This window comes from Perna viridis, chromosome 9, assembly GCF_037379345.1.
Source record: "Perna viridis isolate PV_CMFRI_1.1 ecotype Kerala chromosome 9, ASM3737934v1, whole genome shotgun sequence".
NCBI classification, from domain to species: domain Eukaryota; kingdom Metazoa; phylum Mollusca; class Bivalvia; order Mytilida; family Mytilidae; genus Perna; species Perna viridis.
Window position 1 is genome coordinate 10,147,308 of NC_142453.1, and position 72,089 is coordinate 10,219,396.

The following is a 72,089-nucleotide window of genomic DNA, read 5'->3' on the forward strand; positions in this document are numbered from 1 at the left end:
GTTCCAAAAAGTGATAAATATCATACAACATAAAAAATTAATAACGTATTTGAAGTATTGTTTTGTATCGATCTTAATAATTATTTGATCGATATTTATTGTTGATACCAATGGAAATGTGAATTACATATCTTGACCTACACTTAGAAATCGATGGTAAAGGAAAACTATTGACCTAACTTTACGACAAACGTGATGACTTTTCATTCAAAATTGTCAACTTTCCTTTCATCTGTGGCAACATTCCTTCGGCTCCTGCGTATGGAGTGTTCATATCACAACTCATTCGTTATGCCAGAGCGTGCCGTAACTACGCAAACTTTTTGTATCGCGCTAGAACTCTAAGAAATAGGCTTCTGGAACAGGGTTATGTTGCTACAAGATTGAAGGCATCACTACAGAAGTTTTATGGTGGCCATTATGAACTCGTGGATCGTTATGATGTATCCATCAGGATCATGAAAACTGATTTATTCAACGGGTCATAGTTTTCCTTTCCTCGTTTGTCTACCCCGGACTTGACTTTTTATGAGCAACTCGGCGCCTGTTTCTAGATAAGCAGAGGACGCTTACCCTACCGGTGCACCTGGTCCATGCTCCCAGTTTTTAGTGGAGTCCGAGTTGCTCATTTACTTTTGTTACTTTGTAAGTATGATTTTAGTTACTTTATGTTCTTTGTTGTATGTGTCTGTTTTCCATGTCTGGTCTTTGTCTCTGGATTACATTCTTTTGATTACTGCTATAACCTTGGTTCCCTTGATTACTCTTTTTGCACACAAAGTTGACCCGGTCTAATTTCGTAAAACTCATAAGTTGAAATTTGGTGGATATATTGTTTAAATGTAGTGGAGCATTTATTCATAAACATAAATCTTATATGAAATGGTAAATAGTGCAATTGAAATGTATCCGGAACGTTTCAGTCCCTAACCATATTAGGTTATCATCAGCATCAGTCGGCTGATTTTCAAAATATTTAATTTCTCATGAACTTAGGGAACTTAAATTGCGAGAAAATGAATCAAAACGGGTGTTATTATTTTTACACCTGTTTCACTTCTTCTTTGCATATTTTCATCCTGCGTTCGTTTCAACTAGTTTTGGAAAGGCATCTCAGATTTGTACTAAAACTCAGTAATTTCTTTTTTTGCCAGTATATTACCATGGCTACTGGATTAAATGAAAATAACCACTAATTTACTTATGAATTACTTGAACCTGCATACACCATGAAATGAAAACGTATTATACTTTTTTATGAAAAAAAAAACACTCAAAATTCCTGTGTGGACTGCCTCAAAAACAGCTTTATTTTAACAAAATAAGACCAAATATTCAGAACTGATCCTAACGCATAGTAGTACATTTGACATTGGAGTTTTAATTAATGGCTACATTTTTGTCATTAGTAAGTATGCATAAAATTGTAAAGCTAAACAAACCAATCCGATCACTAGTTTAATTTATCAGTGTGTCTGGTCGATCAATGATCGGAAGCTGATTAGTGACGAATCGTCTTCAAATCCACGGGTCGATTCAGGTAGTGTTTGTATTTCTATAAACAAAAGTGTTTTTTATTAAGAATATCGATCTCATTAAGCTGCTATGTTTCCGACAGTGATTATTTCCAAAATCTTTGCAACGATGAAAGTACGGCGCTATTCCAGAGAGATTTTAAGACTTAAATATAAATAATATTTAAGTTCAACATCATAATCAAAATAGTGTTCTCATTGAGATTGTCCTGATTTTGATAATAATAACTGACAATACATTATTCTTGTCTATCGGAACAATATCGCAATGAAGATTGAATTAAAATCGTTTGATCTAATCATTCTTAATTAAATAAGCAAAGAACATAAATCATGTTACGTGTAACTAACTCCTACAGTAATAATTGAATCATTAATATTAACTGGATCATAATTGTTTACATTGAATTTTTACATTACGGTGGAAGCCTAATTTTAAAACTAGCGTTCGTTGATTTATTCATTCTCATCTAATGCTAGTTAATAAATTATTTAACACAATGTTGAAATAAGATGAATCTGAAACCATGACATGGACAATTTATACATTTGATATTCAGAAAAGTAGACATAAGGTACATACCAAAGGATTATCATTCTGTCTGGCGTTACAAATATAAGGTACTTGATACTTGACTCTCTCTCTCTTAATTTGGATATCTTTTAATGTAAATAAATATAAATGTTACTTCTTTCTTTCTTTCTTTCTTTCTTTCTTTCTTTCTTTCTAGACTCAGCATCCAACTGACCCACACCGTGTCTTGTTATCATTTTTGTCACGACCATATGAGACACACGTTTGCATTAGTGATCACGGTTATCAGTAGCACTTCGTATATTCGTGAGATACACGTGTTAAAAGCAGGTCTTGCAGAAAGAAGCATTAAATGACAGTAGAATATTTTTGTAGGGTTACCGAATCAAAATTATGCTGATAAATGCCTTGCAAACAAATTAATTTTAAATTTAAATTTGTTATTAAGTAAAATGAAATTTAATATCTAATTTTAAAATATCTCCTTTTCCGCATTCAGAGTATACTTGACTCTACTGTACACTTCTCCTACTGCAAATCCCTATGTCAAATGACTAGTTTAGAACTTAATCTCCATTGTTGTTGGATTATTTCATCGATGTTTGCATATTCTATGTAAAACTAATATTAGATTAAAAATAATCTATGAAGTGATGTGCTTCAATTTAGCATAAATAAGAATAATGAACAATTATCACACATAAAAGGTGAAAAAAGAACTACATACAAATAAAACACACATAAAAACGTAAATCAATGAACGAGTCAAAATTTGGGCCCATATTCATTATTTTTTTTACGTTTTATTCAATTTAACCAAACAATATTTTATTGATTTATGCCATGATATAATGAATAGAAAACATGATTTTGCAGTGTTATGCATTAAGTATTTGTCTTTTTCAATATTGTAATCTTTTCATGTATGTTTGGTAGTTACCAAGTATTGATCTTAATGAACGGTCTTTTGACGAAACATATGTATAAATATGAGGAGCATGATTTTCTTCAGTAAATTTCGTATTCTCTGATTCGGAAATATGAACAAGAGATGTATCAAAATATCACTGTTGGGGTTGGTTATTGTGAGCTTGTGTCGTACTAAATATAACGCATAATTGTTTGAAAGCAACGATACATAATGAGATGTTTAGCTATATTTTTCTGGCTTATAATGAAAAACAATATTTTTTTACACTGAACGGCTATTGCTGTACAAAACGAAATTGTCTCAATAAACCCCCACAAAGTAGAACTGGCTGGACAGGACATGCATACCCTTCCAGAACACTTGTATAGACTCACTTTTTAATATTTAGTTTTTTTTTGGTGTTCCTATCGATAGTGAGTTAGAATTATTTTCTTTCTGTGATGTCTTGTTCGTCTCTACTTCAATTTGTAAATGAAATTAAAATTTTCTATCCATTGTGAATGCAAATCGTCTATATTTCCTGTTTTCACCTTTAGGCCGGGTTTTCGGATTGTGTTGTGTTAGCATTGTACTGTTTAGCGGTTTAGTATTTTGTTCTGATATCTACAGAAAACAACAAAGCAATAAAAGTTCTAGACAGCTTTGATGAGAAACTTTAATAAAAAAAAAACAATGGACCAAGAAAGCGATTGTGCATCTTTAGTGTGATGACCTCTTCCTTGGTTAAATGTTTATAAAATCAAAACTGTAATAGTTGAGCTAGTTTTATTTGATAATGTAAATGATATGAGTAAGAAAAATGATAATTATCATTGATGATAAACAGTTCTCAATAATTGTATATGAATAGTTATAAACAGTGTATATTGTTTATTGTCTTAATGAAACCTACAAGATGCTGCTCTTCACATTAAAACTGTATACCATTCTTAATCCCCATTCCAACATTTTCTATAATCACTTTATGACAAAAATATATATGATTACCCAAGACAAAACCTACTAAATAAACAAGAATTTAGATGTAACCTTAGAAGCTTTGTAAGTACCATAAATTAGTTAGATATTGTAGGCATTCCACTGTTATACCATTTTGCATTAAAACTGCTTAACATAATGATCCCAGTGTCATATATTATTTTTGATTATCATTCCGTCTGGCGTTATAAATATTAGATACTGGACTCTCTCTCTCTCTCTCTCTCTCTCTCTCTTAAGAATTTCGCATATGGCTTGATGCAATCATTATTGTTTTCTTATATTAAACAAAATTAAACACTCGTTTCTGCACATTCATGGAATTTGGGTTGATTAGTATTTCGAATATGCCGATGTGGCATAGTGACCAGATGTATTATGGGTTTGTTTTATTTCATTAGTGTTTTTGAGTCTATTATCACAAGAGCCCATAACCGCTAAAAGATAAAAAGGTTTTAATCATATACGCCCCTAAATTAGGTTGAAACTATCGAAAATATCGTTCAGTAGTCTTTCGTCATGGAAAAAAAATTATCAACGAAATAAGAATATCAAATTTTATTTTTATCGGACTTATTGGCACACGTGGCATAGTTTTCAAACTACTTTTTTGCATTATTCATAATATAGTTTTTGATATATATTTCAATGATGATAACAACATATCGGGTCTTAACTCTTTTCGCTGAGATATCTTATAAGAAAAAAATATTGATGATCAATTCCGTTTTGCAACTAAATTATGTGACACGCATTGTTTCTAAACATACGCAAATACTGACACTTCAGTAATACTTAGCCATGATGTTGCATCAGGTTTCGTTAAGACCAACTTCATGTATCTCCCTAACAGTTTACCGTTGCAAGATATAGCAATCTCTTGACCACTATATCCTGGACCAGCAAAATGACCGCATATTTCCTGTTGGGTCGTAGTGGGTCCAACAGTAATATCCATATCCCGTGTTCTTTCAGCTGAACGGAAATAAAAACAAAAAAAGGACTAAATAATACAAATGAAAGTGCATGCATTTAAAGGAAAGACACATTACTATTGTGATGTATTTTGTGAAGGTGAAGCTTTGTCTTTTAATGTATTTGTGTTATGTGTACCGTCGTTTTTCAAGTTTAAGATAATCATTAAACCATTGTTCTACATTGTAATAATTGTTGAATTCAAACATTTAATTATATACCACAACAATCTATCCTGCATATAACCAGAACTTTATGAACAAGGACTTCAGTCAGTAGATCAATCATCCAATAAGGTTTCTCTTTGTGTATGGTCGGTATAAAATCGGTTGTATGGGAAAAAGTCTCCAAATATCCGTCAATAGCATTTTGCGATTTATATAATCCTCCCGATAGAATTTCATCATAGGGATATTGAAACGTCGGTTTGTCTGGGGAAATATTGCGACTGTGAAGTTCTGAAATGAACCATTTATAAACAAACCAAACAATCAAAGAAACAAAACTAGAGCTGTAGGTGCATAACATTTAAGTAACAGTCCGCCTAAGAATCATGCAATTTTCACTGAAAGTGATTTATTGATGTCAGATAGTTTATCCAAATTGACTTTAAATCAGTTGGATATATAAGAAAAACAATGAATAAAATGAAAAAATGAAAAATGTTTTCACCGTTACCATAGCAACAACCACTCCTTAGCAACCACTAATTAATGGCCTAATAATCACAGAAACATCACAATTTGAATATACTTTTTAATATTTAATGGTGGAAATTTACCAAACTTAATAATTATATTAATGAAGTGTGTCCTATGGAAAACAATTTACAATAAAGTACAAAGCAATCTGATTGTTTAAGATATGGTTCTCATAGCAACCAAAATTCTACATTTTTGACAATTTGAAATATACGAAAATTGGCAATCTTCAGACCCTTTTTGCTAACAAGAGCAAGAAGATATTAATTAAATGTATGAATGGATGTGTAGTAGATGCACTTCACTGAAAGATATAAAAAATAAAAATATGTAGCATATCTTTGTTTTCTGCTCATTTGGACCTTAAATCACCCCCATAAAGACTTTTCTTCCTCTTGACGCTTTTCATACAAACTGTCCAGATCGTAACTTTTTTTGTCTTTTTACCTAGACTTCTTATATTTGGTATGTTGGTATATCCTCTCGGAGCGGAGTGTCGCGTACCAGAGTGGGTGACCTTTGACCTTGACCTTTAAACCCAAGGTCAAATAACATACAACTTTTGGCAAAATACGATACACAATTTTGTCTGTGCCATTAATTTTTGGTCTTTGTACTTAAATATCTGACCTGTTTGACATTTAAGTAAATCACATAAAGTTAGAGTGAAATGATCTAGATTGGATGACTTTTGACCTTGGCCTTTGACTCCAAGGTCAAATGACATACAAAATTTTGGCCAAATATCATACAAAATTTTGGCCGGGCCATAATTTTCTTTTGTCTTTTTACTTAGACATATGATATTTGGTATTGGGTTATGTTGTCTCAAGGCGAGGCGCCTCGTATTCGATTGGTTGACATTTGAACTTGACCTTTGACCTCATGGTCAAATAACACATAAAGTTTTGACTTGATGAGTGTTAAAGAGGACAGATGTCATATGACTGATTCTAAATTGTTTTTTTTTTTTTTTTATTAATTTCTGTATTTTGAGAGAATTCCATCCGACCCAAGAATAATATTTCTTGTCTTTGTTGATCAACTCTTGACAATATATCCCTTTCCATTTTTTAACTACTGTTTTACTGAAATGCACATCTTCTTATCAAAATGTCCCAGGATTACATTCTTTTGATTTCTGCTAGAGTCTTGGTTTCCATGATTACTCTTGTAAACATGAACATGTAGGTGCTTGTTTACAGAATATTTCAAAATGTTTTATAATTTTGTTGTTTAAACATAATGCCACAATACTGTGACTTACTCAACATGGAATTTTGTGCCAGAAATTTGGATTAGAACAATTGGAAAATCAACATTTATCATATATTATAGAAACATTATAAATAGATAACGAGAGGCTTAAAAGAGCCTGAATCGTTCACCTGGTTTACCATTTGCTTATCAGAAAAAATGACAATAAAGACAGGCTAAGTTAAAATTAACTGAATAGTCAAATGCAGGAAATGCTTTTAATAGCGTTTTATGACCTGAACCATAAAGCAAGGTTTTTGAATTATTTAAAAAAACTCTTTTGACCCCTATGTTCCATTTTCAGTATAGGCAGCCATATACATTTTTAATGGATTAAACGTCATTTCGAGCACAATACACGAAAGAATATGCTTTATTTCCATTAACTGATCTTAAATGGTTTTAGAGAAGAAGATTTTCAAAATTGCACATGTACATGTGGAAAAATTAAGAATTGTTTCAGGAGCCATAACTCCTACATTCGTGGACGAATTGTTTCGAAAATGTCGGTATTGGTCGATGATAATTGGAGGTTTTTACGGTCTTTACTATCTTTACGGATCTCGCACGACCGTCCCTTACGGGGATTCTGTTAGTAAATGTGTTAGTAGTTGGAGGTAGCGGACCCCAGCCTTCGGGATACCCGACCGAAGAACTCAGTCAGAGTATGTCCTACTACCGGCTGGGCTGCTCTGTTGACGCTCTGGCCTACTCCCAGACCCCACGTGGGTCCGACAGCGTTTCCCAATCTAACTGTTTGGGAGTACGTCAACGTGAAGAGTGAAATATTGGTCAATCTTATAATGCTGAACTATATAACCATCCAAAAAAGGCAACAACCTTTGAGTTGTTTGCAAAAATTGCCTTCTGACCCCTATGTTCTATTTTTAGTAACAGGGCTATGTTTTTGTCATGGACCAAGAATCCCAACATATATTTTGTGTGGAATACCATACAGCACAATTGTTTTTAGGAGAATATTTTCAAAGTTGTACATACGAGGAATGCCAAAAAACTTTTATAGGAGTCATAACTCCTCCATCAGTCGTAAATATCGCTTGCAGAATTTCGGCATAGGTTTTCTCTTAATCATGGACAATATTATCCCCTGCCAGAATTTTGCTAAAGGCAACGGTTTTTTTAGTTATTTTTACAAAATGCCTTTAGACACCTATGTTCTATTTCTAGTAACGGCGGCTATGGTTTTTTCACGGATCATAAATCCCAACAGTCATTTTGTGTACAATTATCTAGAGGGAGAGAATTTCGAAAATTTGTCGATGACGAGGGACGCCAAGTGATGGCATAAGCTTACTTGGTTTTTGGCAAGGAAGCTAAAAATAACAAATGTTTGTTTACTGGCCTTTTTATAGGCATCAGAAAAGATTGCAACAAAATAAAATTTAAAAAAAGATTTTTGAAAAAGTCAACAATGACAACAGACAACTACAAATGTAAACTTGATCTTTAACTTATCATTGTGAACTTATCATGTCATTATCTGCAAGCGTTTAGGAAAAAAATCATTAAAACGATTATTTCTGTTTAATTGGCCAAGTTCAAGGCCCGTAATTCGGTAAGATCATCGAAGCGAAATCATACGAACTTGTATTGTAACTTATCATGGTTAATTTATAATAAAAATCATGTCAATATGTAAAAATGTTCAGAAAAAATGTCAGGAAAACGGTTATTTCTGTGAATTTTGATAAGTAAAAAAGCCCGTAAATTCGGTAAAAATTATCGAAAAGTAAACTTGACTTTTAACTTATCATGGTGAACTTATTAATAAAAAAATATTTCAATATCTGCAAGTGTCTGGAAAACTTAAGATGGACTGATGGACTGACGGTCAGACGGACGGGTCAAACACATTATACCCTGCGAAACTGCATTGCGTGGGGTATAATTATTTAAGCTCAGAGTTCTTCTGCTTTGAAATTAAGAGAACACATATTCCATAACAGATGAAAAGATTAGTACTGCTACTGGAGTTACGCACAATCAGGTGATAACGGGCAAGTGATTCAGATATCTTAGTGAAAAGACAAAACAATTTTAGCCCAGACATAATTTTGTATGGTATTTGGCCAAACTTTTGTATGTTATTTGACCTTGGAGTCAAAGGTCAAGGTTAAAAGTTATCCTATCTTGAACATTACACTATACCTTAATGTGATTTACTTACATACCAAAATCAGATATCTTGGTAAAAAGACGAAAAACAATATGGCCAAAGACAAAGTTTTTATGGTAATTTGCCAAAACTTTTTTGTTATTTGTCCTTGGAGCGGTAACGGTCAAAGGTCACCTACCTAAAACATTACTCCTGGCCTTGGTGTGATATACTTAAATGCCAAAGATCAAATATCTAAGTAAAAAGACCAAAAAATAATAGTACAGACAAAATTATGTTTCGTATTTTGCGAAAATTTGTATGTTATTTGACCTTGAGGTTAAAGGTCAAGGTCAAAGGTCTCCCACTCTGGTATGCGACAATCTATCCTGAGAGGATATACCAACATACAAATATTAAAAGTCTAGGTCAAAAGACAAAAATGTTATGGTCTGGACAAAGTTTGTATGAAAAACATTAAGAAGAAAAGTCCTTACAAGGGGTGATTTTGGGTCCAGATGAGCAAAAAACAAAGTTTATCTGAACATAGCCTATTTTCGTACATTTCAAATTGTCACAAATTAAGAATTTTGGTTGCTATGGTAATCAGATCTAAACAAATCAGATTGCTTTGTACCTTATTGTAAATTGTTTCTCCTAAGACATACTTCATTAATATAATTATGTAGTTTGGCAAATTTCCACCATTAATCATAAAATAATACATTCAAATTGTGATGTTTTTGTGTTTTAGGCCCAACATTGGGGGTTGCTAAGGAATGGTTGTTGCTATGGTTACGGTGAAAACATTTTTCATTTTTTTAATACTAAGTCTTGTTTTTCCATTAAATCCTACATATTGCAACTCAATTTGGTTCAAATGTCTGACAGCGATAAATCACCCAACGCATGATTCTTAGGTGGACTGCTACTTAAATACTGTTGATCAGATATAACGCCACTAATATCTACTCGTAAATATAAATTCAATGATATGCAGAAAATATTCACTAAATGAAGTTTCACTGTATGTTACAGCTCTTGAATTATATAAAATTCCCATTTATACTATATTATATCCCCTATTCCCCATCCCCATTGTCCGATCCCCATTCCCCATTGATAATACCCCATTCCCCATAGAAAAATCCCCATCCCCCATACAAATTTTATATTTCGAAAGTATTAAACATTTTAGCTGTTATGTTCAATGAAATTTGATACAGCGTTTATATCAATAAATATTTTAAAACTAATTACCCCATCCTCCAAATGCGCAATGCCCATCCTCATTTACCACCCCATCCCTCCACCCCCATTTCCATCCACCCATTCCCCATTCCTTATGCACATATACCATAGAATGGTAAGATTCTTTCATACACGTACTGTAGAACTTCACATTTCAGGAAATAATGTTAAAATATAAAGTAAATAGACAATTTCTTTCGATATAACTCTCTTTAAAAGCATTCTATAATGGAATGAATTATAGTTATGAGGAAGACAAAAAAAAAACAAAAAAAAAAAAAACAAAAAAACGTTTGCTTAATAAAATATTGATATAGAATTATATTAAAAGTATAAGTAAAACTATAATGTATTGTGTCATAAAATAATCCAAGCGTCTGACGTTTGAAATAGCAAGAACCTTGCAAAGTAGAAACAAATGAATGATTCTACGCGGCGTTATCCGATTGTTAGACGACATTTGGTTTGATTGATGTCCGAGAATTTCGAAAGGCCTGCTTGCAGCGGTAAATAAGAGAGAAAACAAACGAATGCTGCTGCGTGGAACTTGAAAACAGCCTGATATGAGTAAAAAAATGTAAGTATCATTGATAAAACAGTGTCATAACCAGGTCACACAACCTATAATTCTGGTTTTGTGAAAAAAGAATCACCAGAAGGATATCCATCAGGGATAGTGGTGATAATGATCAATTGTCAGTCTTGTATAAAAATAAAAAGTAATAAGTCGAGAAGACATCTTTTTAAAGCCAAATGTGATAGCGCCCAAGTACTGTGATTTCTTTACCTTATTTGGAAAGCTTCTAAAATATCAAACTTACTTCTCTCAACTATGATCATACTAATCTCATCTTCCGTGAGGTTTGGCGCTAAGCAGTGCAAAGGAAAACAAAATACAAGTAAACATTTTTTTTTAAATCAAGGCATAGCAATGACCATACCTATCTACGTAATAAGTAATGATTAATATAACTATTATTAAGGCAAACACAACTTCGTTTAATAAAAAAAACTTTTTTTTTTTAAAGGTCAGGTGTATTATTTTTGGTTAGCGTTGAATGCTGCTTATCCATATATTAACTATAACAAAGCCAAGCAAAGAAATAAAATCAAGAAATAACATATAGTACTACTTTAAAATAAAATATATCAGTACTTTTAAATGTGGCGATGTCAGTAATTTCATATATAGCTGAATTATTTTATGTAACCTTATCTATATATATAGCAGTGATATAAAATGTATTTTTATAGCAGTGGTATCAAATCTATATATAGCAGAGGTATACAATGCATCAATTACAGTGGTATTAAAAGTTTTCTGCAGTAAAAGTATCAATGGCAGGGGTATCATATGTAACAATAGCAGGAGTATCACTTGTAACTATAGCACGAGTATCAATTGTTTCCCATAGCAATGGTACGTACCACGTGTACCTAGTAGTGTCAAATATATTGTAAAGTAGTACTACCAATACAGAAAACATCAGTTAAAACAAATAACTATAATCGAAGTATCAGATCAAATGATAATACAATGTTACAACGGTAGCAGAAATAATAATAAAACATATATATAAAAAAGCAAAGGTTTCATATTAGCAATATAATAAGTTTAAATATAGGCATTAAACTATAATAGTATATTTAGGCATTTAACTATAATAGTATATTTAGACATTTAACTATAATAGTATATTTAGGCATTTTACTATAATAGTATATTTAGGCATTTAACTATTATAGTATATTCATATTGAGCTCTAGCAGTATTTCTTTATAATCTTTTTTGTTCTCTAGATGATTATACCTCAGAATAAATGTGGACACCAATAAAACCCCAATTCATTTTTCACTTATTAAATTCAAAGTTATTAGAAACTTACAGAAGTCTCTGAGCTTGCGTAAGTATTTAAAGGTTTTAGTCAAATCTTTGAATAAAAAGCCACGAAAAGGACATTCGTTTACTTAAGGATAACGAATCTCTATAATAATTTTAATAATAATAACAACTTACCAAGATCTATACAGAGGAAATTCTCAGTCTGAACCATTACGCATTTTTGTCCAAGAGAGCATGGGTTTGGCCAACACACGTTGTTTTTCTTCAATGATTGAAAACACAACAATAATTAAACGTACTATTTGTTTCCCAGAATCCTTAAAAATGATAACAATTTTGTAAACATCACATCTTGTGTATTTGAATGAGTAATCAAGACAACCAAGATTCAAGCTAAAATAAAAAGAATATAGTTCAGGGACAAAGACCAGACATGAAAACAGACAAACACAACAAAGAACATAAAGTAACGAAAATAATACAAAGAAACAAAAGTAAATAAGCAAATCGGACTCCACTAAATACCGGGAGCATGGACCAGGTACATCTGTAGGATAAGCGTCCTTTGCTGTTTGCTAGAAACGCCCACCGAGTTGCTCATAAAAGTCAAGTTCGGGGTAGACGAAGGAGTAAAGGAAAACAATGACATGTTGAACAAATCAGTTTACATGGTGCAAATAGATACACCGTAACGTTCCACGAGTTCATGAGTCCATAAAACTTATGTAGTAATGACTTCAATCTTGTGGTAACATAATCTTGTTCCAGAAGCTTAATTGTAAGAAGTCTAGCGCGATTCAAAAAGTCTGCGTAGATAAGGCAAGCCCTGCCTTAACGTTTGAGTTTTGATATGAAAACTACATACGCAGGTGCTGAAGGAATGTTGCTACAGATGAAATGAAAGTTGACAATTCTGAATGAAAAGTAATCACGTTTGTCGTAAAGTTTGGTCAATAATGTTCCTTTATCATCGATTTCTAAATGTAGGTCAAGATATGAGGTTGACTTTACAGTGTCAGTAGTATCTTTTATCTCAAGGTCTTTGAGGTAGATGCAATGTATCAAATCCCCGAAACTAGGATTTTTAACGATAACACGTCATCTTTATAGCAGAAACTGAGAATAAAGGATCTAGCTATACGATGCTTTTTCTTTCGGATCAGATCAGCTATAAAGTTACCTCATAAGAGTTAAGGGATAGGTCAGCAAGTAGAGGAGCACACATTGTTCCCATTGGAATGCCGACCGTGTGTGGAAAAACGCGTCCACCACATTGGACAAGTAAGTTGTCGATAACAAGTTCCAGCAATTTGATAACATCCTCTTCTGTATATTTGGAAGATTATTTGAAATCATTTTTTACAAAGTATGAAGAATCTCTACCAAGAACAATATATTTGTATTAAGGTGTGCCATATGTTTTGGAGAAACAACGATGTATAATGTTTTTAGTCGGGAATACTTCGTTTGACAGTGGTCGCCAAATGCAAATGCATAAGGTAGGACCAGAGTAATCAGAATGACAAGTTTGTTTGCAAAACAATATTTCTATGAAATAGTTCATGATGTTGAGGATTATATGCCATGATATGGATCAGTTAGTCGTCCTTAGCGTACATGAGTTCCATTGAATATTTTTTGGCGACTAACCGGACCATATATTGCACGTTTACCCGAAGTAATACGGACTACCTGTTTAATCATTATTTTTAATGTATAGTTCACTCTGGATCATTTCTCGTATGGAAGGAAATAGATAACATACATAATTTTTCTTTAATGATGTCAATTTTTTTTAAATTCAGAAGCGTGGCGATCAATACAATTTCTTACAGGTCCATTTGAATTTACATTGATCGGTAGCTATATAAAAAAAGTAAACGTATAAAAATCTTAAAAGTCTATTTACTGGCAAATACATCATGATGTTGAGGGTCAATGGCATTATATGAACCGGTTGGTCGCCCAAAAAGTTATATAGACCGATGCGTATCTGAGCTCCATCGATTATTTTTTTTATATGTTTTTTTTTCCTTTTTTGTTTTGTTTTGTTTTGTTTTTATTTTTTATTTTTTATTTTATTTTATTTTTTTTTTTGGGGGGGGCATTTAACCCAAAGTGACATGGACCATTTGTTAACTTATACTTTCTATATTTAATTACAAACTCAAAATGCAAAAAAATATTTGAATCATAAAAGTTATAATGTTCTCTAGAGTGTCTACACTACAGAATGGGCCAAAGACCTCCATGTTTTGATATTTTAAAAAAACTTGAAACAAATCAAGCTGCTTTGTGTAAATTGCGAGTTACAAGGGCGACATTTAAAAGTAACCATTTATATTGATGAGGTTTTGCCCGTGAAGTATTTAGTGTTTAGTATTCATAATGTTTGAAATAGATTATCAGTGTGGAAGAAAAGAGGTAACCTGGACAACTTTTGACGTCATATACTTGAGAACGATGCGGTCCACATAATTTCCTGCCGGTCCATATGAATTTAATCTTGACATATATATATATATTTGCCTTTTGTAAATGTTTTAAAATTATTTTTGTTAAGAACTGAATAGGTCCCTTTGGTTTCTTGATACATGTTAATATATTTTTGTTTTACAAACATTATATTTTTCCAAAAAAATCAAAAAAGGTATGAATTATACAATGTCAAAGCGTTGAGTTCCTTCGTTTGTACACAGGTGATTAAAACAAGTTTATCTTTAAATTTCATTAAGTTATATTATTTAACCGACAATTAATATTTTTGATTTGCAGCAAAGAACATCAACCAATTTAATCGGTCATCCACGGACATTTTAAATCGAAAATATCGCCCTAAGAAGTCTGTGACTTAAACCAACAGTAGCCAAAAGTAGAGGAAAATTAAGAAAAAATGTTCCACGCAATGTCTCAACTGTTTTTTATACAAAGGGTGAATATTTTTACTTACATGAAAACATCATCGACACACAAGAGGTGTTGTCCATTTTTGATTCAAAATTCCAATTCGTCTTAACCTGATTTTTATGATGCTTACGAAAAATATTTGAATTGTTATAGTGACGATCCAGTATGGCGTTTAAATATTTTAATCATCATTCTAACAATGCAATCTGATATTTGGTATGATTGCGAATGTGACAGTCATCAACCAAACAGTAAATCGTCTTCGGGTCACCATATTATCTTCAGAGATGGGCAAAAACAATGCTATAAAAGGAACTGTAAAAGCTCCAATATTGCCCACAAAAGACGAAAATCTATACAAAAAACATAAAACAAAAGAAAATGAACATATATAAAACGCAACGACAACCACTGGACTACAGGTTCTTTTGTTTGTTTGTAGGGGTTTAACGTCCGCGCAGCAATATTCAGCTATACTCAGACGATGAATATGAAATGGATGATAAAATGAATATGAAATGATGATGAAATGTAAAAGGGACGGGATCAAAGGACAATGGGGTCGACAAATTTTGATTGCCACTGGAAATAGGGAGAGGTGGGTAGGGTTGGGCAATTTGGACTCCTGTGGCGAAGCCCTATGGTTCCTACTCCCGGAGAATACCACAGAAAGATTCTTTAACGTGCGAGGAACGTGGCATCTTTCCCAACACGATGCACCACTATGGTTTGCAGTAAGGTTTTCCGTATTATAGCCTGACAACCCCAGCATGTAACATGCCAGGGGTACCCCATTCCACCACCTGGGGCGAACATCTAAGTTGCTCTGTGGGCAGAGTGCCCTAGCCCCCGGCTAGGGTTCTGAGCACTATTTAGTCGCCTTTTACGACAAGCTTAGTGCTGCTGCAGGCCTATTCTTTTAACACCCGGTCCTGCGCGGGGAACTACAGGTTCTTGGCTAGCGACAGGCACATAAAGTATTTGGCGGGGTTAACATGTTTGTGAGCATTCAACCCTCTTTACTTTGGGCAGTGATAGGAAATTACAACAATTAAACTGACTATACAAATCTGTCGAATTAGATTTAAATCTTGAGACTGATACGGAATACAAACACCCTAACAAATAGTACAAATGACAGCAAGCTGTATATACATCGAAAGAGTACTCGCCTTATTATGAAATAGTCCAAAATTCAAAAGCAACAGATAAAAAACCCAGTGTCCTTAAAGAAAAGTATTAATAAAATTACGTTCAAAATGATTTGGTGGAAATAATTACATAAAATATCTAAGTAAAACAAAGGCTGTTTTACAAAATGAGGCATTCAAGCGATAAAAAATTCAGTAATTAAATGTAAAAGAAAGAGTAATCCAGGGAACCAAGGTTATAGCGGTAATCAAAAGAATGTAATCCAGGGACAAAGACCAGACATGGAAAACAGACATACACAACCAAGAACATAGAGTAACTAAAATCATATATACAAAGTAACAAAAGTAAATGAGCAACTCGGACGCCACTAAATTTAAATAACTCATCTTTTTATCATGCGCATTATACCTACTGATACTACTAGCGTTATTGTCGTTGGAGTAGAAATTGCATTTTTGCGATTTTTAGGAAAATTCCACATAAAGAAGTTATAGATTTCATTTCAGTGGCATATTATGAAATAATGAAGCATTGTTTAAATTTCATTTTTCGTAATGCACACTACTTACTAACGTAATAGTCTCAACAGTTGAAAACAGGAAGTTATCATCTTCCACATACTGTGCTGATGCTATATCCTTTACCAACTCGCAATATAAACTTTTCCGTTTTAATGTAATAGCTTCACAATCATAATATTGACTGCATCTCTGCTCACACATCTTAGGACCAATGTTTTGAAATACTGCAATTACATTTGACAAACTGCTCCTGCTTTTATTAGTTATTTGCCCTAATGATAAACCAATGGTAGAAAACACTATCATGTGTTTAATAAATGTCTCCATTTGTGAAAACAATTGTCAACTTTACTTTCGTAGATCTATTGCGTTCTGATAAAAAAAGGAACAACAAATATATTCAATGTTTGAATTACCTGTATAAACCTAAGCTGATTACCACGAGATTTAAAAAAACCAACATGTTTTTTGTATTTACGATCAATTAATCACTTTCATGGCATCAATAATGTCGCATGATATTGGACTGCCAGGATCATTAATATGTAATCTTAAACAAAGTAACCATCAACAAGCAGAGAAAAGTAGCAATAATTTTGTGTTAATATTACTTCAACGTTCTTGCCAAAGGTGCAAATCCACCCATTGCAGCATGGAAATTCCTTTAGCTTAAGTTCATTGACAGGATTATTTGCTTTTCAGATAACTAAACGTCCAAAACCATCACGCTCTCACCAGAATGATCTAGTATTGTTTCTAATAAAAAAAAATTATCTAAGCCAAGCGTTTGGTTCGTGATGTACTACTTTTCATCGAAATTAGGTATAACAAAAATACAGAGGACTATGATATTAAATCTGTCGTAATTGAATAATTGATCGATAGGAGTGGCAGGTTTGAAATGTATGTTTCAGAAGATATTGCTTGCGAAGACAAATGTATCACTTCATTTGATCATGTTCTATTATATAACTTTAGATTTATTCATGGATAAGAATAAAACATATTTGATAATTCCTCACAATGAAATAGTCATGGAAGAGTAATCAAAGGAACCAAAGTTATAGCGGTAATCGAAAGAATGTAATCCAGAGACAAAGTCCAGACTTGGAAAACAGACATACACAAAGAACATAAAGTTACTAAAATCATACATACAAAGTAACAAAAGCAAATGAGCAACTCGGACTCCACTAAAAACTGGGAGCATGGACCAGGTACACCGGTAGGGTAAGCGTCCTCTGCTTTTCTAGAAACACCCGCCCAGTTGCTCATAAAAAGTCAAGTCCGGGGTAGACAAACGAGGAAAGGAAAACTATGACCCGTTGAATAAATACACCTACAATTAAATATAGCACACCTAGTCTACTAAAAAGTGAAATATCACAGTGCCGATTATTATAGACCATTAAGCCAATAAGAAGAGTGAACGAGGATAACTTAATATCAATTCAGCAATGTGTGTGTACGTGAAAGGGAAATCAAGGAAACCAAGGTAAGATCACTAATGAAAAAGAACACATTCCAGGTTCAACGGACAACCAAAGTAAATCGACACACACAGCAAAGTTCATGTAATCACCAAAAATAACACAAACATACAAACAAAGCTTTTCCTCTTATGTTCCGTCGTTTTAACTTACATTTGACATCATATTAGCAAAATAATGCGTGGATTTTCCTACGCTTTGCTTATGAATGCCTCTACTTTATCTAGTTTATACTGAGGGTCTTTTGTCTGTTTTTATGATTAATGTTTGTCGCCAAATTATGAATAACATGTCCCTTAATCTAATCATGGTCTCTTGTTGTAAACTTGTAAGTTGCTCTTCCGCTCTAATTAAGGCGAGAACCAAGACATATTCTCACACATATCAAATTTACGCATGAACCTAAACAATTGAATATGGTATTATAACCAAACTAGGTCGTTTGACTGTCACATTTTTTTGTAAATGTTTAAAATATCTCATTTGAGATGATTAAAATATCCACTACCTATGTATAATTGTTTAGATTTGAACAAAAAAAAAAATAAATATCATGTCTTTTGAATATAACATTAGTGTTTTTGTAACTGTAATGGATTTCCACAGTCCTAAAAGGGGAGACATTTCATTCTATGTTATATTAAGCTGGGGGAATTGGGATGTTGTATGAGTGGGTTGATGTTTTGAATATGGAAATTGAGAAAAGCAGTTAAAAATCATGTATTTATTTGAATTTTTATGTAATTCAAATTGAAACAATAGTTTGAAAATTAATAAAAATAATAATTTCATAGCAAACAATACAACCAGAATTCTACGGAGTATGGATATTTTGTAAAGAGAATGGTGACGTTATTAGAATAAAATGTCCTTTAATTCTTGATAAAATGCATCACTGGTTATATGTAGTGATGTAGTGAACATTTTTTTCTCAAGGTGAGACGGTTATGCAATATTAAATAGCAAATCAAAAATAAAGATCCATAAATAATTATAAAAATTAAAGGTTGATATTTCAATAACAGTTAAACTTTCACCATCAGACCATGCAACAGGTCAACAATTAATACATACGAGAACTTGACAATTGGATTCAAAATATGTAATTTTTTCTGGTAAGCTTTGTTTTGAACTATATGTCAAAATACTTCCAGCGTTCATCTGAACATCATCAATAAATAAAACAAATAAATTGAAACATTCTTTCTTTACTCCAACATAATAATGACATAACATTTAAATCATAATGCATGTATGACATAACATTAAATCATAATACATGTAGGACATAACATAAAATCGTAATATCCTGATTTGCCATGTAATTATTAAGCATTAAAAAAATGGACAAGTTTTGCGAAATAATTAATTTTAGGGCATCGTAACAAATGTTTAATAATAAAATAATAACACATTTTGAAAAAAAAAACATAGAGTATGGCCATGCCAACAAAATACTTGCAACGTCTAAAGACTCAAAGTCAAATTTTGCCCATGCGCATACAATCTGTTGTATCAATGTTCATGATCAATTTCGGAGGAGAAGAAAATAATGTTTTTATTCGTTGACTTTTTTATTCCTTGTGATACCCATCTCACAAAAACGGAAAAAAATAAAAGATATCTGAAAATACATGTAAATGTTTAATAGTAATGTAATAATTCAAAACTGTAATTCCATTTTTTTATACTTTACTGGAAAAACTTACCGTTAATCATTTTATTACAGTAAAAATAGTATTTAATGCATATTTCTTGCTGGCTTCCCATACATATGTATTTTCAAATTAGGATTCCTTGAAGACACCGTTTTATATCGGATTATACAAATGACCGGAATTGTCTAAAATACACTTTTATGATGCATCAGTTATAAATGCTTGGGAAACCATAGTTTGTAGAAAAAAAACTGAAAAGTACATATAATATCTATCACATTAATTTCCACCTGCCAAATAAATGTATCAACAAGAAAGAAAACACAAGAAAACAAGACGTTTAATGTAACAACTGTTACATGAAAGGGTCAAGGGACAACAGGAGCGTTTTTTCTTTATTTCTTGTGTACCTTTATGTGAGTAAGGAGTTTCTGTCCTACCCAATTCGTTTTGTCATCTAAAAAATTGGAATGATTGGCTTAATGATGCTACATATTATTACCTGTTCAAATGAAAAAGCACACAAATGTGTTAAAATGATAATGCTAATCAAATAGAATGTTAACTATTTGCTTTCAAACTTTAGCCACTCAAATTAATGTCGTTAATTTATCCTTGGATTGTTTTCATTTGATTTCTGCTCGTATCATGCTTTCTTTCATTACCATTTAACTTTGATTTGGAACTAAATATGTACACAATCTTCGATATCTACAATAATATTTTTTAAAAATTTTGACAGGGATAAAGTCAATATAATACATCGATTTTTCGCCAATGTTTTATAAAGCAAATTTGATTTCATAAATCAGCCATATAATTCTATGTGCAATGATATCAATCATACATACTGTATGTACGTGTATGTGAAAGATTTTATTTTTCATTGTCGTATTTACGTATATTTAAATAATTCGAACTTAATAAATATCAAGCTATGGAAAGATCAAAATATATATGATTTTTCACTGTAAATAGGTTGGTGAAAACGACTGTATTCACATTAACCAAATTTTCGAACTTAATGTGTGAATTTGAGTAAAAGATATATTCGCACCATTCATACAACATCTAGTCACGTCCAAAATACATACAAATCCCCAAAACTGATTATGATAATAAACAGATAATCAATATACAGTTATTTGTACTGCGTACATACTTTAGCAATTGACCGAAAAATGATTGCAAATATAGGCATCAATAGTCATTTCATTTACATGTTGACAAGCACGATGAAAACAAAATGTAAATTACAGCAAATCATTTTGTTTACTGGTTATATGTATGTAACTCCTCTACGAAACGTCAAAGTCGGTGAAATTATTACTTTTTTATAGACCAATATAAACTTGACCAGATTATGATGGAACGTGCTAAGATGCATTATGAAAAAAATATAAATCTCATTCCAATCTTCATCCATCGTATATTGGTATATAATACACTTACGTAAATGCTTATATAAGGACAAAGTAAATTCAAACCAATGACTTTATGGATAACATAAACTTACGGCTTCTATCTACTTGGCTTTGATTATTGTAATTGAATGGTGGAATCATCGTATACTGCAGGTAAAAAAAAAACTTTAAAAATCGTTGAATAAATGTTCGTCGTAACAAGATATTGAACGCTCACAATAACAGTGTTTATGTTTAAATAAATCTTGACAGCGTACTTAGTACATATAATACTACCGCAAACTTGGTAATTTAATCAACCCCAACTTGTTGTTTTCTTTATTTATCAACGTCTAATACTCTGAAAATTTGGACAATTGCATGATTATCTTAATTTTGTTTCCAATTTCAACAGACATTATGTATATGACAGTTTGTGTAATGCCGTAATTATATGTTTATCACAATTAGTATACGGCGTAATGTGTCTATATTTTTTTTGCTTAGTGGCCTTTGCAGGGTTTAGTTTATATCATGTTGGTTTGAGTTTGTTTCTTTTCGTGAAGAGATTGATGGGCGTTCGTGTGTGTCAATAGACTTATTCATGTGTGTTCAATATTTATATTTAAAAGTCGTAAATATAATTTTAAGACGAAAATGCTATCGAAGATTTAGTCACTGTGTTATACGTAAATATTTTGATGTCAAAACAAAGTGATTGGGTGTGACATTTATTAAAATCAGATACTTTAAATAAAGCATTTGCTAATGTTACATGTACTTGTAAACTACAACTCATAATTTCTTAAAAGACAGGTATATTGGTTAACATAAAGTTTTGTTAACAGTTTTAGTATTATGAATATCCAAATAATATCATTATTTATATCACAGATTCGTGTATTGAAATATCAAATAAAATGTAACATTTGAATTATGATTGCACAACAACAAAAAATCGAATGACTAACACAAGATTTATGATCTTTTTCAGCAGAGCTGTGTCGCATGTACCTATACCGGCTACATGTAAGATTACATATTTAAGGACAGTTTAACAGCACGCATTCACGCATGTTCGAATACAAATCACAGCTAAATGGAACATCAGTATGTAAGTAGTCGTAGAAACTGTTTACCTTATTTCCTTATTGAGTGTAAAATTACATATGGTAGATCACACTGAAAAAGCAGTTTTTAGTATGTACGAACATCCACATTTCTATGTCACCTAAACAAGGAATAAGAGTCATTTCGATGTACAATCATTCCTATTAAAAAGGAAAACAATTAATCAAACAAATGGAAAAAAGACATACACAACAAAGAATATAAAGTAAGTAAAACCATACATACAAAGTAACAAAAATAAATGAGCAAGTAAAGTCACATTTTCAAAACATGGAATTAAAAAAATAGAAAAACATTGATGGACACAATTGATCTCTCCTAAAGTCTACTGCTTTTTGAATATAGTTTTGTTTTAGACTGCAAATGAAATGTATAATTGAAATTAAGTGCAGTCTGTTGAGAGAATAATACAGGGAACCAACGTTATAGCGGTAATCAAAAGAAGGGGCAAAGACCAGACATGGAAAACAGACATACACAACAAAGAACACAACGCAAATAAACTCATACATACAAAGTAGTAAAGAGAAATGAGCAACTCGAACTCGACTAAAAACTGGGCGCATGGACCAGGTGCACCGGTAGGGTAAGCGTCCTCTGTGTATTATATATAAAAAGATCAATGCCAGCTATCCTTCTTGGATAAATTTGTCTCTTCGCTTCATCTGCATATTACTTAATCCGATTCCTATTCCTCGCATGCCCCATGCCTTATTCCAATTACCCTTTATAGTCGCGATCTCGGATTACACATTCGAAGTGAATACATTTTACAAGATCGCAAAAATAGCTATTGGTCATCGATCACCGAACAATCATCGATCCGTCATTCCAATCGATCCATTAAACCAGTGATCGCATCACGTGACCACAGAGTGGTCAGTGTATTTTATGGTTTTCGTTGTTTTCTTCCATTTTACACATATTTATATAATGCAATGGATTTAAACATCAAATTTTATACTTTATTCCACATTTATTTCAAACAGATCATCAGTCGTTTTACATAACAAAACTGCGAACAGATTGGTCACCGGTCATCGGTTATCTATCTGTCAGCGATCCGTCAATTCGTTGCGCGGATCGGTTCAAAGACTGAACCTGTCAGGACATTCTGACATTTTTTTTGTAAATAAGCAAGCATACCTGTTACTTCAATTGTGAACAATTATTTGTTTATTGTTGTTGTTGTTAAAGATTTGCAGTTTTATTCAGAAACTTGTGAACGATTACGTACAGACCAACAACGTATTTATCAACAAAAGATCAAAACTTCCCGGAGACGATCGTCACAATAAACCTATCAGACACAACGCGTAATTCACAATTCCAGTACAAAAGTTTCTGTTGGTAGGATAATTGATTACGAACAATAAGCTTACATTGTCAGTATTGTACTTAGTATTTGCCGTTCCTCGTCCGATCAAGTCTTTATTTATCCTTATGAGTTAGACAGAAATAAGTAGTAGCATTAAATAGCAGTCTTCATAGCAATCATTTATAAAGTGATTCATGCGTAACAAAAACCCGCAATATTCACTTGTATTTCTTATTCTTAAACACCACAAGACCAGTCTTGATTTTTTATTTGACCTAATATTGAAGTGTTGTATCATTTCTGAGATTCGTGACTTCCCTTTTTCTCCCCATTATTGTGACTAATGAATACCAAAAGTTCTTAAAGCAACAGGTTTTCGGCTTCCGTCGATGGGCGGGGAAGACAGTGGGTGATTACGGAATTATGTATGATGAAATTTCGAGAATCTAATAAAAAGTGTAATTTGTTATTTGTCTCATTTATATATCTTAAGACTTCGTAAATATCATTTGCATTGGTTTCTGCTAAAAGAAATGATAATTTTATCAATAATGAATTTTATTTCATATCAGCGAAAAATCAGTAATTTCAATTATAAAACCTTTTCACGTGGTATTAATTAACCTGCACTATAAAGTTTTACCAGTCAATACCATATGGTGATAATGCCGGTTACGAAGTTAGAGTTACGTCCCCTTATTGTAACGCATTCCTGATCAAGCAGTTGTCAATGTTTATATGCAGAAACACGATTTGCATGGCTTTCTGATAAAAAAAATTGAGGATAATTGTTGATACTCTGGTCAATATTATGACATTTAGACTGACCGTAGGACAGTGGTATTGACTGCCTACAGCTCGGTCATTATCACGGTCTTAGTTAATACCACTGTCCTGTGGGCAATCTTAAATATCACGATATTGACCAGTTTATCTACAACTATTATATAAATAATTGCACGTGCTTTTTTACTTTACCTGTTGTGCTAACAAAATAGGGATCTGTCTGTCTGTCGTTCTGAAGTTTAGTTGAAGAAACATCAATGACATTTGAATGCTTGTCATGCTGTGAAACCATGTAATCGAGGAAACAGTGGTAACATATGGTTTCTATGTGTCTCCTCTCTAATTATTCCGTTTTCAGAACACACTCTCTATGATTACCGAATTATATATAAGTTAAGTGTGTCGTTAACTATGTTAATATTTATTGAAAAACACTACGGCACAAGAAACAAAAAATGATTGGTTACTTATAGCTGTTTAATGCATAGAAATAAAGATTCTTTACGAGGATAAATACATAACTGTATCATATCGTGGCTTATGATTTTTTTTCGCACATTCTCGTCAGGCTCTGAAGATCAATTTGATATCAATTACATAAAACACAAGAGATACATATTAAACAGAAAGAAAACATCATTCTTTGTGTGCGTCTTTGGCCAAGTTTCTTCTAAACTCCTATAAATTGTTATTTTATAACTTAAACAAATAATGTAAAAAAAAACTCAAGTCTACTCGTTTTTACTTTATTCAACATATAACTTTCTTATGATGGTTTCTGAACAAAAAAAAGTTTTCTTTTTATTATTTTGTTGAAAAAATAAGATGAAACAAATTGTTTTGATTTAAAAAAAAAAACGGCAAAAAAATTAGTTTACAAAAGGAAGACAATTTTTTTTAGTAGACGCTACATGGCCCCATGTACCCTCTCCCTTAATAGGATTTATATCCCATTAACACCAAGCGCCCTGTGTAGGCCCGGGTGTTAAAAGAATAGGCCTGCAGCAGCGCTACGCTACGCCACAGGAGGCTAAATTGCCCGACCCTACCCACCTCTCCCTATTTCCATTGGCAATCAAAATTTGTCGACCCCATTGTCCTTGTGTCCCATCCCTTTTTCATTTCATCATCATTTCATGTTCATTGTCATCAATTTCAATTTCATGTTCATCGTCTGAATATAGCTGAAATATTGTTGCTCGGACGTTAAACCCCAAAAAACAAACAAACAAATTAACACCAAGCTGCTAGTGTCAGTATGTTACTTTGCATGCGTGTGCCATGAAATAATGTAACACTTTTTAACAGAGGCTAAACATGTGTTCAAACGTATTATGTTACCGAAAAGTAAATTATGATAAAATTACGATTTTGAAATGTGTCGAGAAAGTTAAAAATTCAACATATTTAAACAGGATATTACTTTAGTGTCGATCATTTAACCAAATAGGAAAAAGTCGCGATAATTCCTCCACCGAGTAATATACTTAATAAGATCGATTTTCAAACCTATAATTGTTGAAAAATTACAAATTAATTTCAATGTATGCATTTTGCTCTTGTGTCCTCATGAAAGCCATGACTGGTCTTGACTTCTTGGTACACTAGTTTGGCGGACTTCGATATAATTTAACTTATACAGACAGAAACCGACTTTACATATACCTCTGTTACTTTGATATCATAGGCATTTGAGCGAATGTTGCACATTTTTTAGTTTACTACTTTGTAGTTTTTTTTAACAAATAAATCTGATTTGTGCTACTTTCTGCAAAATGTAAATAATCTTATAGATAATATAATGGACTGCTGGTAGAATTCAATTGAACACTGCAAATAGTTCATATCTAGGTACATTTAACATATTAACAATTTAAAGCAGGATTGTGTGTGTGTGTTATTCTTAAACAACTAGCGAAACCTTTGTGATTATAAATAGGATATAAATAACGAAAATGTTGAGTTGACTTTACTGTGTCTACCGGTGTAACGACTCCACTGATTCACTTGAAAATAAACAAAAACATAACAAACAAAATCAAACAAAATAGTATTCTATATATATCAGATAAATATTTGACTTATTTCAACTATATTCAAGATAAGTATTCGATTTATTTCAAATCTCTAAAGGTGAAAAACTGACGGCCACTCTTCTCATAATGGTCTGAACATTAGCCAACATCTTAAGGATCAGCATTAAGCTCCAAAACAGTGTTTGACGTTCGAAATTTACTCTGCAACCTGCCCTGCCAAATATCGTTGCACAAAAAATATCTGCTCATTTCAGGTGCTTAATTATCAATTATAGGGTAGCAGTAATGACATATTCGTAAAACTATGAATGTTTCAAATTTCAAAATTTCAGATATTGTTAATTTAACATGCATTTTGCAATTTTCGATTTAAAAACTGTAACTCCAAAAATGTTTATCTACATTAAAATCATTTATTTAGCATCTACATTTCAAATGAGGAAAAGGGGTGAATGTTTAAACTTATTCAAGACCATTTTGGAAACAAAGAAATCAAGGGAACAAAAAATATATTCTGAAGGCTATAAACAACACAAAGATCATGAAATTAACAAAATAACACTTACACAGAAACAGAAGTAACTGATTACACTAAAATCTTGGAACATAGACCAGTTGCGGTAAGCATCCCCTGCTTTAAAAAAAGTCGAGTTTGTTACCTCCGTGGAAGAAGAACGAAAAATAAAAAAAAAGTACGGTGAAAAAATCGTGTCTCATGATGCAGATTGTTATTCCATAATGAACCACGAGTTCATGATGACGACCATAAAACTTCTATAGTAATGACTTTGATCTTGACCCTATTTCAGAAGCCTCATTATAAGTAGTGTAGCTCGGTGAAAATAAGTCCGCTTAGTTTCGACAAGCCCTGACCTAACGTGTGAGTTTAGATAGGACAATTCATTACGAAGGGCCAAAAGAGTGTTGCCTCAGATGAAAGGAAAGTTGACAATAAGAAGAATGATTTCCCAAACCTGCAAAAAATTGCCTCAACATGAGACAGAACTTATCATTTAAAGCATTCACAAACCCGAAATAATACTATTTGTTTTTGTGATGAATGTTTCTGCAACATACCATCCACGAAAGGCACCAACCATTTATTTTCACTGACTTTTCAAAGTGAAAACAGTTAATTAACTAGAGGCTTCAAGAACCTTAACCATTCACCCGACTTATGACCAAATTCTATTGTCTGTTTTTTGTTTTTGTTTGTTTTTGTTTTTTGTTTTTTGTTTTTGATACAACTGCCTTGTTCTCAGACATAAGGAACAATCAAATCAATTTTCACTCAATCAATATCAATTTAATGACATTGAAAATTGCAAAAAGACTTCGTTAAAAGTAGTAATACAACATGGTCTAAAAGATTTACGCAAAAAAAATTGACTACATATAGTTCCATCAGGCCGGTCACTCTTACTCCAATATGTTCTACTTTTACTAACGGCGGTCATGTTTCTCTATGGAACAATAGTCTCCACATAATTAAAAATCGTCTAAAAGACATACAAAGTTTGGTTTTAATTGGTCCAGTAGTGTCGGAGTAAGAATATTTTGTTAGGTAATAACATAAAAATAGCGAGAAAAAAACGTCGAAAAAGGACAATAACTCCAACATGGCTTAACATATTCACACACATAGCTGACCACAGATAGATCTTGTCGTGCTGAACACTTTAACGGCCATGTCATGATTTTGACGCAGAATACCATAAGAAATATCAATAAGTTTGGTTCTTTTTGGCCCAGGAGTTTCAGAGGAGAAGAGGTTCCAATAATTGTTAACGACGATGACGATGGGCGCCAAGTGATGGCAATAGCTCACACGCCCTATAGTGATCTTCATGATTTTCAAGAATTGTATATTCCAGTTGCATGTGTACTGTCAGTAATTTGATTTCTTATTTTATAGTTCAAGTTCATTTGTAGATGCTAACATTAGTAGTTATAGTCCTCATAATTTCAATCAGCACATATGGTGGAAGGTCAACTGTAAACGCATGAAACATGTTAGAATGGATCTCAAAACAGCCTTCATTTAGTTTAATGTGTCTTACATTACATATCATTTGTTTTTGTTTTAATTGGTGTTTTTCCTACGACTCAATATCAGATTATAAGTCATATCTTTGAAAAACAAAACCCAAATGGTTTCGAGATTTATTAATTGTAAGACAAGACCACTTATACCTTTGTATGAAATCATATAATAGAAACATATAGCCAGCAATTTAAAAAATCTATACATATGCAAATATTGACACTTCGGCGATATGCAAGAAGGATGTTGCATTTGGTTTTGTTAAGACCAACTTTATATACCGCCCTAACAGAGTGTCGGTACACGGTATTTCTATCCTTTGTCCAGTATATCCTGGGCCAATAAAATGACCACAAATCATCTGTTGATAATTCTCAGTGGGTCCAACAGTGATATCCAAGTTACGTAGTCTTTCACCTGAACGGAAAATACGAAAGGATATTAAACAACACATAGAAAATTACCAAAGTCTTCAAAAATAAACATGAGATTGGAACAAGCAGTAAATGGAACAACTCACATAGATATACATCCAAAGTGTGATACAGCCTTTTGTGAGTGTTTAAATCAGTTGCCTATGTCTAAATAACGAACGATACATGCTTATACGCGTGTACTTTTACGTTAATAGCTATATTCACCGTTATAATCTAAGTTGTACCGTAACATGTTATAAGTAACATACACACTTTTCCCACGATAATTATTTTGTATTTTATTACATTAATTTATGATATGTTTCTAAATTTGTACTGTTTATAATATTAGATAAAAGTCTTAAAAATGTATTTTATAAATCATTAACCAGAAACACACGCGCCTATCTCAGAATTATCATATATACAACAATGATTTAATTCAATGATATATATATATATTCTATAAATATCACGAAAATGAAAGTTTGTATGAGACAATGCTTACTTTATACTATACCTTTCAATTATATTTATCTTGGTGTTACGTTTAAAGAGGTGTCTAGATACATACCACAGCAATCGGACCTATTTATAATTAGAACTTTGTTAACAAGGACTTCAGTGAGAAGATCAATCGCCCAATAAGGATTTTGGTCATGCATAGCCTCGTTAAAAACACTCGTGTGAGAAAATGTTGTAAAATTGTCATCAACTGCATTTGCCGATTTATGAAGTGCATCCAAGTACTCAGGATACTGAAACGTCGGCTTTCCGGATGCGATATTTTGACTAACAAGCTCTGAAATAGTTATTTAATCAAACAAAATAGCCATGGATAGAATATAGCACAACAAAGTTATTTTCGTCAATAATGATTTGAAAATGTGACGCCCAAATGCATAGCTTTAATTCATTGTAGCCCTGTACTGAAACAATTTTACTTTACGATTTTTTTTATCGAGATTTGAGAGTAGTGATAATAATCGGGAAATTTGTTTGTAAGAGTAGGTGAGCCATGTGTTTATTGTTTCTTTGTACGTGTTACTTTGGCTATTATAAGTAACTTTTTAACCATTGTCGGTAGCTTATTCACATGTCATTTAATTTACTCTATCGATGACCTACACATATATACTTGAAATACATTATCGTCTATCGGTCATGGCATGTAAGGTCTAAGATTTTTTCCAGTACCTAAATGTTTTTTATTTTTGTTTTTTACTTACATAATCATTACAACGGAATGTTATAGTCTGAATACAATTCTGGTAAAAAAATATGTACATATTTTTAATATTACTTGTTTGATTAGTCATCTGATTTTAAAGGGTCTAAAAGTTAGCCAGCCACTCACAAAAATTACAGTTTAAAAATTACAGTTTAAAACTTCAATTGAAAACTTTGGATAAAGTTTTGAAAGATTTGATATGGTTCCTTAAAACCATACCCAGCATCAATCTCCACACAACCAAAGAATTGTGACAAAAAGAAGGTATAATAACCGAGTTTTATGTGTTCTACATTTATCGCCCATGAATACTTTAATAATATTCTGATGTTCTAATGTGATATAGAGTGCCGGTTCAACATTTCAGACCTTTTGAAAACAAAAACTCGAAGAAAAACAAATTAAATCCTTCCTTCTACTCCAACTGCTATGACATTTTGTAAATGTTAGCTGGGAGAGAATAATCAAGGAAACCAAGGTTATAGCGGTAATCAAAAGAATGTAATCCAGGGACAAAGACCAGACAGGAAAACAGACATACACAACAAAGAACATAAAGCAACTAAAATCATACATACAAAGTAACAAAGGTAAATGAGCAACTCGGACTCCACTAAAAACTGGGAGCATGGACCAGGTACACCGGTAGGGTAAGCGTCCTCTGCTTTTCTAGAAACACCCGCCGAGTTGCTCAAGTCCTGTTGAGACAAACGAGGAAAGGAAACCCATGACCCGTTGAATAAATCAGTTTTCATGGTGCTGATGGATACACCATAACGATCCACGAGTTCATGATGACGACCATAAAACTTCTGTAGTGATGACTTCAATCGTGTTGCAACATAACCCTGTTCCAGAAGCCTATTTGTTAGAGTTCTAGCGCGATACAAAAAGTCTGCGTAGTTTCGGCACGCTCTGGCATAACGTATGAGTTGTGATATGAACACCCCATACGCAGGAGCCGAAGGGATGTTGCCACAGATGAAAGGAAAGTTGACAATTCTGAATGAAAAGCAATCACGTTTGTCGTAAAGTTTGGTCAATAGTTTTCCTTTACCATCGATTTCTAAGTGTAGGCCAAGATATGAGGCTGACTTCACAGTGTCTGAAGTATCCTTTATCTCAAGTTCTTTTGGGTAGATGTGATGTATCAATTCCCCGAAATTAGGATTGTTTAAAGATAACACGTCATCTTTATAGCGGAAACTGAGATTGAAGGATCTAGCTAAACAATATTCTTTCTTTCTGATCAGATCAGCTATAAAGTCAGCCTAATAAGAGTGAAGGAATAGGTCAGCTAGTAAAGAGGCACAATTTGTTCCCATTGGATGCCGACCATTTGTTGAAAAACACGTCCACCACACTGGACAAATATGTTGTCGATTAAATATTCCAGCATTTTGTAAACATCTTCCTCTGTATATTTGGAAGATGATTTGGAATTATTTCTTACAAGGTATGAGGAATCTCTACCAAGAACTATATATTTGTATCTAGGTGTACAATCTTTTTTGGAAAAACAACGATGTATAATATTTTTAAGTCGGGATTTTAACTGAGTATGGGGAATGGAAGTATACAGTGTTGAAAAATCATAGGTTTTAATGCTATTATATTCAGATAATAATCTTGAACTGATTGTCTCCAAAAGATCTTTCGAATTTTTCAGGGTCCACATTGAATTAATACCACTACGGGAGTAACAAATGTTGTTGTTGGACTGTAGACCCTCTTTGACAGTTGTGAGTATAGAAGTTAAAAGTTCTGGAAGAGGTTTGGTGGTACAGTTTGGAGATCCAGCTATGAAACGTTGTTTATATGGATTCTTGTAAAGTTTAGGAATCCAGTACATAGACGGTAAATCACAATCATCGTCCTTGGTAGAGAGACCAAAAGAGGATAGTACAGATGTATGGTTTTTCACAATCTCTTCTTTGGAAAGATTGTGAAAAACCAGGTCTTTTATATTCTACGTCTACCTCTGATAATAAACATTGGATATAAAACGTTTTGCAGACAAAAAAAACAATGTTGTTTTGGGCTTTGTCTGCTGGTACGACAACATACTTGTCATATATAGTAGACAATGTTTTTGTTACATCGGGGTCTTTGAAAAATGATGTAGCCTTAGCACTCATTGACCTACTTAAAACTTTCATTCGTTTCAAAATTAAAGACCTCACGGCCTTCAACCACTCTGACAGAGAATCAATGTCTTCTTGTTCTCGTTTTATCCATTTTCTTGCATAGTCCTCGACGGCGTCCATAAGAACTTTAAAGTTATATTCCAATTTATGGAGCGTGGTTCACATATCAAATAAAGATGCAGAAATTAACAAAATAAAATATGGGTTAGGGGAACTTATACGGGAACGGGTTACTCATTTTAGTTCCTTTTTTCAGGGAAACGAATAATTTGTTGCCAAATTTTATTTGAGTGGAAATCGGAAAGAACTACAACTATAAATCCAGCTGTGACAGGTATTACTATAACAGGGACAGGGTATAAAACACCGGTCGTGTAAAAGAAGAAGTCTTTATGTTGTACTAATACGGGGCAGGGATTGATTTATTTTTATTCACAGTTTTTCGTTGTTGTATGTGTCTATCTTTCTGTCTCTGTGTTATCCTTGGAATGAATTCTTTTGAGCTTCCCTAAAATATTGTTTCCCCTGATAACTTTTCAAAAACAAAAACAGATACAGATCAAATCGTTATTAAGTATTTTTGTTAAGAAGACGACATGGATCATTCAATAATCTCCTCAAAGTATTTGTAGAAATCAGTCCAGAAAACAATTATATATAATATGAATGTAATAAACATGCACATGCCCTGATACTTCATTTCCTCTTTTAACTTTTAAAGTAATCTACTTTATAACATATTAAGAGGCTGTCCATGAGAAAACCATGCAAAACCGTCCGAAAGTGATATTGGCAATGACATATAAACTTTAGTGCATCTGGTAGGACCCCATTATAATTGCAAAATATTTTTTTCGAAAAATTAAAGATGGCGGAGATACTGCCGCCATTTTTTAAAAGGAAATTCCCTTGAAAAATGGTAACTTTTCATGGTTGAGATATGCAAAAGAAGATCTAAAGTTAGGTATTAAGCCTATAATTGCCCTTTTCTAAACCAGTGTTGTTCAGCTAAATGTATTTAACTCTATTAAACACAACGCATAAATAGGTTCTAATAATGGCTTTGAAAAAAAATATTTGACTTTGCCAACATTTAGAAAATTATCATTTTTACCACATTTCATTACCCTGTATTTCCTAAAATAACACTTTTAACAAGTTTTAAGGGTAAAGAAAATTGTTGGAGAAGGTAAAACATGATAATACAAAAGTACAAAAATCTAAATTAAAGTAGTATCAAAATATGGTGGATGCCCTACAATCCTCAATCTGTCTGTGCGTCCATCTGCCCCTTTTTAAACCATGTCAATGATTTTTCTCTTTAACTTGTTTTTCTTTCAAGATAGACTTTTGATATTTGGCATGTGGGTAGAATGATGTGTTGAATACCAGAATTTGTGACAATAGACCTTGCACTTTGACCTTCAGGTAAAATTTTGTGTTCAATGTGGCTGTTTCTATTGTAACAAACTGTGTCCCGGTAAATATGATCATTCTGTTATCTTTGGACATATGCAAATAGCTGTAGCCTTTTCATATTCGGCATGTGGGTAGATAATCAAAAGAATATAGCTTTCCAGAGTTAATGACCTTAAACGCTTGCAGGGTTTTTATTTAAATTTATTGTAAAACATCTATAAAGGCAGTAACAATGTCTCCTAAATATCAGATAGTCATTTTACATGTACACATTAAAGTTAAAATCTTGAATGATTGTCTACTTGGTGCTTAACCTGGTCGTAGATGTGTGGTTACAATGTATTTCCTCCATCATCTTCTACAATACTTGTAGTGCATCAATCATGGCCCATGACAGTGTCTGTATCAGTCTCGCAAATCACACAACAATGAATAAAATGTATTTAAGCTTCTTTACCTGAAACAGAAAGAACAAGGCTTTATATTTTTTTATAAAATAAATTTGCTCTACATGCACATTTTGAACTAGTATCAATCAATTTGAAAGAGCACTATAAAACCCATGCTTAAAACATACACAACTACATTAGGTAGTTTAATACCTCATTACATGTACTTAACATTTAGTTGTTGATTAAAAATACATGTACATGTAGATATATGTATACATCAAATGTCACATGCATGTGCATTCTACATTGTAGAGACTGGATTCGTATATATGTTTACCAGAATTTATTGACATACATGTACATTTAGGCTGATCCATGTAGACCCCATGTGGTTCATACCTCTTATAAAATTCTAACTTCTAATTATAAAAATGTTATATTTTGTATGCGACGACACTAAAATATTTAGAAAGAATTCAAATAAACTACCAAGCATATTTGTTCTTTAGCATTGCAGTGAATATAAATATGTACTTGTACTGGTTGTTTTTATCCACATTTTTCTTGAGGAAAAAATTGGGTAAGGGTTTTTCACCTTTTGCAAACCTCTGGATCTGCTCAAATTCAGCATAGCAATATATACAAAAAATAAAATACTCCATTGCTGCTAAACTTCTCTGTAGAGGTCAAACCCTAAACAGATGGGGCAAATTAAGTCTTGTTCGTAGCAACCACATATACATGGACATGCATCCATGTGTGTGGGGATCCAATCGGTATGAAACCTTATGATGTTACCCTCTAATTTATAGTTAAGTAAAAAGTTTTGCAGCGCAGAGCATAATACGACTACAACATGTTAAACTCTGCCCACTTTGGGCAAGTGTAGACACAATGTTAGTTTTTGAATAAAGTGACTTACAGCTCAACTGGTTTTTGCGCAATATTGCACAATATTTGAAGTTGAACTTAAATCCCTATAACCCAAAACCACAAGAGATATCTGAAATTTGAAAAATTTAGGCAGGGATTTTCATGAGGAATCCACATGTAATAAATAAGTTACAAAATCTGATAATAATAAAAATAATAATAATTATAATAAAAGATTTCTGCCATGCGTGTGCACTTTGGACCCCAATAATCTGTAAATGCTAAACTCTTTGTAAAATATGTTAATTCGCCTTTCAACAGATTTTAATAGGAAAAAATTTTCAAAAATGAATGAAAAGTTAGCGGTCTTAATCTTATATATTTTACCCTGTTTTCATTTTATTCATTTTGTTATTTTTAAACTTCTACACATATTGGGCATGTTGAGTATACTTGTTTCAACCATTGTCTATTTATATGTCATGACTATTTATTATAAATGTGTTGGTACATTAAAATATTTGTATTTGTACAACAAAACTATAAGTACCTTACCTAACAATCAGTAATATGCCTTTAATCGTTCCATTTTCCTTCGATTAGTTCATCTTTTATGCACAAACAGTGTGTCCTTGTCCCAGCTCATATGTTCAATGATGAATATGCAAATATACTTTTTGTATGACATTTAAAATAATGCAATGATTTGCACTTGCAGGTCCTCTTCTTTCACTTCGGTTAACCGATGTACCTTCATAAACTAATCGTTATCCAATGAAGGCAACAACAGTAAAAGTATGATGTCCATTTGTACATGCATGTGATGTACTGTTAATGAATATCGAAAATATATAAACAAGATTTTCTCCTTGACTGAAAGGCATTTATAAAATGATCGGTCCTTTGTATACTTAGGAACGACGTACATCCCGACTAATAATTTGCGATACATTTGTTCTATGTAATTCGGAATATAAGAACACATTTCAATTCATGTCAGTATGTACTTATGAATAAATCATTAACTAAAAAATAGCCATTTTTAGGGGGAATACACGTACAGGGGACGGAAACCTTTTCCCAATGCACTGGACTACATCTTACCAAGACTAACTCGGCCCGAACATTTGGATTCTAAGAAAATTGTATTCAGTGAGTTTTATACGTTCTGCTGTGTTTAAATGATTTGAAATACATTATTTCTGTACTTATATAAAATATGAATAGGAATATTTATATATCTTGCATTATGGCTGAACAAATCGCTTAAGAATTGTCTCATTTTCACCAAAAATACCTTTATTTTACATGTTGAAAAAAAAAAATGAAAATATGTTTGTTTGTTTGTTTGTTTGTTGGGGTTTAACGTCCGAGCAGCAATATTTCAGCTATATTCAGACGATGAACATGAAATTGATGATGAAATGAAAAAGGGATGGGACACAAGGACAGTGGGGTCGACAAATTTTGATTCCCAATAGAAATAGGGAGAGGTGGTTAGGGTCGGGCAATTTAGCCTCCTGTGGCGGAGCCCTATGGTTCCTACTCCGGGAGAATACCACAGTATGGTTCTTTAACGTGCGAGGAACGTGGCATCTTTCCCAACACGGTGCACCATTATGGTTTGCGGTCAGGTTTTCCGTATTATACCTGACAATCCCAGCATGTAACACGCCAGGGGTACACCATTCCACCACCTGAGGCACACATCCCAGTTGCTCTGTGGGCAGAGCGCCCTAGCTCCCCGGCTAGGTTTCTGAGCACTATTTAGTCGCATTTTACGACAAGCTTAGCGCTGCTGCAGGGCTATTCTTTTGACAGCAGGACCTGCACGGGGCATGAAAATATGAAATGCCCAGCATGAAACTTTATAGCATATAAATATAATACAGTTTCTACCTTTTGATTGCAACAATGGTAATTTTTAAGCGTTATTTTAGCTTGTATAGGCTTTTTGGTTGTCAATGGCAAGTCTTATGAAAATTGTCTTCAATTTTCAGAACTTTGTCACACAGCCAATTTTCACATAAGGCTATTTGACTATTTTCCACTTCTATGAATGTAAATTTAACAACTTCACATACAATTTTGACTCTAAACACAACAAAGCCAACATTAATAACTGATGAATGTGGCCCAAATTTGACCATGAAATCCGGCACATCACCAAATAAATGCCCCTAACACACAAAAACGACTGTTACTAAAAATAGAACAAAGACTGGTCATTATCATATGCATTTTTCGGAATCTCTTATGACCTTCTTTCATTCCTAATATAAATTTTACGGCAATTCCAAAATGACTTTCGGATCATTTTTTCCAGTATTGCATGATTTTCTCATAAACAGGCTCATAATTACTATAAAACTAACGTCTCTCTGCAATGATGATACTAATCTCCTCTTTCGTAAAGGTGAGGTCTATACAGGATAATAAAAAGAATGAATGAAATATAATTTAAAGCAAGAAATCACACATTATATCTAAATTATGTAGTTAGAATCGTAGATGTATTACAACTAATATCAATAAAATGCATATGTGATGGAACCAGACATAATAAGACCGACGTTCAATTTGGTATGAATATTGTTATTTCATATGATGTTAACAGATGAAACGGTTGTGTCTTCTTATTATGAAGGATTCCAATATAAACTGGTGCACCGGTAGGGTAAGCGTCCTCTGCAATCCACGAGTTCATGATGACGACCATAAAACTTCTGTAGTGATGACTTCAATCTTGAAGCAACATAACCCGGTTCTAGAAGCCCATTTTGTTAGAGTTCTACCAGAACGAATCAGACAGTGGGTAAAATATGATATGAAAACCTTATCATTTGGAAAGCTTAATTTTTATTTGACTTTTTGTACCATGCATTAACATCAAGGAGAAAAGACAAGAATTTCCAATTATCACTTGGGTAAATCGAGTTATAATTTCATTGAAATGCACAGAAAAATGGACATTACAATGGCAAATAAATGTAACAAAAACATCATTTCCAACATTATATTAAAAAAAATCTGAGCAAATCCAGTGAAAAAGAAATCAAATCATGATCTTTTTTAAATATTGAAAACATCCTTGAAGAATTTATATGGTCAGATCAGTGTTTTTTTTTACATTATTGTTTCTGGTATTATTCCTTTGGGCCAAATTCTTACAGAAACTAACACTTTGATGGTTTCTTGTTAATTATCATTTTTCGGCTAACTATCATTTTTAAACTAACTATACAGATGATGATGACAATGAATACGTCATTAAAAAGATGATTATTGTTTGAAATATTTAATTCCAGTTTCTTCAATATGATTTCACCCTTACATTTATTTTTAAAGTTTGTGTGTTTTTTTTTATTTTGTTTCATTTTCATTATCAATTTGGTAGTAAAGCCTAATCTTTATCAGACTTTATGAAGGACATCAGAGGGTAAATACTATAGGTAACACTTTACCCAAGGCAATACATATGGGCTTCCCTGACTTTGAAATAACACATTTTTGTCTTCGAAAGCATGGATTCGGCCAGCAAACATTACTGATCTAAAAATAAAGAATAAAACGAAAATATCTTTTTTATGATGTTTGTACATTTGTGTTCTTTTAAAACTCTGTCTTTAACATACGACAAATAATCATGCCATTTTATAATAAGAAAAGACAAAAAAAAAAAAAAAAAAAAAAAAAGGCAACAAAAAACATATATATGAAGAAAAAACTTCTTACGCATATTTATTCAGAAACATGTAAGAACCTTTCCACATTATACAATTGAAGTCTATTCAAAGTATTAAAAGTGAGAAAACTGACACAAGCAGTGTTAAATAGCTACATGTATTTACTTTTCATTTACTTATTTATTTACTTAAAAAACGAATTATTGGAAACATTTTAACTGTGAAACTGAGTTTTATAAGTAATGAGACCATCTGAGTTGTCTTTCTATTTGGTAATTAATACCGTTTAAACTTTTTTCATATACAAATTGATATGAGTTGTTTAACTTCTGAATCGTAGTCAATATAAATTTTATCATAATCAGTAGGTAATGCATGACATATACTGAATATCACGTGTCAAAATCTGTATCGCATGCTGTATCAACCCGAGACTGCTATATCATCCCAATGGCCACCGGCCGAGGTTTGATACAGCATGTCAGATTGTTCATCGTATCATATATTTTAAGCATACTTTAAGTATGGTCTGTAAAGGGGTGTGATATAGGCTATGCGATAGGGCAAGAGGTGTGATATAGGGTAGACAATATAGAGTTTTACCTATGCACAGACAAGGATTAGGTAATTAATGGTATTGTCATTAGCGTTGTTGTACATGTTAGGAAGACTTGACCCTACCACAAGACGCAACAGTTAAAATGTGATAATTAAAAGGATGAAGACAGGATAGGTTAAAAAGTGAAAAAAAAAAACAAAACAAAACAAAACAAAACAAAACAAAACAAAAAAAAAAACAGAACAAATTAAGGGGTTAAAAGTGTTATTCACATACTTACATACAGGATTATACATATGGCAAAACAGTGCCTCGCAAATTATAGAATTTGTATTTGTGTTAACATATTCCTCAGAAAACATCACTTTACACCCGATAATTTTCGATTGTTGGAAAGATGAAGAGGGGTTACAGATACTAATTTACCTAAAACACAACTGAAAATTAATCAGCAAGTAATGAAAGAGATATTTCTTGATTTAAAGAATTCAATACATTACACCTGAAAAAGCATAATGACATCTATGAAATAGTTAGAACAAATTGTTGAAGTTCACCAGATTTCAAATACATGTATACTGTCAATTTTGTACTCTTTTTGTCATTTTAGAGTCATATTTAATGCAAACAAACATACATTTCCATATCTATAGAATACATTCATTATTGAATAAATAGTTTATCATATATGAAATATAATGGTTTTGTCTTTGAGTTTGAACATATGCTTCTGACTGTAAATATATGTCTAGAAACAAAAAAAAAAAAAAATAATAAATAAAATAAAATAAAAAATAAATAAATAAAAAAAAACCTAACAAACAAACAAACAAAAATAAAAAAAATATACATATATAATTTCAATGAACTAATGACACTGGTCATTCATCGCTTTTATATTTCAATATTTTACTATGAATTAAATCAGAAAATATTCATATCTTGGGTCCAAATTAAAATGCACCTACCCTTTTCTTTCGTGTTTTGTTGTAAAAATGTGCGTTTTCATTTTCAGGTAATGATGTATTCATTGTCCAAGTACATACAATATATATGCATAGGGGAAAAAGAATAGATGGACAATCATTTCCGTCATAGTTTCTTATAGTTGTTGACAAATATTCATTTGTGAGCAATAATGAATCATAACATTTTATGTTCTTCTTACCAGTTCAAAAGTTTCTGCATCAGAGAATGTCAAAGTCGTATTTTCCACATAATGTGCTAACGTTTTGTCCTTTACCAATTCGCAATATAAACTTTTCCGGTTAAAGAAAATTGCATTGCAGTCAGAATATGTACTACATCTTTGTTCACATATCCTCAGTCCTATTTTCTGGACTACTGTAATGACATTGGACAAATCATTTCTCCTTTTTACTTGACCGATCGATATAACCATAAAAGTTACACATAAGATGATGTACAGGAGTGTAAGTGTCAGCATTTTTGTTGAAAAAAATGTCGATTTTCTTCCAGACTGCCTTCCGTCGGTTGCTAAAGATATTGAAATTATAAAACCAAACCAGCTTGTATGTTAATTATCAATAATTGTTAATTATCTATGATTTTAAGAAACCTTATCGCTTTGGTAACTGAGATCGATGGTCCACCTACGGTGAACAAGTAAGATACTTATAACACCTTAAAATTGAATTTACAATAAACAAGCAAATTACGAATGATCAGATGCACTAAACGAAAATCATATCAGTCGTTTGAACCTCAACTATATAATTGTCATCATTACTGTGAGGCAGAGGCAATGAACTCGTAAACATTAAAAAGAAATATTTGACATACTGATATTTTTTATAATAAGTAGTTTGAAACATTACTTAATTTTAATATAAAAAAAAATTTAGAACGATTGCTTGTTTATCAATAGCCTATTAAGATTTTGCATGTATATATTTTCATCCTTTACTTTTTATAAATAAAGATCTACTTTTTATAAATTACGAAAACAAATTACGCGACGATATATCTAAAAACGCAAATGGTTTGCTAAAGAAAGCCACAGCTAGGCAATAAAGGCTCTCTCGATCATTGTTCGGAAGTTATATCACAGCATTGGCCAGTCATTTCTGAAATTTAATATTATTTGCAAACATATTAAATAACAAACAATGACAGCGGGCCGATACAGAAGCATTTCCCGAATTTATTACATGACTCTTCGTCATTGATCAGAAGTCTTATCACAACTTTTGCCGGTCATTTCAGGGAAACGTAAATTTTTTTACGAACGTCACAACAATGGAGTTATCTCTCATTCATGTTTTGCGAGATATTTGACTAACTTTTGGGGTACATGATAAACAGATAATTACAGCGAATTTATCACACGATATGCTTTATACGCGCTCGGTCATGCTATTAACCTTCAAGCATGACGGCTTCTGTGGCTGGTAACATGACCTCGGGCAAATCAAAATGGTATAAAAACTGTTATGTGATAATCTTTATATATGAATTTATCTTTTTTTTATTAAATAGCATTTTTTTATTGTTTATAATCGCATAGCCGTACTTATACCATGTGATTGTTGCGTTAACGGTGACCAAGTACCATATTTGTTTTCTTCAGGGATCGGTATCCCACAGTTCAAAATAACTCGATGAAATACATTGCTGATGTTTCAATTTAATAAAAGGAAATTGAAACTTTTAATACGAGATTTTTTAATGTTTCCATTCTCTCACAAAAACGTTACAAATCCTAATGCATTATAATTTAAGCAATTACCTTCAACAAATACTGTAACCCTTCGTACCATGTAATCAGTTGCATAAATGAATAAATTCACTCGATGTTGTGCTTTGAAAATCGTAATCAAAATATAACAATGAAAGTTCGATTAATTCATTCTCAAGGCGTGTTGCTCTACAGTTCTTGTAAGCGGTGAACTTCGTGGAGAGTAGAGATAAGGTGGGGTTAGTAATCGGCATAAGAGTGGGGAATTGGTATGACTGACAGTGAATTCGAATAAATGAAATCGACACAATAACAAAGTTTTTTGGTTTTTTGTTTTGTTCTTGGGTTGTTCTTCAAAATCGTATTTAATGTAGCTTAATTGTTGAATAATTAAACTTATAAAATTTGATTAGAAATTTAGTAAACTAAAATTAAAATAGGATTAAAAAGGAGAGGGGGAACGACGACAGTGGGGTATGGCGAATTAGGGGATGGCTTATAGTGTAAATAGAGAGTTTATTCCATTCTTATAAAGAGCTTGACCAATACATGTTTTGTCATTACAGAGAGTATTGTTTCTATACTAGTTTATTACATTAGGTGTAACATAAGATGTCATTACAGAGAGTATTGTTTCTATACTAGTTTATTACATTAGGTGTAACATAAGATGTCATTACAGAGAGTATTTTTCTATACTAGTTTATTACATTAGGTGTAACATAAGGTGTCATTACAGAGAGTATTGTTTCTATACTAGTTTATTACATCAGGTGTAACATAAGGTGTCATATTAAGCACAATTATTACTTTCCCTAAGAAGCGAGTTCAGCACTTTTGATTGACAATATAGCACTATATGTTTTAAGATCTGACATGATAGATCTAAGACATATATGCTCTTGTTGTGTTTAGAAAACTTTCGTTCCGTTGATCTTAAGAGGATGTTGGATGTCCAGAATAGAATTTAGCAAAGCATGTTACGTGTATTACTGTGTCTCCCGTTGTGCTTTCGCTTGTGACATGTACCTGCCTTGCAATCTAGAATTGTTTATGAAATCTTCTGCACGGAAAGTATGCCTTCCAGTGTAGTACAGTGAATCTGTATTAGCTTTTTTTGTTTTGTTTTGTTTTGTTTGTTTTGTTTTTGTTCTGGTTTTTGTTGTTTTGTTTTTTGTTTTTGTTTTTTTATCCGTGGATAAGACTAGAAAGGGAAAACAGACAGACAGACACACACACAAACACAAAACCTGACATTACAAAACAATATACCGCAAGGAAACAAGTTTGTTTAAACATATTTTATTTCAAATAAACACATCAACAATAGCATGAATAGTGTCTTCGACTGATTTACGTCTGCCACGCTCTTCCTTATTCTACAGCCAACTGATTATAATAATTGTTGACGATTTAGCCGGTGATTTTGATAAAATTGAGGGTATAATTTAGAAGTAACATTAAATACATGTCTTTCTACTTTTATATAATACTCTCAAATAAATCATACATGAATAGTATGCTATGAAGACAAATAAACGTTCCTTGAAATACAATGAAGTCTTGGTGTAGCCTCAAAGTCTGACAAATTACAACAAATCTATCAAGACACTCCACCAAACTCTGTTATACTTTCCCCTTAGTTTCATTTGAGTTCGGATGGCAAACTACTCATTACGGTTTTTATTATTATCGACGACTTCGTGCAACAATAATTAGCTTTCAATGTGCTGAAAACAAAATAAATACTCGTTTGTGCACATATTTAAATTTGATTTGTCCTTTTGAGGTGCTGGTTAAGCGGCGTTGTGCAAATAGACAGTCTTAGACTGTTTCAATGATCTATATTCCCACATGATCTGAAGAATAGGCTAACATTGTATTTATTCAAGTCATAAAAGAATCGTAAAAGAGAAATAAAAGTTCAGACGTGTATGTCTTACAACCAGATGGGAAAGATGTCACGTTCCTCGCACGTTAAAGAACCCTACTGTGGTATTCTCCCGGAGTAGGAACCATAGGGCTCCACCACAGGAGGCTAAATTGCCCGACCCAACACGGTGCACCACTATGGTTTGCGGTCAGGTTTTCCGTATTATAGCCTGACAACCCTAGCATGTAATATACAAGGGTACCCTATTCCACCACCTGGGGCACACAACCCAGTTGCTCTGCCGGCAGAGCGCCCTAGCCCCCGGCTAAGTTTCTGAGCACTTTTTAGTCGCCTTTTACGACAAGCTTAGCGCTGCTGCAGGCCTATTCTTTTAACACCCGGACCTGCACGGGGCGCCAGGGGTACCCCATTCCATTCCACCACCTGGGGCACACATCTCAGTTGCTCAAGTTTTTGAGCAAGAACAGGTATCCAAGAACTGAAGATTTTACTTGCTAAACTTTTAGATACACCAAATCTTCGAGCTAAATCACCAAATAATAAGTTCAGTGTCGTAATCTCATTAAATCCAGAATAATTTGGTCGGCGACATCTAATTGAAAGCTAAATGTATTTTCTTGCTCCATTGCCTCGATCAGCCTAAAAAAGACTTCTTTTGTAACACCAGTGTACAAAAGCGAATCACTGTAAGTTTGTATATTTCCCACTGCCGACATAGTCCCTGCCTCAGTATTGACTTGAACTCCTTTTCCGCAGTAAGTGTTACATTGGTTTGGGTAGACATGTTCTTTTGTTCAAGTGGTACCTTTGCGTACATATTTTCTTTGGGCAAAAAGTCGTTTTTATTATATTGTAAAGCAAAATCCACCATTTGTGATTTCATCACACTAAATTCACATATGGCTTCTGGTAAGATTTCTTCTCTATCTGATCCTTTTATTTACTGTCACACGTCACTGTTTCTGAAATTATTTCTTCGTTTAAGCGTCGTCGTTTGCTTGGCCCTGCATCTTCTCTGACAAGCTTACGTCTACCAGGAGTAGTGTCACTTTCATATCCTAGTTTTAGTTTAGGCACAGGTTTCTAGCCGACGTCTAGAAAGTGTTCAGAGCACACAAATACTCTCTTCGGAAGTGTCTTTCTATTTAATGCTTTCATCCATTGAAGCCTGATTACTTCATTTGAAGGCATGATGTGCAATTTATATGGAATCAAACAAGCACAGTCTTCATATTTTTGTCCGTGTGTTTCACATACAGACAATTTCCACTCATTTAACTTGCAACGGTTGTTTACAGCACAAGAGTCACCACCTCCCTTCTTATAATTGCTTTTACATACCATTTTAAACAAGAAAAATATAACCTTAACGTTCTAATTCTAATACAGATTCACGTGTATTTGTTATTGATTATCAGCAGCACGTGCAGTTTATTCATGAATGCCATGGTTGCCGCACCACATGACTAATTAATGGCAGCGCACATGCAGGGAGAGATAAGAGCTTGATAAACATCAAGGTTATCAAGATGTAAAACAAAACTAAGGTATGAGCCATCAAAAGATGTGATTTCTGATTCAAAGGCAGAAATGTTACTTGGAGAAGCGTTAATGAACACTCAAGTGTATAAATAACCTAATGAATATTTTCACTGCATGGACAGTTATTATTTTGAAAGCTTTACCAATGCTATATTGCAGTATCATAACAAAAAGATAAACTTTCCCAAGAAAGTTTATGTACTAAGAACTATTCTAGCTATCTTAGTATGGAATGAACACGTGAATATGGAAGCAAAATCAACATAAATGGAAGGTAAATACCCAAGGCAAACAATGATTAACTCTACAAGTCGTCTGCCAATGTTTACTTATATAACCACCCGTGCATTTGTTTTTTTTTTATTTTACACACAGCTGTCTGTTTAACTACCGCTCATATGTCCTTACCGAGTAAAACTTAATTGCGCATGTTCCCCTATATGGCTGACCGGATGTTACTGGTTAAATTGGTAGCGGAAAGTTCGTATAAAACCTGTTTCTTTCTTTCCTGTCGAAATTAATCTTAATTATATTATATCCGTATGTATTTAAAATTCCAATAATTCGAGAGTGGTCAGCTTTGTAAATGTTTTTTTTTAGTTTTAATGTTCATTTACTATATATATATATATCTGCCGGAGCTGGATTAAACATCATATAAACAATTCGCTAGACCGAGCAAAGTTTTCCGTTGTTCGTCACAATTGAGCATAGGCATTGTAGCTGACGATAAGTGTCTTGGAGTACAATAAAATAATTTGATTTGGTTTTAATTCATGGTTTGATTGTTTGTTGGGGTTTAACGCCCGAGCAGCAATATTTCAGCTATATTCAGGCGATGAACATGAAATGGATGATGATAAAATGAACATGAAATGAAGAAATGAAAAACGGGATGGGACATAAGGATAATAAGGTCGACAAATTTTGATTGCCACTGGAAATAGGGAGAGGTGGGTAGGGTCCAACAGGCGTTAATATTTTGGTAGTCATTTGTTCATAGATCAACACTTTTTTTCATACAATAATCGCCATTCGGGTTGGTTTAACTTGGTTAAAATTGGCAATGGACAGTACATTTTACTCATTATATAAGAACATGCCATGAGGTGCATCACGTGGTTATTGGACAATTGCACCAAGATGTTTCGATGTATAGGAACTAAATATTGTATACAATTCTAAGGTATTAAATGCTAACAACGAAATACGAAGGCTTGTTCTGTCTAGGGAAAATATAATTTATTAGACACATAAGAGTCTTTAGAAACACACCTCTAATCTGCAGCTTAATATGGTGCATTTAAATGCCGAAAGATTACAATTTTTAGCACAACCCGGGGCACACAACCCAGTTGCTCTGTGGGCAGCGCGCCCTAGCCCCCGGCTAAGGTTCTCACTATATTTAGTCGCCTTTTACGACAAGCTTAGCGCTGCTGCGGTCCTATTCTTTTCATACTCGGACCAGCACGGGGCGAATCATAATTGAATACCCAGAGAGTTTTATTAATCAAGCAAAACCACCTTCAGAACCGTATTCGACACTTGTTGACAGAGGAACAAAAATATGTTAAACGACTTAACTACGATCAAACATGTACAATAACCCTTTACATCTTATATTTCATATAAGAAATTGCAATAGGAGAGTTCTTCGTGATGTCATCACTTGCCTGTGATTTGGTTTTAGTTGGCAAAAATTACATTAAGTGGCATGGAGCATCAATTTTAAATCATCACAACTTTTTTATTTTTAAAGAAAATTGAAAAATTCTTTTGGTACCCAATTTTACAAAATTTTTTACATTCTTTTTATCCATAGAATTTTCAAATAAATATTCAGTAATTAGACTATATGTGGTAAGATTTTAATTTTAATTTTATACAAATACAGAGGTTTACATATAAATATCACTACACATTTACTTTTCAAGTAAAAGAGTTATAAGAACCTAACCCATCTCCGCCTCGGAAAAAAAATGTAACTCCGATTGTATTATCAAATTCGCAGCATAGCCTTTCTATGAGGAAAGGCAATCATTTTCTTGTTTGGAATTTGCAGCTGTCGTCTGAATTTTGTTTACGTCACATGTAAAATATTCCCAACATCCGTGGAGAATTATAATAGTTCCGGTATCTGCACAGATTGAAACTGAAATGGATGTTGATAGAGATGTCCTTAAGGGATACAAAATGTAAAGAATTGCGAAGTGATGTAAAGTTATTGACCATTTTGAAAGCGAGGGGAAAGGGGGTATGGGGTTGGAATTTCTTTTAAGGGAGGAATGTTCATGTTATTCATTTATTGAAAAAATACTCCCCCATCAGTTAACAAGACAGATTTTCAAATAGAAATATTGATTTTGCTTGCTGCTTCAATATGAATAAAAATATTGCACTTGCGAAGCCAAAATTTTCAGCCGGGTCGACCCGGATTAACGCAATGTTGTTCAATTTTGTTACTTTTTCGCATCAAAGACCATCTATTCTATTACAAGAATAGGTGAATTTATTGAGAAATATCCGGATAAGATTTTGGCAGTTTTTAGTTCCCGTGTACGAGTTATTCCCCCTTGAACTATATAAAAGGCCATGTGGCCCAATTATACCCCCTGTGCTTTCAAGACATAAATCGGCTAAGGTCACAACAATTTTTTTTATTTTGATATGCTGTGATAGGACAGTGGCTAGACATTCTTGATTAAATAATGTTAGTCTTTGAGAAAGGGAGGAGAGTGTATGGACATTTTGAGACTTTATAACTGTTATTCTATCATGTGAACTTTTGATTAAATTATTCCAGGGATAAAACAACTATACAAAACATGAGAACAGGTACATTTGTTTGTTTGTTTGTTGGGGTTTAACGTCCGAGCAGCAATTTTTCAGCTATATTCAGACGATGAACATGAAATGGATGATAGAATGAACATGAAATGAAGATAAAATGAAAAAAAAATGATGGGAAACCAGGATAAAAGGGTCGACAAATTGTGATTGCCACTAGAAAAAGGGGGGATGGGTAAGGTCGGGCAATTCAGCCTCCTGTGGCGGAGTGCAAAGGTTCCTACTCCTAACAAATACAATAGCAGGGTTCTTTGACGTGCGAGGAACGTGACATCTTTCCTCCCAACACGGTGCACTACTATGGTTTGCGGTCAGGTTTTCCGTATTATAGCCTGACAACCTCAGCATGTAACATGCCAGGAGTACCCCATTCCATCACCTGGGGCACACATCCCAGTTGCTGTGTGGGCAGAGCGCCTAGCCCCCGGCTAGGTTTCTGGGCACTATTTAGTCGCTTTTTACGACAAGCTTAGCGCTGCTGCAGGCCTATTCTTTCGACACCCGGACCTGCACGGGGCCAAAATGTTTAGAGGAAATTAAAAAGGCAAGCTTAAAAATCTCACCAATGTTTCCAGACTCAGTCATCTCAAAGTTCCGTAACATCTTCAAAATCATCTTCTCCACGATCCCAACAGTCATCATCTTCGTCTTCCAAATTTTCCCGACAGAAGAATGTTCAACCCCAAAAGTTGGTGAATTTCCGTGTGGAGGACTTGGAGAAATCAGATTGTGTCGCCTGTTGTGTCGGACTCAGATTCCGAGTCTGACATGGAAACAACAGATCATGGACTTTGTCCAGGTGAAAACTGGCTGGGTCCCGACCTTGATCAGATTGACCAAACAGATCCTGTTGCCATGAACAAAATACAAGGAGCAGCGTGCTCAATCAATTCGAATTGACCTTAGTGACGACACTCGCACTAGACGGTCATTGAGTCGTGGTTGCGGATCCAAGTCAGAGAAAATATTCCCCATTCGTCACCCATAAAAATCGCCAAATTACTTCAATGGATTCTTCTATTGATTTAAGCATTTGTGATCCTCTCGTACTTTCAGATTTTACATGGCGAGTTCGGACGTGATCATTTTCCAATTATTTTGGAGCATTTATCCTCCAAAACAGAGGAACGTCAACCTCGTTTTAAACTTGAGAAAGCAGATTGGGCTTCTTTTGAAGCCCACTGTCTTGAAGAATTACGATTAGAAACGATGAAAGATGTTGAAGATCCCATTTAATTATTCAATGAAAGACTGACATCAATTGCTAATAAAACAATACCTAAAACCTCGACAAATCCAAAAAGGGCTAGTAAACCATGGTTTAATGATGAGTGCGACAAAGCGATCGAAGAACGCCAGACGAACCTCTTGGAAAAATTTTGATTCTAGTATTAAATCTCACACTCCCCTCAATAAAGTGTGGAATTTTATTAGAAAAGTAAAAGGAAAAAATTCGAATTCTTCAGTGAAACACCTGAAAGTTAGTAATACCACTCTAACCACCGAAAAAGATATTGCCAATAAGCTTTCGCTGAACATTCATCTTCAACTAACTACAAACCGGATTTTCAAAACATTAAATCATCTGCAGAAAAGACAAAATTAAACTTCAAGTCAAATAATGCTCTCAACTCTCAATTTTCTATGGAGGAACTAAAATCGTCACGGGCTTAAGCCCACGATACAGCTACGGGGCTAGATAATATTCACTGTCAACTTTTGAAACATCTTCCTGATCCATCTTTACATATACTTCTTGCGTTAATGAACGAGGTATGGACTTCTGGTAACGTTCCGTCCATCTGGAAAACGGCTTCAGTTGTCCCTAACCCAAAAACCAGGAAAGGATTATACGGATTCTTAAAATTATCGCCCGATCGCATTGACAAGCTGCGTCTGCAAGACAATGGAACGAATGGACAATGATCGCCTTGTTTGGTTCTTTGAGAAGCACAACTTACTCACTAATATTCAGTGTGGTTTTAGGCAAGGCAGAAGTACTCTTGACCATTTAGTCCGGTTTGAAACGCTCATCAGAACTACATTTGCTAAAAATGAAAACGTTGTGTCGGTCTTTTTCGATTTAGAAAAAGCCTATGACACGACGTGGAAATATGGTATTTTAAAAGATATATTTGATATGGGGTTGGAAGGAAGACTTCCTCTGTTCTTGTCTAATTTTTTGTCAGATCGTCATTTTAATGTAAGGGTAAATTCGACTTTTTCTGAGGAGAAAGAACAGGAAATGGGAGTTTCTCAGGGAAGTATTCTTTCTGTCAGTCTCTTCAGTATTAAAATTAATAGTTTAGCCCAAGTTTGAAGGACAATATTGACGGTTCCTTGTATGTAGACGACTTTTTGATCTGCTACAGGGGACAAAATATGAATAATATTGAAAGGCAGTTACAACTTTGCCTCAAAAGAATTGAGAAATGGGCTTTGGAGAATGGGTTTAAGTTTTCTACATCTAAAACTGTTGGTATGCACTTTTGTCGAAAGCGAAAGCTGTATTCGGACCCAGATCTCTTTCTTTATGGTAATAAAATCAAAAAAGTAGAAGAAACAAAATTCCTTGGTTTACTTTTTGATAGTAAACTTTCTTTTCTTCCCCATATCAAATTACTTAAATCTAGGTGTCTTAAGGCACAAGATATTCTAAAAATGGTGTCCAGTACTGATTGGGGTGCTGATACCTCAATTTTATTAAATTTATATAGATCTTTGGTTATGTCTAAACTTGACTATGGATCTATTGTTTATGGTTCCGCCAAAAAATCTTACCTTTAAATTTTAGACGCTGTTTACCACCAGGGGTTGCGACTTTGCCTTAGTGCCTTTAGAACCTCTCCTATTGAAAGCCTTTATGCCGAGGCAAATGAACCATCCCTTGAAGACAGACGTTTGAAATTAGGTCTTCAATATGTAAGTAAAGCCTACCCAGATAGCCCTGCCTACGACTGTGTCATTAATCCTATTTATGTCGACATTTATCGAAAACATGAAAGCAAAACCCCTCCTTTTGGAATTCGAATAAAACCTCATTTGGAAGTGATTCATCTGGAGACCAATGCAGTGACACCTGTTGTAACTTCGAAATGCTCTCCATGGGAGCTTCCACACCCTTCTTTCATTTTTGATCTCCGTGAATATATAAAGGCCGATACTAATCCTTTATTTTTACAACAAACAATTTCTGAAATTAAAGCAAATTAACCAGATTTTTCGACGGTGTATACAGATGGCTCAACAGATGGCGATAGCGTTGCATGTGCTGCTGTCCATGGTGACAGAACTGTAACTGAACGGTTGCTATCGAGCGATTCCATATTCACAGCTGAAGCTCGAGCCATCTTGTTAGCACTTAAATTTAGTACTCAATCTAATCTGTCACAATTTATTATTTGTTCTGACTCTTTGAGCTGTCTTTTGGGAATTAAGAATCACAAACTAAAAACACTCTTATCTTACAAATTTTATATTTTATTCATCGACTTCGGGAATTTGATAAAGAGATTGTTTTTCTCTGGGTACCCAGTCATGTTGGTATTCAGGGGAATTCAGTTGTAGACAGGGTTGCCAAGAAGGCATTAAATGAAATAATAAAGGACGTTAGTTTGCCATACACCGATTTTAAACCTTTAATAAGGAAATATATTTTAAAGATGTGGCAGGACCGATGGGACACAACAAACTCAATTCCATAAAACCCGATCTAGGCGTTCATCAATCCGGATCGGGCAATCGCATAGAGCAAGTAGTCATGACTAGATGTCGCATTGGACATTCTAGATTTACAAATGGCCATTTGCTTGTTGGTGATCCTCGACCTGAGTGTATCCCATGTGATTGCCCTTTCTCTATCAACCATGTTCTTCTAGATTGTGTGGATTTTGCCAAAACCAGACAAAATTATTTTGACTGTGCCAATATTTGTTCAAGACCGTTTCATCTAAAAACATTATCGATTTCTTAAGGAACATCGGTTTATTTAATAAAATCTAAATTTGATTTGTCAATGTTTTAAATGTTTTATCGGAGTTATGTTTCTATGTGTATTTTATGTATTAGGTTTGCCTTTTATGTACTTGTAAGTATATGTAAATAGCTTTTTGTTTTAATTTCATTATTTTATGAAGAGACTTTGATCTTGCTTTTAATATTTTCATTTCATTAAAAGTTATTGCTGTGATATGGCACTGGTCGCCGAAACAGCATTAAAAAAACAACAATCAATCAATCATAAGTACAATGTATAGGGTTCTGACGTTTAGTCATGTGGGTCCTTGTTTACCATTTACATACATGTGGATTTGTCTTTTATAATACGTTGAATTCTTTCATATAAAATACACATCTTTTTTTTTTAATGCCTGCAAAAATGAAAGATTTCTATTTTATGCATAAAAAAGGCATTGAACAGAAGATTTCGTATTGTACTAGTGACTCAGCCTTAAATGCTCCCGGAAGTAACCAATAATTTTAGTTCGGTCTATGGACGTCAATACGTTCATCATCGGAAATTTCAGTAAGGAAAATGAACGAGACTTCTAAACCCTATTGATAAATTTATATCAATACGGAGCATGACATAAAGGGGAAAGGAAATAGAAACTTCCGAATAAGATTTTTTCCATCTGGTAATATGTTAGTTAAAATGATCGCGAAGCTATGAAAATATACATCTTGTCCGCTTTATAATAAATGATGACATTTTTCCGACGCAGTCAGTATAGTTTCGCCTTTTTACCCTTTGACTTTGAAGACGCTCTTCCATGGAAACGCAAGTCACCTGATCGCAAATCCGTTTCTTGTTTTTTAAAGATAGTACTTGTTAAGTCCTACGTCAGCTTTGTGAATGACGCCATGAATCATAATTTTTATAAGATTTAAAGCCTGCTTCAAAATTTTATTTTGTTTTTTTAATTGTTTTGACATAGTATATATCTTCGAAACAATTAATTTGAAGATTTGTGATTTATGTTGTTGCAATTCAGGCGCATATCTTTCATTGGTTTTGATTATCAGACGGTTGGTTTGATGCAAGAGCTGTTACTTTTTCTAATTCTCTAGTTTTCCATGCAGGGATATTCGTTTCAAACTGGACTTTGATATGTATATATAAACGGCATTTTTGTATTTATAAGGTACTTGATTGGTGCGAACTGCTGGTGGACAAAATGTCCGGGAGGATAATCAAAAGACCAGTTGTCATTCTTATCTTATCTTATCTGAATTAAATTTTATATTATATGATGAAGTTACACAAAATTCAAAAGCCCTAAAACACAAAAGCTTCATTTCTTATTAACACCCGATATAGAACTCTGTCGGCTTCCTTATTCGATATGTTTGATTTTGACTGCTACTTGTATATAATGAATATTGTATTTTAGAAAGATATATTACTACATGTATGTATAAGGTTCTAACGCAGCTGATTGCCCCGTGCAGGTCCAGGGGTCAAAATAATAGACCTGCAGCAGCGCTGAATTTGTCGTAAAAGGCGACTAAATAGTGCTCAGAAACCTAGCCGGGGCTAGGCTCTCTGCCCACAGAGCAACTGGGATGTGTGCCCCAGGGGTGGAATGGATTGTCAGGCTATAATACGGAAAACCTGACCGCACACCATAGTGGTGCACCATGTTGGGAAAGATGCCACGTTCGTCGTACGTGAAAGAACCCTGCTGTGGTATTCGATAGGAGTAGGAACCTTTGCGCTTCGCCACAAGAGGCTAATTTGTCCGACCCTACCCATCCCTCCCTTTTTTCCTGTGGCAATCATAATTTGTCGACCCTATTATCCTTGTGTCCCATCCTTTTTTTCATTTCATTATCATCATTTCATGTTCATCGCCTAAATATAGCTGAAATATTGCTGCTCGGGTGTTAAACCCCAACAATCAATCAATTAATCTAATGCTGCTGATTAGATGTTACCTCTTGATACACGTGTAAAGCATGCCGGAACCTTGAAATGTTGAAATATAAGTGGTATTTATTAATTATCAGAACTCTTTGGTAATTTGTCTGATATTCGTTTTACGTCTTTTGATTCTGTTTTCGATAATAAACTTTCACACGTTTGCTTCGTATAGGACATATATATAAATCAAGTGCATGTAATGCGTAATTTGTCAAAGTTATGACATATACTTTATATTTTATGTAATACAAAGTTTGTAATAAGACTGACATCAACAAAAGCAATTTTCCAAAATTCCTTTAGAAGAACAGACCAAACTAAAGTAATGACGAGTTTGATGGTCATTCTGGGAATGTTTACGTTGTGTGCTTTTGTGAAGGTAAGTTAAGACGAAGTTGATGGTCATTCTGGGAATTTTTACGTTGTGTGCTTGTGTTAAGGTACATTATGACGAGTTTGATGGTCATTCTGGGAATGTTTACGTTGTGTGCTTGTGTTAAGGTACATTATGACGAGTTTGATGGTCATTCTGGGAATGTTTACGAGGTTGATGGTCATTCTGGGATTTTTTACGTTGTGTGCTTGTGTTAAGGTACATTATGACGAGTTTGATGGTCATTCTGGGATTTTTTACGTTGTGTGCTTGTGTTAAGGTACATTATGACGAGTTTGATGGTCATTCTGGGAATGTTTACGTTGTGTGCTTTTGGGAAGGTAAGTAATGACCAGTTTGATGGTCATTCTGGGAATGTTTATGTTGTGTGCTTTAGGGAAGGTAAGTGACAAATATGCTTATATACAAACGTTTATAGATAAAATGCTCTTAATTTGAATGATAATAATATAGACAGAGAATTGAAAACGATAACTATTAGTCAAAAATCTGACTACAGGAAAAAGTTATCCATGGAAGTCATTTACTTGTTTTTATTTATTTTTGTCTGTCTTTTTGTTTTAAACGTCGAAATTTAGCATAAGAAAGCCTCGAAATAATTTGCTTTTTTATTAAAAGCTCTGAAAATACAAATTACATTTTAGTGTTTCACATAGAATGTGTAATAATTCAGGCCTCTTCAGTTCTGTTTTAAGCCGAGACAATACACTTACATTGCATTATGAACATAATCTGCAAATAAAACATGTGATATATTGTTATATCTTTTACTTACTGTTTTTTTTACAATTAATTGAACAGAGAAAATTCTATCTTTTCATAAGTTGCAAAGGGTTTCTTTGCACATGTTGCGAAATCGATGTATTGGCATAATTTTTGTAGGGAAATTACATGTCAAGTTGGTAGTTTAAAATCATTATAATACTTGTTTTATACATCTTAACGAATTTGCTATGTGATTAACACGAAAAGCAAACAATCAATGTTGAATAAGTGCAACACGTTTAGGAAAGGGCAGACGTTGAATCTAGAGACTTACTGTAACCTGGTTTGCTCACCTGGTTCATTTTTGGCCTATCGAGGTAAAAAAAAACGTACAAGGAATCGCCCTACAATTTCGATTTATGTTCTACCTCTTATCGTAAAGATCATTCCATCAATAAGAAGTTTTTTTCTATCTATAATAGTTTTCAAGATTATAAATGGCACCTTAAAATAAGTAATTTGTAACCTTTCAAGGACATTAACTCCGACAAAAAATCGTCCTATATGTTCAACTCAATGGCTCTGTCGAAATGATAATTTATAAATGATAGTTTATTTCTGTCTTTTATACAGAATATTCGCTAATCAAGAACTTTGATGAGCATAGCGTAATAAACTCCTTTTATTGGGGTCAAATGTGGACAAATATTGCTCTAGTTGACACATTTAAACATTGTGGTTTATCAATATATCAATGATTTACTTTAAGGCAGCTAATCAAAGACTGCTTTCCATCCCTGTAACTACAACACGTAAGAGATGTAAATCTGAAAAGAAAAACGCTGACAGAGATTTTCATGAGGGATTAACTCTTTCTATAAATCGGACCATAAATAAAAAAGATTATTTGCTTTTGTGTTGCTCGAATTATCGTTAATAAACGAAAGTTAACGAATGGCGACAGGGTGATAATACAATCAACCGACCCAAAATTTACGATCATATAAAAACTGCAAAAAAAAAGCATAATGTTTTTCTTCCAAGATTAATAACTTTATCAAAGAATCGTCTTCTAACTAAAATCTCTTGACGGCTTGTAATTTATTTCATCATTCAGTCGACTGAAAGATTTTTTTTTTATGTATGAACGCTTTTCAAGATAATGGCTAAAAAATTAAAATACATAATTTTTCGTTTTATTCTCAAGGACAATAAGGAGACGTCACATAACTTAAATCAAATGGCGTCTTTTATAGATCTTGTCAAACCAAGAGAAAATAACTTTATTTTTAACAATCTTAAAAAGATTTTGAGATAGACCTTGAAATAAGTAGCTTCACACCTATGTTTTATAAAGAGACATTTGCCATGTTTTTGAACGCACTTCATGTGTAAGATACCATAAACCATAAACTAGAATTAGAGCATGTTAATCAAAAAAATTGCTTGCGGAAAATTTACAGATATCGAGGGACGCCAAGTGATATGAATAGCTCAAATGACTTCTTGGACCAGGTGAGCTAAAAATAAAACACATGTATAATATTTAAACAACTCTGAAAAACTAAGAACAGATCATTATATTGAATCAGTGGTTGATATTACGACTGAAAAGAGAAAAACGAAGCTGAATTTAATTGAACTATACATCTAAGAACTGATAATCAAGCTAAAAATACAACAATGAAGTAAATGACAACCATGATGTGTGTTTGTGTATTGTTTTACCTGAGCAAGGTAAGCACAAATAAGACTCATATATCAATCGGCTTCACATTTGTCAAATTATTTTAATATTTCCAAATGATAGTATCAAACACGGGTTATTAAGTGATGCGTTATCGATAAACCTCTTGAGTATGTATTTATGGACATTTTGCAAACGTTTGTGGGAAGGGGATTTTTAGATTGTTTATTTTTTCTACATCAAAGGGCGTTCCTTAAACACTGTAATCTAAATTGCTTCAGCTAAACAAAGTGCGCAAAAAAAAAAAAAAAAAAGACTCACAGCTCTCAAAGAGGGTCTGCAGTCCTACCACAATACCTGTTACTGCCGTAGTGATATTAATTCAATGTGGATCCTGAAAAAATCGAAAGATCTTTTGGAGACAATCAGTTCTAGACTATTTTTAGAATTTAATAGCATTAAAACCTATTTTCAACACTGTATACTACTATTCTACAAACTCAATTAAAATCCCGACTTGAAACATTACACAACGTTGTTTTTTCCAAAAAAAAAAAAAAACAAAAACAAAAAACGGCACACCTAGATACAAATATATAGTTCTTGGTAGAGATTCCTCATACTTTGTAAGAAATAATTCCAAATCATCTTCCAAATTTACAGAAGACGATGTTTCCAAAATGCTGGAATTTTTAATTGACAACATATTTGTCCAGTGTGGTGGACATGTTATGGCCATCGCCACTATACGTCACCTAAGTTACATGATGTCTCCATAGATGGTCTCCTTCCTTTCATACAAAAACCTCTTGGACTTCATCACATTAGAACCAAACTTTATTCTATACCTCTCACTCTACTACACTTCCTGTACAAAACAAATCTTGACACTCCTGTTTCTGACCCCACTTCATCATTATACAGACTTGATGCCATCATTTTGGATATTAGTTTCCACAGACTCTTTAAACCAGTTTGTGTGAAAAGTCAAGATGAAGAAAAACGATCATTTCTTCCACTACCGTTTGTCAACAAAGGTATAGATGCAATTAATTTGGCTAACATCTTCCATCACAAAAACGTTACCAACAAAATTCCCCCATATTTCAAAGACAAATCCATACCATTTATTTCATATTCCTATACTTCACTCATCGCATCCAAAACTTTCAATTATAAAAGGCTATTGCAGAACCTCGAGATTGAGGACTTCAGGGCTAAACCACCTGACTGTTCTTGCAAAACCTCTCCATTCAAATATTGTCCTTCTGGTCACGTCGTTACGGGAGATTTAACCATTATCGAAAACGAATCTCTGCGTAATATCCTTTCTAAAGGTCCCAAGTACTGTGAACCACGCTTCATAAATTGGAATTATAACTTAATAAAACGAGAACAAGAAGACATTGATTCTCTGTCAGAGTGGTTGAAGGCCGTGAGGTCTTTAATTTTGAAACGAATGAAGGTTTTAAGTAGGTCAATGAGTTCCAAGGCTACATCAGTTTTCAAAGACCCCGATGTAGCAAAAACATTGTCTACTATACATGACACAACCCAGTTGCTCTGTGGGCAGAGCGCCTAGCCCCCGGCTAGGTTTCTGAGCACTATTCAGTCGCCTTATACGACAAGCTTAGCGCTGCTGCAGGCCTATTCTTTTAACACCCGGACCTGCATGGGGCGCTTTAATACGGAAAACCTGACCGCAAACCATAGTGGTGCACCGTGTTGGGAAAGATGCCACGTTCTTCGTACGTTAAAGAACCCTGCTGTGGTATTCGATAGGAGTAGGAATCTTTGCGCTCCGCCACAGGAGGCTAAATTGCTCGATCTTACCCATCCCCCCTTTTCCCAGTGGCGATCAAAATTTGTCGACCCTATTATCCTTGTGACCCATTTGTTTTCTGCATTTCATGTGCATTGTCTGAATATAGCTGAAATATTGCTGCTCGGACGTTAGACCCCAACAAACAAACAAACAAACCAAAGAAGAGATTGTTGAAAACCATAAATCTGTGCTATCCTCTTTTGGTCTCTCTACCACGGACGATGATTGTGATTTACCGTCTATGTACTGGATTCCTAAATTTCATTAGAATCCATACAAACAACGTTTTATAGCTGGATCTGCAAAATGTACCACCAAACCTCTTTCAAAACATTTAACTTCTATATTCACAACTGTCAAAGAGGGTTTACATTCAATGTGGATCCTGAAAAATTCAAAAGATCTTTTGGAGACAATCAGTTCAAGACTATTATCTGAATATAATAGCATTAAAACCTATGATTTTTCAACACTGTATACTACTATTCCCCATACTCAGTTAAAATCCCGACTTAAAAACATTATACATCGTTGTTTTTCCAAAAAGGATGGTACACCTAGATACAAATATATAGTTCTTGGTAGAGATTCCTCATACTTTGTAAGAAATAATTCCAAATCATCTTCCAAATATACAGAGGAAGATGTTAACAAAATGCTGGAATATTTAATCGATAACATATTTGTCCAGTGTGGTGGACGTGTTTTTCAACAAACGGTCGACATTCCAATGGGAACAAATTTTGCTCCTTTACTAGCTGACCTATTCCTTCACTCTTATGAGGCTGACTTTATAGCTGATCTGATCAGAAAGAAAGAATATTGTTTGGCTAGATCCTTCAATCTCAGTTTCCGCTACATAGATGACGTATTATCTTTAAACAATCCTAATTTTGGGGACTTGATACATCGCATCTATCCACAAAGAACTTGAGATAAAGGATACTACAGACACTGTGAAGTCGGCCTAATATCTTGACCTACACTTAGAAATCGATGGTAAAGAAAAGCTATTGACCAAACTTTACGACAAACTTGAAGGCTTCATCAACTTGTCAACTTCCTTTCATCTGTCAACATCCCTTCAGCAGTGTTCATATCACAACTCATACGTTATGATAGGGCTTACGCAGACGTTTTGTGTTGCGCTAGAATTCTAACAAATAGGCTTCGGGAGCAGGGTTATGTTGCTACAAGATTGAAGTCATCACTACAGACGTTTTATGGTCGTCATCATGAACTCTTGGATCGTAACGGTGTATCCATCTGCGCCATGAAAACTGATTTGTTCAACGTGGAATAGTTTTTTTCCCCTCTTTTTCTACCCGGACTTGACTTTTTATGACCAACTCGGCGGGTGTTCCTAGAAAAGCAGAGGACGCTTATCCTGCCGATGCACCTGGTCCATGCTCCCAGATTTTAGTTTGTTTGTTTGTTTGTTGGGGTTTAATGTCCGAGTAGCAATATTTCAGCTATATTCAGACGATGCACATATAATTGATAAAATGAACATAAAATGATGATGAAATGAAAAGGGGATGGGACACAAGGATACTGGGGTCGACATATTTTGATTGCCACTGGAAATAAGAAAAAATGGGTAGGGTCGGGCAATTTAGCCTCCTGTGGCGGAGCCCTATGGTTCCTACTCCGGGAGAATACCACAGTAGGCTTCTTTAACGTGCGAGGAACGTGACATCTTTCCCAACACGGTGCACCACTATGGTTTGCGGACAGGTTTTCCGTATTATAGCCTGACAACCCCAGCATGTAACACGCCAGGGGTACCCCATTCCAACCCCTGGAGCACACATCCCAAGTGCTCTGTGGGCAGAGCGCCCTAGCCCCCGGCTAGGGTTCTGAGCACTATTTAGTCGCCTTTTACAACAAGCTTAGCGCTGCTGCAGGCCTATTCTTTTAACTCCCGGACCTGCACGAGGCCCCAGATTTTAGTGGAGTCCGAATTGCTCATTTGCTTTTGTTACTTTGTATGTATGATTTTAGTTACTCTATGTTCTTTGTTGTGTGTGTCTGTTTTTAAAACAAAACATAAAGAAAAAAGAAAAAATGCGCATACTTACTTGCAACCCTTTTATTTGTTTGCAATTCTATGTATTAGTGTATGTCTAAAGTTCAGTTTAATATATATACATGTAATTCTATAATCCACACATCTAAACTGTGAAATTGTTTTCATTCAGAGCAGCGCATTGTGCCCAAACCCACAGCCATTCGATTTAGACTTCTTTTCTAGGGCCTTCATCTTGCGGGGATGTAATGTTGATAGGGATTGCACTGGAGGTATATAATTTTTCTTTGCTTCTTAATGTTTCTCTTTTTTTTTTAAATCTATGGCAGTGTTTACATTTATGAAATCTAGCAATGGATCAAAATTTATTTCTCCAATTATTCTCATATAGATTTGTGTTCTTGCTATATTTGTTCAAGAAAAAAATGCAAACAGTGAAAAGCCTGAAAGATAGATGTCATTAGTTTATGCATTGTAAATTCAGAAATCATTCCAGGCATTAACGATTACGATACAAGTAATTATAATTTATGTTGGAACATTTCTTTTTTGAACCTTTAACAACTGAATCGGTAACGTTACACATTCCATAGTCCTAGCTTTTGATTTTGCAAAAATAAGTCCGAGGCATTTTATCCAATAATAAAAACATCTTTATAAATTCTTAATTTGCAGTAAAGTCTTTGACACAATGTGATATATTGTTTTATATTTTTATACATGTAACGAGCATGATGACAGGAATATCTTGTCAAAGCTTTGAAATCAAATTTCATATCAAACTACTGAAAGATGAAACACTTCATTCACATTTCAATCTGTACGATGTTGACAATATTGTTTGTTTGTTGGGGTTTAACGTCCGAGCAGCAATATTTCAGCTATATTCAGACAATGAACATGAATTGGATGATAAAATGAACATGAAATGAAAAAAGAAAGGATGGGTCACAAGGATAATAGGGTCGACAAATTTTGATTGCCACTGGAAAAAGGGGGATTGGTAAGGTCGGCCAATTTAGCCTCCTGTGGCGGAGCGCAAAGGTTCCTACTCCTATCGAATACCACAGCAGGGTTCTTTAACGTGCGAGGAACGTGGCATCTTTCCCAACACGGTGCACCACTATGGTTTGCGGTCAGGTTTTCCGTATTATAGCCTGACAACCCCAGCATGTAACATGCCAGGGGTACCCCATTCCACCACCTGGGGCACACATCCCAGTTGCTCTGTGGGGGCAGAGCGCCTAGCCCCCGGCTAGGTTTCTGAGCACTATTTAGTCGCCTTTTACGACAAGCTTAGCGCTGCTGCAGGCCTATTCTTTTGACACCCGTACCTGCACGGGGCTGTTGACGATATTTGTTCACAGGGCAAATATTTTGCATAGCAGGAAAATGTCACGTGTTAGATTGTGTGAACCCGGTGAGTAGGAGTTTACACAGTTATACCGCTGCATAAAAGTCGTTTGAGTTAAGAGAACGAACTCAGTTAGATATAAAGGTCCAATTCATTGTTGTAAAGGCACCATTTCGCAAAGACGCCTGATTAACTTTCTGTCCATCCATTAAGGGCTAGACCTGGGGTTATGGACATAACTCTCGAGATTAGTGATATGATTGTATCAAATTCAATTTCACCAAAGCACATCAAGCTTTTCTTTGAAACAGAATGAAATCAATCCAAGTTACTATGATGCTTACACGAGATTGATGTACAATGCTGAATACAAACATTCCAATGACTTGTAAGAGTTGTGTCTAGATCTACCTCCTTAATCACTCATTTAATTGTATGACAAGATAGAAAGCAAAAAACAATATGTCTAAATTAATGAAGACAATTAATTATTACCAGTAAACCTTCCATTTATGCATTAGTAAAACAAACACGCTTACATGGTAATTGTATAATGTATGGTTCTGTTTTAAATAAGTACACATAGTATTATAGTTTTTGTCAACTTATTTTTCAGGCTTACCATGGATGATATTCTTCACTTAACGGTCTACCACCGTTTCTTTTCATTCAAATTACAATAAAGTTATCAATTATCTGCTTGCGTAGCTTCATTAATAAAAATACACTGTTAATCACCCAATTAAATGGATACAAAACAAACAAGAAAAAAAAAACAAAAACAAAAGGCAAGGTGTCAGATAAGATGTCAGATAAGTTCAATTAATTATTTAATTAGTGAAAAGACAAGTAAGATCGTCCAAAAACTGACTGCATCTTAAGTTAAGGTCACATTGATCCCCAGTTGACTAATGAACTCTAAAGATGTGACAAGATACCAAAACACATGCACACAATAATTTAGGATAATTGTGTACTTTGATAGAACATGTGAAGGCTGAAAATGTTATTCAAAATATTTCCGGGGGTCAACAATTTAATACATACACATCCAATTAATATTTAAAAGTCATGATATATCAAATATTTAGGTACCTTATCATATACATGGTTCAACAAAAATCTTACTTGTAAACCTACAAACTTTTTGATGCGCGTCAAAATTAATTTTTGCTTGATTTATTGGGCATGCGTGACAAACATTTTACACTCTCATAATTCATTACAAAAATCAAGTGGCTTAAGCTAACTTGTATGAAAAATACAATTACCTCCATAAACTTTAGATTTATTTCTGACAAAACTGAATGAAAAAAATCAACTACAAGTTCAGAGGGGAGGAAGTCAACATTGACTCACACAATAATGAAAAAGCCTATGAAATGTGTATTTTAACTTAGTTTTAGAGGGGAAAGCTAAATTGAGCACCAAATTACATCTCAAATTTGGAGATTGGCACGATGAACTGCTTAAAAAAAACCTTCGCCCAGCAGTGCGTTCTTCATTGTTTTTCGATTCCTTTAATTGCAAGAAATAATAACAGATTTTAGCGCCTCATGGGTTTTAGAAGAAAACAATTCAGACGAAAGAAATCAATATAGCAAATCTTTGCCCTTGACGATGGTCGTAACAGCAAGAGTTTGATCTTGATTTTTAAATTTTCTTTTTACGTTTAATGTATACTTTATTTGTATGTAGTTCCATTTTCACCTTTAAAACGTGGCTATTGTTCACTTATTCAATTTTCTTATCCAATTTTGATCGATTTTCCCCGGAAACATAGTCATAAAAATATTCACAAATTAAGGAAGTAAATGCAAAATTATTCATCTTCATCTGATTTATGTTTGGTCGATAGAACCAAAAGAAAGAAAAATAAAAAAAAATAAAAAAATAAAAAAACAACACACACACAGCATATTGTCAACCTCGAGTTGTGGAGATTGTGAATAGTTACATGATGAAGACTGTTTTACTATTTCTGGGCTTTTGCATCTTCATAAACAAGGCAAAGGTAAACAATTATTACAATTAAATAGTGATTCATTTTATATAGAAAAGGTTTGAACTCTTATATTAAAAATATTAATAAAAAAAATGTGAATATCGATATAAGCAAGTTTGTTTTACTGCTCAGTAGCTCTTATGTGCTCAAGTACGATGGGAATGTAAACATTAATCAATATTTTTAGCAATTTCATTATTATTATTAATGTTGATTGTGATCATTATCTTTTACGACTTTATTGACTTTAATTATATTTGAATTTTATTTTGATTTTGAATTTAAGATGCGATTTTGTTTTGCTTGTTAGCTCACCTGGCCAAAGACCAGGTGAGCTATTGACATCACTTCGCGTCCGTTTTTTGTCCGTTGTCGTTAACAGTTATACAAAACTCTTGTCCTCTGAAACAACTTGACTAATTAGAACCAAACTTGGTAAAATGTATGAATGTTCCTTGTGGTATCTTGCATAGAACTGATTTTGGAATGCTTGATTCATCGCAAAGCATGACCACCGTTACTAAAAATATAACATAGGGTTCAGACAGTAGTTTTTCACATATATCTCCGAAACCGTTAGGTTTAGTAAATTCTGACACGGGTAAACGAGTTCAGCATGATGCGATCTATCTCTAGCCAAATTTTAGTTTTAATCGGTTTAGCCATGTTAGAGTTCTTACCCTTTTTTAATGTGTTTTGCTATTTTTAATGTTATTTCTTTCAAAAATCTTCTTCTCTGACATTATTTGATCAGTATGAATGATTGACTGACGATTGGGGTTTCACGCCCGAGCAGCAACATTTCAGCTATATTCAGGCGATCAACATGAAATGAATGATAAAATGAACATTAAATGATGATGAAATGAAAACAAAGATGGGACACAAGGATAATAGGGTCGACAAATTTTGATTGCCACAAGGAAAAGGGGGATGGGTAGGGTCGGGCACTTCAGCCTCCTGTGGCGGAGCGAAAAGGTTCCTACTCCTATCGAATACCACATCAGGGCTCTTTAACGTGCGAGGAACGTGGCTATTTGATCAGTAAGAACCAAACTTGGTAGGAATGTTCCTTGGTGTATCGTCCATAGAACTGATATGGGGATCTTTGCCTCTTGAAAAAACAATGGCTGCCGTTACTAAAAATAGAAGATATGAGTCAGACATTAGTTTTTTTTTCATATATCTCCAAAACCGTTAGGTTTAGCCAAATTCTTTCAATAGCTTAAATGATCCTTATTATTAAGACTACAAACGTCATCGGGGATAAAAGTTGACAGATGACTTCTTGTAAGAGTTATTGCCCTTGAAAGGGGAAAAATGACCTTTTTAGAGTTTTCTGTCAATATTTTGAAAACTATGAGAGATTAAAAGAAACTTTCAATTGTTGAAATAATCCCTATGATAAGTCCTACCAAAGACTTCTTGAGTCAAAATTGTTGGACAACTTGTTAAATTTATTGCCAAAATTCAAGGTGAGCGATTCAGGCTCCTGGGAGCCTTTTGTTTTTCAGAGTAGTAGAGTTTGTCCTCAGCCCCCACCGTTCGAACCTAATTTCTGTGCAAGAGCATCTTTTATGCCCGGATGTAAAAGTGACATGGACTGTTTAAGTAAAGGTACAGATTAACATATAAGTAATTTAAAAATAATGAATTTGTGAACGATAGCCACGTTTGAAAGGAACTAAATACAAGGTGCTCTTCAAAATCTCTGGTGGTAATTGACAGTTTTGTTTCCAATACTTTTTACCCCTGACGAGGGCCGCAAGGCCGAAAATTTGGGCTCACATTTATCAATTTGTTTTTACGTATTATTTATATTTTATTTGTATTTATTTTCTTATGTACCTTACAAGTTCATTATTCTAATTGACGTTTAATTTGAGCCACTTCACAACATAGTTTTTGTTAGTAATTCATATCATAAAAATTGTTTTTGATTGAACATGAGATGATAAATTTTTTTTATGGTTAAATGATATTTACTAGTAATAACCGTAAATACAATCAAAATGTTCAGGCGCTACAAAGCTTTGACGTAACAGGTTATCTTGAAACAAATCTATCGATATTTGTATGGACTATTTAAGATTTAACATCCACTGTCCACGCTTTACACATGTAACAAAATTAATGAGAATACGGTACATGTACACAGGTTTGATATGCTGCCCAGCAGGGAGATGTCATGTTCCCGCCTGTATCGGACCAGTATGTAGTTTATTTAATTTTTCTGTAAAATACATACGACTCAAGTGAAAAATGAGTACTACATGATCCGTTAAGTGTTCTTGGTTTCAGTCGTGTCTACCATTTTGTGTTGCTTTGAATTTCTGTTCAAGTATGCGTATGTTTATCTTGATTTGAAGAAGGTCGAGTGAAAAACAATAACAATCAATTTAAAAAAGAGATTTCCATTATATTATCATTTGTGTTTTGTTTATGCATTGTTTTGTAAAATAATCTGGCGGTTCTTCTATAGTATAAGTAGCAGTCTGTAAGAATCATGTAAATTCTGCAATAAGTGATACATCGTAAAAAGGCTACACATTTTTATTTTGTCATTAAGTTGCGTTATATGTCTAATGATGAAATGTATAATCATTCATTCCAATCTTTCTGCTCTTAGAATATAATTCACATTAAAAATCAAATTTTTCTACTGTATTTCTTTGTCATTTATATAGTAGTCTCCCTTAATCTTGAATTAGACAGTACATTCTTTATAAATTTATATCTCATATGGACGAGGGTTCTATGAAAATCACCCCGTGCAGGTCCGGGTGTCAAAAGAATAGGCCTGCAGCAGCGCTAAGCTTGTCGTAAAAGGCGACTAAATAGTGCTCAGAAACCTAGCCGGGGGTTAGGCGCTCTGCCCACAGAGGAACTGGGATGTGTGCCCCAGGTGGTGGAATGGGGTACCCCTGGCATGTTACATGCTGGGGTTGTCAGGCTATAATACGGAAAACCTGACCGCAAACCATAGTGGTGCACCGTGTTGGGAAAGATGCCATGTTCCTCGCACCTTAAAGAACACTGCTGTGGTATTCGATAGGAGTAGGAACCTTTGTGCTCTGCCACAGGAGGCTAAATTGCCCGACCTTACCCATCCCCCCTTTTTTCTAGTGGCAATCAAAATTTTGTCGACTCTATTCTCCTTGTGACCCATCTTTGTTTTATCATTTCATGTTCATTAGATCATCCATTTCATGTTCATTGTCTGAATATAGCTGAAATATTGCTGCTCGGACGTTAAACCCCAACAAACAAACAATCTATGAAAATCCACGTTATTTTCTGTTTACTTAAGCATTTTAAACAAAATGTCAAAAATAAAAATATGTAGGCTTTCCAACCATGTATGATATTTGCATGATTCTTATGTGGAGTGCTACTTAATACTTTACAATTTATTGGTTGTATTATTTCAATGATAAAGGCATAGGTGTTTAAAATAAACAAACATTTGATGGCAAGAATTTAAACGTTTCTACTACCAAACCTGTTGGTATATATTCAAATTTCTTCTCATCATTAGAATTATAATCTGTTTTAAAGAATGAATTAGGCTCAATGAATGTTTTCCTTTAGCTACAAATATGCATCAAGGACCTAGAGTATAAGTTACTATGATTGGCTAACTCATACATCACACAAAAATGAGTGACACCGTTATATGTGAGATATTGTAAAATGTTTGCTTGCTACCTACACTGACAAAGCTCATTCCTTTTTAGAGAGGCATATTAAAGTGCCCAAGACAAGCTTATATCTACTGCATAGGACGCAGCAATCAATGCATGTCAAACAGAGATTGTAAAAAAGGTATTTACAATAATGTAGTTGGTAGTAAAAATGTGACCACGATTTCTGACGTAAAAGACATTGATGTTCGGTGAGGTAGCTATAGTTTTTTTGTCTTTGTTCTGCATAACGACGTGATGTCATTGTTCAAATATTACGCCTGAAATAAATAAAATGCTATTATTATCCTTTTTATTTATTCCTCTCCTAGAAAGTCGTATTATCAGTAAATGAATTATTTCAACCTGTTACATTTCACCACAAAGAGATTCACACTATCTTTACATATTTATTTTTGCTTAGTCGCGTATAAAATCAGTGAACAGATTAAATGTCTACTATCATGCAATAACTATATTATCAAATCTAGACGTTAACGACGGTATCGTGAATTTTGTAGATCTTCAAAACTAACAACCACATTGCATTTTCAGTGTAATTTTGTCCAATTCCTGACCAATGTTGACAATTACCTTGTATAATTGGACAGTTCTATTGATCATCAATTGAATCGTTTTGTTCATACTTGTTCAACATCGTTATTCAGTCATTGCTTGCCATATTTTTGTATCAGTCATATTTAGACCTAGGTGTATTGAATAGAAAATTTTTCCTAGGAATGTATTCATCCATTTTCTTTAACTGTTTATTTCATATTTTATTTCATATTTTTTTTTGTAGATGAGATATGTTGTTACAGTCGTAAATGTGGACAGGTTTGTCAGAAGAAGACCAGAGAAGGTTTGTATAATAAGGCAACTGTCGTATTACGACACAAAATCTAACTATTTTTATAACGATATATAATTTTGGCAATTTAGTAGTGTATAAGAGTTTTCACGGAATAAAATTTAGGCCAGAATGTTCTCATTGTCTTACGTGTCATATCTAACTTGAAAAACTGTCCAATCTGGTATCTATCCGTGCAGGTCCGGGTGTTAAAAGAATAGGCCTGCAGCAGCGCTAAGCTGGTCGTAAAAGGCGACTTAATAGTGCTCAGAACTCTAGCCGGGGGCTAGGTCGCTCTGCCCACAGAGCAACTGGGATGTGTGCCCCAGGTGGTGGAATGGGGTACCCCTGGCGTGTTGCATGCTGGGGTTGTCAGGCTATAATACGGAAAACCTGACCGTAAACCATAGTGGTGCACCGTGTTGGGAAAGATGCCACGTTTCTCGCACGTTAAAGAACCCTACTGTGGTATTCTCCCGGAGTAGGAACCATAGGGCTCCACCACAGGAGGCTAAATTGCCCGACGCTATCCACCTCTCCCTATTTCTTACCCATCCCCCCTTTTTCCAGTGGCAATCAAAAATTTTCGACCATATTGTCCTTGTGTCCCATCCCTATTTCATTTCATCATTTCATGTTCATCGTCTGAATATAGCTGAAATATTGCTGCTCGGACGTTAAACCCCAACAAACAAACAAACCAATCTGGTATCAATTGTTTTATTTCAACCACTTGAGGGTTAATACTATCATCTCCTGTAACATGTGTAACTACTAAATTCATAGATCAACTCTACGTAGAGTAATTAAGACTTTTTGATATAAATTTCCTTCATCGTTCACATGCATCGTAAGCGGTTGTGTCTGTCGCAGTTAAATACTTAAACTCGAAACAAAATAAATGTTTTATACAATATAATTCCTTGTTGACAGTATCTCTTAGATAAATATCTTGATTTCATATTTACTTCTTGAAATTAAGGCTTACAGTTTCGTCACAGGAGTAAACGTGAGTTTAGTAAGTATAGCGTAGTATGTTTAAGGTATGTTTTGCAGCGATGAAATAAATTCACATCAGAAAATAGAATTAGCCTTCCCTTGGATAGAAATACTGCATGGACTGCCGTATTTATTTAGTTAAGTACCATTCTGTGTAAGAATAAGGCAATTGGTTGCACATCATGTTTCTCAATTTGGTCTTTTTCGCCACAAATATATTCAATACATCTACAAAAAAACAACTGAAAACCCATTTAAGTATATCCTGAAACATCTGTCTTAGAAATTTTTTGACTGCCGATATAATGAACAATTTGCAAGCCATTTTTTCCATAGTGCATTTCAACTAAAGTTGACCTATCAATATCTTAAAAAAGGCAATTTTTACAAATACTTTGATAGTTATTTCTGGTGATTATCAGGTATAATTAATTGGTAAAAGCAATAAAATCTCTGCTTTTTGTTCCTTCATGTGCCAAACCTTATGTACATTTTGCCCGATTCTTAGACAGAGAAGTACGTAAAAAAAATGACAAGGAGATTGAAACCTATCGGACATTTACTTACATGCCTATAGATACTGGTAAGGAGTAATCAAGGAAAGGTTCTAGCGGTTCTAAGGAAATGGCTAACTGCCTACGAAAGTTCATCCGGTTACCCCGTCACTCTTTCAAGCAAGAGAAATGATCGATTTTATAGATAAAGCGTTACAGCTTGATGTTGAGGGGAGCAAGTTTAGGATCGTGGGCATGTAAAGTATCTGCTGATGCGATTGAGAACTTTGAATAATGCAAAATGATCATTTCTTGAAGTTGCTTTTCAAAATATAAATATATTCTGGGTAATACCCCCAAATAATAATATATCTGTTTTCCGCTACCTTTCGTACTCTATTTTTTGTGCCTACCCTAAAATATTTTATATACAATTTTGATCGACCATCATTAAATTTTAGATTGTTCCCCCATTAAACAAATGTAAATTGTTTTCGAAATATAAAATAATATCCCCACCAACCGCTCTTTTTTTATTGCTTTCTTGTTGGTGGCAGGAAACAAGACTACTATTTTATTTCCTCACGCATGATACCTATACACATATTTTTTTCTTCTGTTTTTTGTTGTTTGTCTTCGTTGGACTTTTTCTTCTCTTCATGCACATCGTGCAATAACAAATGTTTCATGTAAAAGCAATTGTAGTTAGCATGTAGATGAATTGTGCATAACAATAGCTTTATATATTGCAGAACCTCGTGATTGTGCGACGTGTTGTGGTCCTCCACCATGCTGTAGCTATTGTAGATTTCTAGAACACTTATGATTTAATAAAGCTACATTAACAACCTAGTACGTGGTACATCAGCAATGTTTACAAAACATGAAAGAGTAATCAAGGGAACGAAGGTTATAGCGGTAACCAAAAGTATGTAATCCAGGGACAAAGACCAGGCATGGAAAACAGACATACACAACATAGAACATAAAGTACCTAAAATCATACATACAAAGAGTAAATAATGGAACCAAGGTTGTATCAGTAATCAAAAGAATGTAATCTAGGGGCAAAGACCAGTCAAGGAAAACAGACATACACAACAAAGAACATAAAGTAACTAAAATAATACATACAAAGTAACAAAAGCAAATAAGCAACTTGGACTCCACTAAAAACTGGGAGCATGGACCAGGTGGACCGGTAGGGTAAATGTCCTCTGCTTTTCACGAAACACCCGTCGATTTGCTCTTAAAAAGTCAAGTCCGGGGTAGACGAAAGAGGAAAGGAAAACTATGTCAAGTTGAACAAATCAGTTTTCATGGCGCTTATGGATACACCAAAAGATATATTCACATGGATGATGCACTTAAAAAAAACGATCCGCACTTTCCATGAAAAAAAACATCACTAATCTATAATAAAGAATAATTAACATGTTATAAAGACAAACATCCCACAATGGTATCAATAATAATTTCACTTATAGAAGCAATGAAGGCTAAATTTTAGTCTAAGGGAAGTTAACTTATAATACCGAGTAAGGAATTTTTTGTAAGTTCGCACAAACATCAAAATGTGCATTGTCTACATTAAAAATTTGTTTTGTTTTGTTAAATTATGAATGAAATAACCCTTGGTTAAATCTAATTAATAAATTGCATCACATATCAACAGATTGAACTTCATCCTCGTAAAGGTTACACATGCTTTATATAACGAATTAAAATATCAATATGAAAGGGCGAGACTTAATTTAGTGAATAATCAAACAAAAATTATTCAATAAGTAAAAATAATCTTTAACTTATACACTATACATGTGTATGGGCACAAGTCTATTACTTTGAATGCTATTCACAAGAGCT

General features: G+C 33.7%; 3 protein-coding genes and 1 long non-coding RNA gene across 5 annotated transcripts; 2 read left to right on the forward strand and 2 right to left on the reverse strand.

The window, feature by feature from the left end:
* Positions 1-3,670: 3,670 nt before the first annotated feature.
* Positions 3,671-17,116, reverse strand: LOC148606633 (uncharacterized). The gene is made up of 5 exons (XM_088544953.1): positions 16,754-17,116; positions 12,297-12,384; positions 11,101-11,148; positions 5,176-5,412; positions 3,671-4,954 (listed from the first exon to the last, which is right to left on the reverse strand). Exons 1-5 carry the CDS (start codon positions 17,030-17,032, stop codon positions 4,740-4,742), a joined length of 867 nt encoding a protein of 288 aa, XP_088401079.1. The 5' UTR covers positions 17,033-17,116; the 3' UTR covers positions 3,671-4,739.
* Positions 17,117-28,894: 11,778 nt separating this feature from the next.
* On the reverse strand, positions 28,895-40,885 carry LOC148606634 (uncharacterized). Its single transcript, XM_088546484.1, has 5 exons — positions 40,463-40,885; positions 38,514-38,601; positions 37,425-37,472; positions 29,508-29,789; positions 28,895-28,988 (listed from the first exon to the last, which is right to left on the reverse strand). The coding sequence occupies exons 1-4, from the start codon at positions 40,739-40,741 to the stop codon at positions 29,521-29,523; spliced, it is 684 nt and encodes a 227-aa protein (XP_088402610.1). The 5' UTR covers positions 40,742-40,885; the 3' UTR covers positions 28,895-28,988; positions 29,508-29,520.
* A 13,565-nt stretch (positions 40,886-54,450) lies between these two features.
* Positions 54,451-63,135, forward strand: LOC148606635 (uncharacterized). Of its 2 annotated transcripts, none has more exons than XR_015915274.1 (3): positions 54,451-54,577; positions 61,011-61,110; positions 62,809-63,135. It is a non-coding gene; the product is annotated as an uncharacterized LOC148606635 (long non-coding RNA). The 2 variants fall into 2 exon arrangements; XR_015915275.1 differs by lacking the exon at positions 54,451-54,577 and adding an exon at positions 56,843-57,034 and having other exon boundaries at positions 62,809-62,887.
* Positions 63,136-64,064: 929 nt separating this feature from the next.
* On the forward strand, positions 64,065-71,075 carry LOC148606636 (uncharacterized). The gene is made up of 7 exons (XM_088545760.1): positions 64,065-64,206; positions 65,712-65,814; positions 66,356-66,408; positions 67,935-68,022; positions 68,683-68,742; positions 69,713-69,748; positions 70,976-71,075. Exons 1-7 carry the CDS (start codon positions 64,150-64,152, stop codon positions 71,047-71,049), a joined length of 471 nt encoding a protein of 156 aa, XP_088401886.1. The 5' UTR covers positions 64,065-64,149; the 3' UTR covers positions 71,050-71,075.
* Positions 71,076-72,089: the final 1,014 nt, after the last annotated feature.

Bases quoted from the DNA above. Each gene is read 5' to 3' on its own strand.
- LOC148606633 (XM_088544953.1), bottom strand. From the start codon at position 17,032: ATGGAGACATTTATTAAACACATGATAGTGTTTTCTACCATTGGTTTA. The intron at 11,149-12,296 runs GTAAGTTGTTAT...TGCACTGCTTAG, and splicing joins TTTCCTCTGTATAGATCTTG to CGCCAAACCTCACGGAAGAT. The intron at 4,955-5,175 runs GTATATAATTAA...ATTTCCGTTCAG, and splicing joins ATGCAGGATAGATTGTTGTG to CTGAAAGAACACGGGATATG.
- LOC148606634 (XM_088546484.1), bottom strand. From the start codon at position 40,741: ATGCTGACACTTACACTCCTGTACATCATCTTATGTGTAACTTTTATG. The intron at 38,602-40,462 runs GTAAGAAGAACA...CTTTATTTTTAG, and splicing joins ATGCAGAAACTTTTGAACTG to ATCAGTAATGTTTGCTGGCC. The intron at 37,473-38,513 runs GTAAAGTGTTAC...TATCCTGTATAG, and splicing joins GCCCATATGTATTGCCTTGG to ACCTCACCTTTACGAAAGAG.
- LOC148606636 (XM_088545760.1), top strand. From the start codon at position 64,150: ATGATGAAGACTGTTTTACTATTTCTGGGCTTTTGCATCTTCATAAAC. The intron at 65,815-66,355 runs GTACAGATTAAC...ACATGTACACAG, and splicing joins CATGGACTGTTTAAGTAAAG to GTTTGATATGCTGCCCAGCA. The intron at 69,749-70,975 runs GTAAGTATAGCG...TATATATTGCAG, and splicing joins CAGGAGTAAACGTGAGTTTA to AACCTCGTGATTGTGCGACG.